We start from the raw sequence: 72,089 nt of genomic DNA on the forward strand, positions 1-72,089 counted from the left end.
TAATTTTTCATTATAAATAAAAACCTCATAAATAAAATTAAATAACACTCCTATAATAAAAAACTATATTTTTTATAAAATATAAATATAAAATAACCCATTATATTCTCCAAACAACATATAATATAAATATTTGCTCATCATATTCATATTAATATCATTGAATATGACCACTAGGATTAGTCTAGTGATTAGGTAAGGAGGGATTTGAGTAATCAGAAACATGAAGACCTAAGTTCAATCTTCATTGCGACTATCTTTATAATTTTTTCTATCTTAAAAAAAATCGGTGAATATAAAATTTCATTCACAATAATTATACATATTAACACATCAAATCAAACGACATTCATTTAGAATGGTTGAGTAGGGAGGGATTTAGGTAGTTAAAAACATGAAGACCTAAGTTTAATCTTCATTACTACCATCTTTTATAATTTTTTCTATCTTTAAAAAAAAAAATCAGTGAATATAAAATTTCACTCACAATAATTATACATATCAACACATCAAATCAAACGACATTCATTTAGCGTGCGTCATGCAGCAACGAGCAAGCATAGATACAAATTACACAATGATAGGTGTTTGTTAAATATCCAGCAGGTTGGACACCACTACAGGCAGTATTATTGGATATTTAATTATTTGAAGATAAATATAGATATGTTTATGATGATGTCAGAGTTTGGCAATTAGGGCATTCTGAATGGGCTTGACAGGAATGCCATTCTCCTTATCATCCAAATCACCTGGGTTTGGTGGAACATCTACAGCTGGCGAGCAATTGAAAAAACCATGCGGCTGCATCCACAAAACTAATATCACTTCTCTTTCCATCTCCTATTTTTCTTCCATACGTAATACTCCTCCCAAATACTATTTTCTATTTTCATACGTAATTTTAAATTTATGAAAGTTTTGTTTCTCCCTCTTAAATTTAAAATTCAGAAAGATTACTTGAAATGTAATATTTTCACTAGGAAAAATTTGCATACATAAATTTTGTATCTCTGATTTTGTGATAAGTGAATTTTGTTTGACATATATGACATGCGATGATCGTTAAAAAAAAAATTCATGAACTCATTTAAGTAAATTTTCAATAAAAATTTATAAAAGAAAATAAAAAAAATTAACTTCTTTATATTTAAAATTAATTTATACATAAATTAATTTGTACAAATTTTTATATTTTAATTTTTCTAAAATTTATTTTTAATCATGAATAAACTAACTTTAACTTATAAAAAAAATAATTTTTTCCTATTTTTTCTTTTACAAAAATTTATGAAAAAATTTATTCATACAGATCTTAGTTTATTTTCTACTCATTTTCTCTTACTTTCTTTCTTTATCTTTCTTTTATAAATCAAACAAATACAAAGTACAACCTTAAGAGCATCTGTAAGGTGGGTTGCTTATAAGCAACTCATTCAGCTCTTTTCATTGTGCTAAAATAGGTTGCTTAAATTTTAACAAAATTGCTTGTAGAAATTCCTTTGCTTAAGAAAAAGAGAGGAAAAGAGTTGATGTGGCACAGTGAGTCACTTATAAGCAATTCATGCTGCAGATGCTCTAATACAATAATATGAGAACGAAATCTTGTATCTCAGTGCAGAGTGATTGATTATGAATTTAAGATTTAGGATTTAAAATTTAAGATTTAGAGTTTAAGCTTCATTATGAATCCCGTTTGAAATTGACAAAGAATGAATGGTGTAGCATACCATAAGCATGAAGCCAATGCGTTCTACAGGCATAACTGGCCAGTCTTCCAGTCGAGGAATGTGAGTCACTCCAAATACGTACCTGAGACATTTCGACCAAATAAGTTGACATGTGCATACAATAAATAACCACAATATCAGAACTACCTAAAACAACAATTATCAGTCATTACTTTGCACATTAACGACTTATTATAAGCAGTGCTGCATGAAGTAATTGTAATAGTACACACTACATTACAGGCATTTTGACCATATCAACTCACAAATTAAAGTCATATTAAAAAGAAGAAAAAAAAGCGTTTTTTTTTTTAATATTATTTTGATAACATTTTTTAATATTAAACTGGTAAGGAGCAGGCATCATCTATGTAGAAGAATGGATAAACTAACCAGAGAACTATATCAGCTTCCTCCAGTGATCGGTTTTGCTTAACCCAAGTTGCCAAACCCTCTCCAACACGTGGATTTTGATTAGGGAACTCTCCTCCGGGATGCAGTTCATCGCGTGCATAAGGAGTAACCCAAAGATTGTGTTTCAAGAAAGCTGCTCTTCTCAAAAACTTGGCCTCTGAGCCAGCTAAAGGTAAACAATTTGAGCCAGGTACTAGCTTGTAACCAGTTAGATGCCCAGTTCGGTTTACAGTTCTTGTGTTCCTAACCTAAAATGTACTCTAGTGTAAGATAGAGTTTGTTCAAACTAGCAAATAATCCCACCAATCTGACTACTAACACATGGATATGCCTGTAGGAAATATATGCCCTTTTCGGAAATAGATAAAGAAGAAAAAAAACTGACGAAAAACGCATTCCTGTGTCAGTACAGATTTATGATTTTCAAAAAGTACAAGCATCCTGGAACAATATATAGATCTATTAGAAAAATTTGGTACAATTACTTGCCTATAGTTTCGCAATATGGGGAGCCCATAATACTGGTAGGAGGAAATCTTAAATCAATGACTACATGGATGATGCAATTTCAAAAAAAAAAAAAAAAGACATCGAATTTTTTTCATTTCTGTAAATAAATTCAACACATATATGTACCATAAATACTGTACAACATCCATCATAACTTACAGAGCAGAAGCAGGCAGCATAAAACAGCAGCCAGATTTGACAATTTTAGATTGTCCCTGACTCCCTGCTTCAAAATCTAAAGTGGACAGTGACAGAGCAAAAATATTCACCCAGGGAAAAATTCAACATCTGAATATTTTTTTTTCCGGGGAGAGGGGTTTAAAAATCAGTAAGAACTTACAATCCAGTGACGGGCAGATATAGGGTCACAATCACGCATTGCTTCCAATTCTGATTTAAGCAGTTTTTCCTCAGCATAAAATGCATTGTTATGAACATTATTGTCTCCTGGCTCTTCAACTTTGACATTCACCTCAACGACCTGGGCAGAGAGGGAACACATGGGCTTATACTTTGTCTTGTTTATGACAATAGTAATGAATTCTAGCCTTATGATGGAAGAGAAAGATATTTATATTAAGGGAACCATAGAATGTAATACTAAGTCATAAAATCAGGAGAAACTACCAGGTATCTCTAATACATGGTTATTCTTTTGAAAGACAAATAATTCTAGACAGCTCATTGTCCTGATATAGAATGCAAAACACCTAAGATTTGGTCCTGATGGGGGAGAAAAATAATTGCCTTTTCAATTTAAGACACTGCCCCCTTGAAAATGAAATTGCAAGCTAACCTGATTAAATGCTTCACCAGGCTTGCAGTCTACTGCCATGTCCATACGAGCAACAAAAAAGTGTTGGTGGACAGGTGCATATAATCCAGGTGCAATAGTTGTACCATATTTTCTTGTTTCACCTGGTTGCAATGCTCCTAAGCTGAGAATTCCTGTGAGCTTGACCTCTGCTTCTATTTTTCCGTCCTGCAAGAAGTCAAGTACAAAAACACTATTACAGAGATAACCAACTAGCATGCTTGAAGTTTTTAAACATTTAAATCCAGCAGAAAGCAAAAATGAAATGCCTGGAAAGATGTGAGGAAAACAATTTGGAATACCAGATTAGAAAAAAAAAAAAAAAAAAAAAAAGCAGAGATTTGATAACTATGCAGTTGTTGAAGTCAATAAATGGAGTATCTCTTTATAATTTATTGATGCAAGCAATGTTACCAATCCAACGTTTAGTTGCTACTTGCTAAGGTAACATAACACCACCCTCCCCTTGATTTCCTCGCAGTACCCCCATACACAAACTTACCACCCGAGATACTTATGTATTCAGAGGAAATGAAGTATATATCACTAGGCCTCAAATCATTGATGGTTTTACCAATATCATTCGACAAACTCAGATAAATTTGTGGATATTTAACTTGCCTGATAAAAGTGCCAGAAAAAGCCATACTCATAGTTAGCCACAGTGCATATAAAGGACACAGTCAGCCTTCTAGACCGCCGAACTTCAGCCAAACCTGTTCTCCAATCTTGATGCTTCCACAACATACCATGATCTTCTTCATGCAGGCAAACACAGTTCTCAATTGTTTCAACACCTCCATAAAAGTTTGTGAAGTGTGCATCAAAGTATTTGATATAGCCTAAACAATCACATCCCTGAAATAATAACATTATGCAAAATAAATGCAATTTCAAGGAGAAAAAATTAAGACAAGAATGACAGGAATATAAGAAAATGCCTTGACCTTCTTGAGAGAATGAGCATTTTTACCCAGGCCATCTTCACCAGCATCAAAAGCATTTTTCCTATAGTGAGGATCATTAGGATCTCCATAAGGGACCACCATCTCAACAAAACTCAATCTATGGGCAACTGGTCTTCGTCCCCGACTTCCATCAATATAGGCTACTGAATAAATAACCAAACCCTCCCTAGGAGTGAAGCCAATACGAAAGTTCCACTGCAAAAATGGTCAATTAGTTTTAACAATTCTCAATAAGGTTCGTACAATGTAGTTTTGGAAAATAAGCAACCTACCTTCTGCCATTCAATGAAGTGACCATTAACACGAAAACTTGGACCTTCTGGTTGAATAATCTGTAAGGGTTTCACATCACTTCGATCAACTCCTCCCCGAGTTTCACCAGAAGTATAATTTCTTAGTGGATCAGCAGGTGGAAGAGGAACTAGTTTACGGTCTTCAAATTCAAGAACAACCATATTCTGCATGTCAACAAGTACATGGATTCCCTCAACTGGACGTGCATAGCCATTTTCCATGGGGCAGTCACTTTCAGTCCGACAAAAGAACAGTGGTTTAGCAAGTCGTCGGCTCGGAGCATCAGCTTCACTGTGATATCCAGCACACCTAAACGTTTCAACAAAAGTATTAGACAGAACAAGACAACTGAAATAAATTCTCAAAATATGTCAATCAGATAACATTGAAGCAGTAACTAACCAGGGATCCACCATCACGAGATCCATATCCTCAATCCCCCTCTTCTTCATTGCTTCACGAAATGGAGGATATTCCTTTACAACAGCTTCGCACTCAGCATACTCCACAGCATCCTATAGGTGCAGAGAGAACAACATAATTTGGTAATAATTATTGATGATAAGAGTCTTCAATTTGGGTACTTTTAATCTTGTGAGCTAGGAATTTATCCTTAGTTTGGAAAATAAAATTACTTTATTATAGAAAATAGTTTGTGTAGAGCTATAAACATCCCACTTTTTGCAAATTGAGGACTTTTTTTTTTTTGCTCGATTATTAACTTAATAACGTTCATAATTGTTAATGTGTTTAGTTACTTTGTTTAATTTACACCAATAGGTCAACAATGTAACCGTGATTAAGTCAATTGTGAAAAATGGGTAAATGATATAACTTTTTTTCCATTGTACGCATGAAACTCTAAGTGAATCTATAAGCTAACATTACTTATAATTGAAGTAATGTCATACAATTAAAGACAAGATACGTTAGTGACAACAACTTCTTAGGACTGACCAAGAACAATCTTATAGGCAGTTATTCTGATTCTCTAATTCCTGAAACATGTATTTCTGAAGCCATTTAAACTTTGTGAGATAAAGTAACATAAAGCACAAAGTAGTTTAAAACTAAAATAGATTATACCAATGGCTTCTTATGTTAATGCTCTGTGTGACTTCCTTTCATTATGCACTATGGGCAAATTTTAGCAGAGCCATTTAAATTCTAAAAGGGAAACAAGTTGCAAACTTCCACACATAAAAATTGGAAAATAAAAAGGTAAATAATTTAATAAAAAATTAGCATGGGGATAACGAGGACCCTAAAATTCCTAATAAGCATCAACATTTAGAAATTAAACGAGTAAGATTTTATTCACCATTGGAGGCTGAACATCTGGAACAACCGTAGATGAAATCACTTTGCCCCTATGGTGTCCACCTCGAGTTGCTGCATGAACTTCTCTAAGTTCAACAATCCATATGCTTGTCTCATTCGACCTTTTATTGTAAACAACTAGTCTTGCTTGCCTTGGAGGAAGTTTAGAAGGAATCACAGGTCCACCTTTTGTCCTGGGGAGCAGTGATGGTTGGAAAGGAGGGAAAAAATATGCATCTGCTAATGCAACAACTTGCTTTTCTGGTTCTACCAGGTCTACTTCAATAAAGCGCATGCTATCTCTCACCTAAGAAGATAATCAAAGTCAAAGTACTTCATCAACATGCAGACATAGTAATATAAAGAGGTTACAGCTTGATGGGAAATGTCTAACACAGTTTTGCCATTACTTGGTAGTAAACCCAAGCAAAATCTACACCAAAGAGAGGCAAATGAGCTATGTACCTCAGGTGTTGCCCCAGCTGCTCGAACGGTTGCTACAGCTACTGATATTTCGGCAGCAGTTAGTGGATCCAAAGGGTGGCTGGTTTGAGCTCTCACCATGAGTGTGATACCTATGCCAAAAAGAACAGTTCTTCAACTTAATCAACTATGGACATAAAAAGAAATTCCATTAAGGAGAAATGAGAAGGTAAACAAGCCAGTGGATGATAAAGACAGAAAAGACCAAGAACAACAAAAATGGCTTTGGAAAAACTGAGAATACTTCCCCATCTCTGTGCAAATCAGAGAGGCAACAAAGATGACGCACCCATGAACAAAATACCAAAGCGAAACTAAAATCATAATTTTATTTCATTAAAATTGGGGGGAATTAAATAAAGGACAAAACTTAGAAGCAATTCCTTGGGTAATTTTTACCATGTGTTTGGAAAATCCACATCCAATTACTGAAAGGCATTAGTGAACGTGGAAATCTACATCGTGAACTGGAAGCAAATACCCTATTAGTCTTGTTCTTTAATCAGAATTAGAGTTTCATCTCATTAACCTAACTTAGACTTTAATCCAAACCTTTATTACATGAATTATTGATAAACTCTAATTCTAATAAGAGTACAATACCCAAAGCACCTATAAGTTTTGTCCTTAAAGATGGGACTTATGTTTGCAGTGTTCCTCCCAAAGGAGACACGTCAAAGGACGGCATGATCTACAGATTGTCAAAGAAGATCTTATCCACTATTCTCCAAATTAAGAATATAGATTGATTATAAGAGCAGAAAAGGCTCAACACGTGTAAATCTTTCTCTGTGCAATTAAAAAGAAGCATAGCAATTCATTCAATTAAATTCTCCTCCATGACAAGTTGAAACTCCTAATAATTCCACAAGGACTATAAATAGAACTTAAAATAAGAACAAGGCATGGAATGGTAACCCAAAGAGTCAAAAAGTAAACAGATCAAGACCTAGCACAAGAGAACCCGCAGTGAGATTTTACCGTGTAGTCAAATGCAAATAAGAAAAGGGGTATGTGACTCTGCTTCGTGGATAAAAAAAGTACACGGAGGAAACGATCGTGAAAATGAAACGAAATTTGGAATCAGATAACAAACGGACTCAATATAATATAATACAATACTACTCGGAGAGAGCATAAAGAAAAGAAGTGAGTAAACTAAACAGTACTTTATAGCTGATTAGGAGTCAGAAAAATGATCATGAAGAAAAGGATAAGTCAAATAAATTGACTCTAAACAAAACTACTTTGACATGACAAACTTGTTTATTCATACAAGCAAAGGCAAAATAATTTTAAAAAAAATAATCAATTAAATAAATAAACCTTTGGCAGAAACGGCCTTGGGAGGAGAATCGATGGCGGAAATGAAGGTGGCGGCGACGGAGGGTCGTTGTTGTTGTTGTTGCTGCTGCTGCTGCGGCGGCGCCACCGCCGCAGCAGAAGAGGCAGAATTGAGGGCCTTGTTAATTTCCGCGGCGCAACATGGCGTCGCTTTTTCCTGAGCTGTGGCCATTGCAAGGGGTTCGCGAGCTCAGCGTAGTAAATTCCAGTGTAATATTCCACTGACATACAGCAATAATGCCAGTTGTTTCCAGTCTTCGCCACCACCGCCGCCACCACCGCCAACACCAACTAACGTAAGCTTTTCTTTCTTTGTGCTTGGGAGAGGGATTCGTAGGGTGCTTTATAGTGCGAGATGAATCACGAAAGCGATGGGGTTGGGGTTGGCTTTGGCTTTGGCTAAGTGGTGTTTGGCAAATGGAAATTAATTAATGGTTCATTGATTGATGTCTATCCAAGAATGAGGGATATATTAATGGCAATGGGGTGGTGTCAGAAAGGGGAAGGTAGGTGGAGGTGGGTCATGTCGGGGAAAGCGACAACTTTGCCAAATAAGCAGATCAGCCACCATTGAAAGTGATGCAACAAGCACACACCTAGACTAGGACGGAACATGTAACTCAAACCTGCATCATGGACCCACTTCTCACTCCTTGCTTTACTTATTTTAATAAATACTATATATTATTGGTAATTTAGTATTATAAAGTTTTTGGAAATCAAAATTTACTTTTAACCAGGGTTTTCTATTATGAATTAATAAACTATCAACAAGTGCATGATTTGAGTTGTATTGTCCTTGTTGTCCTCAAAGGTAAGACTTTAAATTCTAGTATTGTGATTTCATGGAGATACTCCACTGAATCTGTTTTACATTATCATATAATCAAAAGTCATCGATAGTGTAAATGGTGATTTGTGATTGTTAAAGACAAATTTGAGCAACTTTAAATTGTGTGCTACTTTTGCTTCTTTTATTGAACCATAAAATGATTTCAGGAAATATGTGGTCAATACTTGATAAAGCTTTTTATATGTAAAAATGATGATTTGATAAAATTAGAAGACTTTGTATAATTTAGACATATTGTCAAAAATCACGAGAAATTCTATTCAAGAAATTTGATAATTATCACCAAAGGACATATGCACATGCACTTACTCAAACAAGTTGATAATTATCTTGAAATATCGTCATATTTTTTTAGAAAAAGTAATCAAATGCAAAATAGTTATCAACAATTACTAGAAGATGTTACTACATCAATTAAGACTAATAACTATCTTTAGAACATATGTTAAAATATTTTTATAATTAGGAAGTTATTTTTTTATGATTATGTTTAAATCAAACATTGTACTCCAAACATTATTTGTAATACCTTACGTTTCGTAATTAGATTATATATATATATATATATATATATATATATATATATATATATATATATATATATATATTATAAAATTTAAAGGGATGATGTTAAAGAACATTTTAAGATTGAAATTGTATTTTATATATTTATTTTGAGTAAATTATATGAGAATTATATTTTATTATAATGTTATATTATTATTATTATTATTATTATTATTATTATTATTATTATTATTATTATTATTATTATTATTGTTATTATTATTGTTATAAAATGAGGGGAAGGAATAGGTAACCAGAGTTATGGATAAGTAATTGAGGATGGGTTAGGGAGAAGATGAGCTAGGTTGATAGGTGTTTTCAACCTATCTACTCTAAGTGTAAGACTAACTAAATTATTGAAAAAATCCTCATATCATTATAAGAGTAGAAGCTCTCATTATAAACAAGAAGGAAAATAATGATAAAGAAAAGATCACTCTACAGGTTGAAGTTAGCGAAAAAACACATAGAAGGGGGTTGAATATGTGTGTGTGAACGGAGGAAATTTAAAATCGTTTTCGTAGAGGGACTCTTTTTCGTCCAATACACTACAAGAAAAATTGTTATTATCTACGGAATTTATTCTATAGATAATGTTTAGTTATCTACGGAATATTATCTATGGAATTTTTTCCGTAGATAATTTTTAGTTATCTACGGAATATTACCTACGAAATTTTTTTCGTAGATAATGTTTAGTTATCTACGAAATATTACTTACGAAAATTTTTTCCGTAGAGAATATTTAGTTATCTACGAAAATTTTCGTAGATAATTTATCTACAAAAATTTCCATAGATAACTTCACCCGTAGATAAATTCCATAGGTAAAACATTTTATTTGAAACATCAATTAACATATTTTATTATCTTTTCATTTTAATTTATTGTAAAATAATTAGAATATTTAATTTAGCATCATTAAAAGAATAATCAATTATAATATTTATTTATTTTAATTTAATTATTTATTATAATACTTTTACTCACCGTATTGACCAAAAAATATATTTTTATTAAAATATATTTTAAAATTATTTTTTATTAAAATATATTTTAAAATTTTAGTTAATTCATTATAATATTTTAAAATAAATAAAATTAAAAATTGTCATTAAATAAGTTATCTACAGAAAAATCCGTAGATAACGTATCTACGAAAATTTCCGTAGATAACTTCACCCATAGATAAATTTCATAAGTAATATGTTTTACTTGAAATATCAATTAACATATTTTATTATCTTTTCATTTTAATTTATTGTAAAATAATTAAAATATTTAATTTAGCGTCATTAAAAAAATAATCATTATAAGATTTAATTTTTTTTAATTTAAATATTTATTATAATACTTTTAGTCAGCATATTGACCAAAAAATATATTTTTGTTTAAAATTATTTTTGATTAAAATATATTTTAAAATTTTAGTTAATTCATTATAATATTTTAAAATAATATTATTAAAAATTTTCATTTTAAATTTTTTATTTTTATAAATTAATTGATGCTAAAAAATAACATACTAATATGTGATTTTAAATTTGATATAAAAATATTATGATATAATTAGATAAGATTTTGAATTAGTATTTTATTGATGGTTGATAATTAGAAATTAAAACAAGAATAAATACATTTTTTGAATTTTATATCTTAGATTTAAGATGAATAAATATGTTAAGTTAATTAATAATTTATTTAAAATATTAAAATTTAATTTATAAAAATAATATTTTAAAAGAGAAAAGTTATAATAACACCAATGTAACTTTTATTAAATATGAATTTTATAAATTCAACCGTTAGGTTGAAAGTTTCTACTCTTAGCTCATATATACAAAATTTTATATTAATTCAAGATGATTTGACACTTCATTCTTGTAAAATAAAATTAACGTAATATATACATTTCAAAATATACTAAAATATGAACACTTTGATTACCTTTAATTTGTTGTTCAATTTTAACAAAATTTGATATAAACATATAAAGTGATATGAACTTTCAATCTAACGGTTGAATTTACAAAATTCACATTTAATATAAAATTATTGAGCGATGTAATACTTAGTAAAAGTTACATTGGTATTATTCTAGCCCTTATCATTTTAAAATATATAAATTATTTATTTAAACTTTTAAATTTATAATAATTAATTTAAATTGTATCATAATATTAATTTTAAATAGAAATAAGTAGATTATTAATTATACAAGTAAGTATATATATATATATATATATATATATATATATATAAAGATTAATTAAATATAATATAATTATTATTATTGGTAATATAATTATTATATATATTTTTATATTTTTATAGTGGTCTGGACATACAAAAATGAGAAGGACCCAAAAATAGTATAAGTATGAGATTGTATAGTTGAGGATGATTTAAATGAATTAATTTGTACTACTTATACTGATAACATGCATTAACTTTTCTGTAGCATATCTCATTAGAACTCCACACTTAAGTGTGTTTGACCTGGAGTAGTATAGGGATGAGTGACCTCCTGGGAAGTTTCCCAGAAAATGTGCAATAAGGACAAAACATGTTGAAAAGTGAAGTGTAATGAAATAACATCCTTGAGAAGCCAAATATGAGGGTTGTTACATTAATAAATTTAGTAAAATTAAATAAAAATTTCCTGAAAGTTATCTACGGATAGGGATGGCAAAAATATCCGCACCCGTGGGTATCTGTGGATAAAATCCGTTACGGATAATAAATTGATAGGCTAATATTGGGAACCCGCGGATAATGGGGACGAATAATTTTTTACCCGTTTATAAATGGGGTGGGGGCGGGTATGATGATATCCATACCCGCGGATACCCGTTTAATATTATTTCTTAAATATCCTAATTATCCTTGTACTAACCCTAAAACTACATTCTCTCATCTTATTTTCTTACAAAAGTGAGGTTGATGAAGTTACCGACATGTGTTAAGCATGTTATAAAATTATGTTGGATGTAATTTGATTAATTTTCTAGCTTTGATTGGACCAATAAGATTTATGTATTTTAAGTTGTTTACTTTCATTTGAAATTATGAGATTGAATTATTGTAGCTTTGTGATGATACTTTAACTTACTTGTGAGATTGATGTATTTTAAGTTATTGATTATCTTGAATTATTATTATTATTTCAACAAAATTAACGTTAAATAAAAGTTCAAAATTAACATTGAATTTTTATTTTTAATATTTCAATGACATTAAAATATAAACTTATTTGTAATATAATTTTTTTAATTTCTTAAAATTTTTATAAATATCCATGGACATCCATGGATATCCGTGAGTATTCAAGAAATTCATGGATACCTAGGCGGATATGGGATGGGTATGAGGCCAATTTTCATTCAGCGGGGCGGGGACGGGTTTACTATTACCTGCCCCCAAAGGGCCCCATTGCCATCCCTATCTACGGATAATGTAACATCCCAAATTTTCTACTAGTATAATGATTATTTATTATTTATTTTATATTTATGGAGATTATTTTCTTATAGCTATTTTAATGGATTTTATAGAATGTTTTAAAGGTTTTAATAATTATGAGTATTTTAACAATAAATATTTATGAAAATTATTTTGTAATATTTTGATTTTTAGTAGCCTAGAACGGGCCGTTCTCAAATTGGAACAGCCCGTTCCAGACTACTAAAATGGCTTAGAAAGATTAGGTTGGAATGGGCCATTCCAACAAATGATTCATTGAGTAAACTTCAAACACAGAACGAGCCGTTCCAAATGTGGCCGTTGTGAGTTGAAACTCATATCTAGAACGGGTCGTTCTGATTCTGGAACAGGTCATTCTAAATGTGAATTTTGGACATGAAGTATGATTCTAGAACGGGCCGTTTTGGATTTGAAACAGACCGTTCTGGCGACTACTGATGCCTATAAATAGAACGCTTTGTCACTCCAAAAGCACATTTTTCACTTTTCACCTCTTTTTCTTCTACATTCTCTGAAGACCAAGAGGAAACCCAAAGGAGGAGACCAACAAGATCTAGTTTTAGTTTCAGCTCCTGCTTATCGGGTAAGGGGGAGTGAGAAATCTGGGTCAGGGAATGTATGTTGGGTAGTGGGATTGGCCCTCAATCCTATGTTTGTTGTTGTTGTTGTATGCTCATGTATGAGGAGTTTTCCCTAATTATATATGTTTTTTCTATTATTTTTCCTATATTTAAATATAAATGTGTAATTTGAGATCTCTATGGTTTCTTGTGGGAAACCCTAAGGGAATGCATTGGTAATTGTAAGAGACAAATTTTAAATGTTTGTTTTACCTTCTGAGTTTTTTGTTGTGTTCCTTGATGTTTGCTGAGTGTAAATATGTGTCTAATTTTGAAAATAAACAAATTTTGATATGAATTAGAGTGCTATGTGGATTCCTGTGGGAACCCTATGAGAAACAAACATATTTCTAATATTTTCTGTTTTACCTTTTGATTGTTCTATTGTATTCTTGTTGTAGGAGATGTATGAATATGTATTTAATTTCGTAAATAGATGAGTTTTAATATGAATTAAAGTGCTCTGTGAAAATTGTGAATATGATGTGATAATGTGATATGACAATGAGATGTGATAATGTGAATATGATGATGAGACAGGACCATGTGATGTGATAATGAGACATGACGATGTGATATGAGAATGAAACATGATAACATGATATGAGAAAAGCATCGAGTCTTGATTGACATGCCTCATGTGCATAAATATTTTTAAGGGTACGATATGGAATACACTGCTAAAGAAGTCTCCCTAGTGTAAAAGCTTTGGGGATTAGTCCTTGGGGATAGTTCGGTTTGTAAGTCTCAGTCTTGCCCATTGTGTGCATGAGATGTATCTTGCGCAGCTTAGCTATCCCAACGAGACTCTAGTAGTATGTCCTTTTAGTGAGAGTGCGCAGAGAGTGTGACCCGGCATGTACTCCTAGACTACTCTTCGTATATTGCTAGCGGTAATATGTCATGTGATATGTTACTGGCGCCACATGCATGATAAAACGTAGTTCATGTCCATACATGTACATTTTAATGTTATATGAAAAATTGATATGTCTTGGATGAGTGAGATGTGATGTTATTAATAATTTATCTATATTATACCTGTTTTGTTTGTGTTTGGTTATCCGGCATATATTTCTACACTATGAGCCAGAGTGAGATGTTTCTCACTCCCTTTTTTCTTGTGTTGTTTACTTTGACTGTCATACAGGTGATTATCAGCATTAGGCTGAGGATGTTGATGATGAAGCTTAGGTTTCTATATTGGGATTTGCTCTAATAGGACATGTGACATCGGGGTGTAGATAGGATTAAATTAGGATGCTGTTTTTGTTAAATTATTTTGAAAACTTTAACCTTATTTCTTTTATAATTACCACTGATTATGTTATTTGTTTAAGTTATGAATGTGGTGCTCTCAATCTGAACATGTTTGGTATTTTAAAAATGAAAGACTGTGGTATTCAAAATTTTATTATTTGTATTATCATATGCGGGGTAGAGGGTGTCACAGATAAAATTCGTAGATAACAAATTTCGTGAGTTATCTACGAAAAATTTCGTAGATAAAGTTCCGTAGATAATGTTATCTACAAAAAATTACGTAGATAACGTTATCTACGACCTTATTATCTACGGATTTTTTTTCCATAGATAATCCGTAGATAATTGACACTTATCTACGGATTTTAATGTTTATCTACGAATTTTTCCATAGATAATCTTGATTTTTCTTGTAGTGATAAAAATATTATTTTGAATACTTAAGAACTGTGCAAGATTTGCTCAACAAAGGATTTTCCGTCTGAAAGTTTATCGTCTGCACAAGGAAAATGTTTCTTAAAATAATAAGTTAAGCAAGTGTCTTTTTCGTCTGAAGAGAGTTACAGTGAAGAATAAGCAATGGACGAAATATTCAGTATGTTATATCAACTAAACGAAATTGCGTCTAAAACATAGAAAAATAGTGCAAAGGTTTTTATACTGGTTCGCTCAGACTGAGCTATGTCCAGTCTCCTTCAATTGAAGGGTTCCACTAGATTTTCAATTAAGTACAAGTATTATCACCACTTCTGGTTTGCCAAGTATTATCGACCACTTCTAGCCCGCTAACTTCACTTGTTAGCGCTAGTATTCTTTGTTCAGCCTCTTCAGGCTCGTAGTGAGTATTCTCGACCACTCCTGGTCTTCGAATATTATCAACCACTCCTAGTTCGCCAACTTCACTCATTAGCGCTAGTATTCTTTGTTCAGTCTCTTCAGGCTCTCAATGAGTATTCTTGACCACTCCTGGTCCCGAGTATTATCAACCACTCCTGGTTGGCTAACTTCACTCATTAGCACAAGTATTCTTTGTTCAGCCTCTTCAGGCTCTAAGTGAGTATTCTCGACCACTCCTGGTCTCAAGTATTATCAACCACTCTTGGTTGGCTAACTTCACTCATTAGCACTAGTATTCTTTGTTCAGCCTCTTCAGGCTCTTAGTGAGTATTCTCGACCACTCTTGGTCCCGAGTATTATCAACCACTCCTAGTTGGCTAACTTCACTCATTAGCACTAGTATTTTTTGTTCAGCCTTTTCAGGCTCTTAGTGAGGATTCTTTGACAAGCCTCTCCAGGCTTATACAAGTATTTTTTCCTAGCCTCTTCAGGCTTTACAAATGATAGATAGTTTGTTTTGAGTGTGTGATTTACTCTCACAGAGAGGATACAAGAATTTACTACACTCACTAAGGCTTATGTTCCTAAGTTACACTTAGAACTCCTTAGTCTACAAAGATAAATATAATACAATATTGTACATTTGACTATGTATGCTCTGTCTCTGGTTTCTTTGCTTCTTGGGCTTGGAATCACTCTTCGCCAACCTTTCAAGGTTTGAATTCATGACATATATATAGTCTCTGTAAAATTTTCCCGTTGCAAGTATTCATTGAAGCAAGATGTAGTCGTTCATGACTAGTTCGATCTTTCATTTAATGCATTAGATCTTGCATTAAATGTTACTTCCTGTTTATAGACATTGCGTGAAGTCTTTTACATTTTGTTAGTTGTAGTGTCTGACTTTAACTAAGACATAGGAAATTTTTGTCCTTTTTCGGTCATCGTAGCTGTAAAGACGTTGTCTTTATCTGAAAAAGTAATGTACTTTTTCTGACACATGCATGCTTTTACTTTTGCACTTGCTTTTCTTCTTTTTCTTTTCTTTCTTTCATCGCGCGATCATATTGAAAGCTTTTGTATGATTGTAGATGATGCCTGAATTGTCCCTTGAGACTTGATTCTTCAAATGCTTGCATGGAAGTCTTCGTTTGTGTTTGGTAGTCCATGTGCAACTCAAGACTTGATCTTTGTCTGAGCATTTGTCATTAATGTTTTGACTTTCTTTGGTCTGGTCAACATTATAGATGGACAGACTTTGTTTCCGTCTGGAATGCTTTTCAGTCTATGTTGTCCTTCGTCTGATATGTAGTTGACTTTTGTCTGATTGTTGACCAACCTTCGTCTGAGTTCTTATATTGTGCTCTAAGTTGTACTTGACACACCTACGTCTGGTATTTGATTCATTATCGTCTGGCACTCATTTTGTATTTCATCTATCATTTGACTTTGTTTAGTCTGATCCTCGTGTTGTGCTTTGCCTTGACTAATCTTCGTCTGGTACTCGAAGAAGTTTCATCTGTGGTCTATATGGACTTCTTCTCATTCATGAATGTGCTTCGTCTAAAGCTTGATCATTTTTCTTCTTATGCTGTCTTCTCGTTCATGAATGTGCTTCGTCTAGAGCTCGGTCATTTTTGTTCCTGTGATGAACGTGACTTCGTTTGACCTTTCCGTCTGATGCTTGAAGCTTTCCTTCCTTTATCTTAGTTTCAGTATAAGAAGTGGTACATGCACTATTCTTCAACTTGCCTATACTTATATTTTTCTGAAATACTAACACACTTGTTAGAAATAATAATATATATTATATTTGTCTCATTCAAAACCTTGCTGGGAACTGTTTTGTCTAACTTAACACAGGTGTCCTAATAAAGCACAACGACTATAAAACTAAGGCCTTTTTGGGCTTATTACATAAAATCCTTAAACCAACTAGGTTTACGAATGATTGTTTTTGGGTTGTGCGGGTGTTGTGATGTTAGGTTGGTCCAAATTGTTGATGATGTGAGCATGGAAAATTGGATGGATGTGAGCAATCGTTGGAAGAGTGAGTTCGTAAGCGACGATGTTAATGTGGTAGAGGACCTAAAAAGGGTCGTAAAAAGTGGCAAGCCATCTTTTGAGAGTGATGATGTGAAATTGAATGTTGACGGTACGAGTAGAGTTTCAACCATACACAGTCGTTAGGTTGAAAGGTAATAGAGGTTCTAGATTTGTTGGCTTGGTCTTTCATTTGTTGACATGTACGTCGAAGAGTTTCTTTGATGGTTTGAATAATTTTTTGTTTTTGTTGCAGGGTGTGGGCAACAAGGTCAGAGTGGTGCTCCGTGTGGAGATAATCAATAGTGGTAGGGGGAGGTCATCCATATAAGGCCTCAAAAGGACTCATGTGGATAACAGAGTACCAAATGGTGCTGTACCAATATTCGGCCAAGTACAGAAACTAGAACCATTTTCGAGGGTTGTCATTAGCAAAGCATCGCAAATACGTTTGAAGACAACGATTGATAACTTTGGCATGTTCATCTATTTTAGGGTGACATGTAGTGGAAAAATGCAGCTTGGTCCCTTGAATTTTGAAAAGCTCTTGCCAAAAATTGTCGAGAAATGTGTGATCCCAATTGAACACAATAGATTTAGGAGTGCCATGAAGTTGAACGATCTCAATTGAGAAGCAAGCAATAAGACTAGTAGTAGTGAAGTGTGGTGGTAGCGCCATAAAATGAGCACAACAAGTGAGATGATCAACAATGACCCAAATAGTAGTGTGTCTAGCAAAAAATGGTAAGTGTGTGACGAAATCCATATTGATATCTTCCCAAACATTTTGCATAATTGGTAGGGGTTGTAAAAGACCTTTTTTTTATGGCATAGTTTTATTTTGTTTGCAAATAGTGCAAAAACTAATGAAGGAGCGAAGCTGTGATCAAAAAGACTAGCCCAAGAGAAGGAACCTATTAATTGGACAAGGGTTGGTTTAAGAGAAAAATGACCACCATATGGGGGATTGTAAAATTCTTGAAAAAGGTGTAGATGATGATTAGAGATATCTATAATGAAGATACGATTTCTGTGGTAAAGAAAACCTTGAGAAATGCTGAAGTTTGAGTGTATTGATTATGTTTGCAAGAATTGAGATACTGCATCAGTAGAGTAAAAATCATGAAGGTGATGGATGATGGTCGGAACCGTAATGGAGAGGGCCAAAATAAGGGTGTGGTGGCCTCTAGGTGTTCTCAGTGGAACAAAGTATCAGTGATGTTACTCTCATAGCCAAGTCTATAAATAATCTCATAACTAAATCCTTGTAATTTTGTAGCCCATCTTTGTTGTTCAAGGGTGTGGTATACTTGTGTCATGAGATGTTTCAAGCTTTTCTTATTAGTGATAATGCAAAAATGCCTCCCAATGAGGTATTGTCACCATTTCTTAACAAATTTGGTGATAGGTAACATTTCTCATACATACACAAATCTTGCTTGCATCATGGGACATATCTTTTTGCTAAAGAAAGCAAGAGGATGTTGATTTTGGGAGAGCATCGCTCCAATGGCAAGGTAAGATGCGTCGGTTTCAAGGTCAAAGGGTAGATCAAAATTGGTAAGTTGCAAAATAGGAGTAAAACTCGATGAATTTTTCAGCTGCAAGAAGAATCATTTGCTTAATCAGACCATGTAAAAGAAGAATTGCATAATAAACTCGTGAGTGGCATGACGAGTTTTATGTAGTGCCAAACAAATTGGTGGTAGAAGTCTGTTGAAGGAGCATTTATAAGCCCAAATGGCATCACCAAAAAACTCATAATGGTCATCCCAAATGTGAAAGGTTGTTTTATAAGCATCGTGTGATACCATTCAATTTGATGATAGCCACAACATAAATCAATTTTTGTAAAAGCTATAGCATTACCTAACTCATCCAATAATTCATCAATGGTAGGTATAGGAAACCAATCCTTGACTATGATGCCATTTAGAGGGCGATAATCCACATAAAATTGTCAAGTTCCATCCTTCTTGCGGATCAATAGAACTAGGGAGGAAAAATGGTTTGTGCTGAGGCGAATTATGAGCATGGGGGTATCTATAGGGTCGAACCCTAACTAGAGAGGAGTTAGGAAAAAGGGGTATGCAATGGTCATGGATCCGTGTAGGAAGAAGAGTTTCTTTGATGGGTAGTGAGGTTGGCCCTCAACCTTTGTATGTTGTATGCTTTGTATGATGGGGGAAATCCCAATTTTTTCTATTCTTGTTGATTGTCTTCCACATGTTCTATTATTCTTGAATTTGTTATAAATTATGCTTATATATATAATTAATTTCGTGCATTAAGCCCTTTAAGTAAGATTGAGTTGCTTGTGAGTTCCTATGAAAACCCTAAGTGCATGTGTTGAATGGTTATTGTGCAAGTGATTAATAAAGATGGGCAATTATATGAGACTCATGCCTTATGGATGTGTTGTATGAATAAATTAGGGTGTTTTACCAATTGAATCATTTTGTACAAGTTGTAGTTCAAAAATCGCATGTTTTGAAATTCTGTAGGTTTTGGATGTTTTGATATATGGTGTCAGATGCCACTTGCATCTTGTTGGGCGCTAGGGTACCTGAAAGTAGGGTTCACTCTCTGTTCTATCTACGTTGGGCATGAGTTGAGGCTCGTCGAGCATGGAACTCCGAAGGAGTCATTCTTTCTATCTCATCAGATGTGACATGGGTCACACTGGGCATGAGTCATCCCAAGAGCTATGAGTGCTCCTTGGATGAATTGTGCTAGGCGCGAATGGATTTCTGCCAAGCGCTAACGATATATGAAATTTGTTTAAATACATGGACAAGAGAGGTTGTTGAGTAAATTAAATGTTAATGAGTGTGACATGAATATGTATGCTTATTAGAATGCTTGAATGAGATACCTGATTCTTGTTGGTGAATTGTGTATATAGTAAAGTGTATATATCATTAATAACAATTAAGAGCATGGAAAATTGTATGTGGGCAAATCATTTGATTGGCAAATTGTTGAAATATGTGTATGTATAGCGATTTATGATATGAAAGAGTTTGTGTGGCATGCATCATATACATGCAAATCGATAAATTGTTTCATATGCATTGCACATATATTGAGATTAGTACCACATACATGCAAACCGATAGTCAATGTCCATTGCATCCTGTATTCGCATGTGATTGAATGACTTATGATTATTGTGTTGTTAGTAAGTGATTGTGTTGGTAGTGATGATTGAATGATTGTGATAGTTAATTGTTATTATCATGTTATTTTATAAATAATGTATGAAGTGTGTTTGGCTATCAATTTCTTATTCTATGGCTTGAGCTGGAGTGAAAAGTTTTCTCACTCCCTTTTATTTCCATGTCTTGGCTATATGTATGTTGTTGCAGGTAATGCTCATCAGGATCTTGATGATGCTAATGACGAGACATAATCCTTGTTTTGGAAGTGCTTTAATAGAACATGTGACATCAAAGCTTAGATTAGGGATATTCTTATTTAATTTCTAAGTACAAAATTTATGTTTAGTGTTATATTTTCGCATTAGTATGGAGTTGTTTTGAAACTTGTTATGTGAGACTCTTTACACCAAATTGGAGGTTTCACTTTGACTATTTATACATAAATTTGGAGTATTTTTTATATATATATGCATTAGGAAATTTTAATGTTTTGAATTTATCTACGTATATAGGGTAAAGAGTGTCACATTATTCACATTGATACTAATGGCTTTGGTTTGTAGAAAAACATGTATGTGATTCACCAACTTATTGGTGCAGTTCTTTTTTCTTGAATTTATCTTTCTCTGACTCTTTTGTCTTTTGATAACCTTTTCTTCTACTTTGTATAACTCCTTTCTTTACTACATTTTTTTTTAACTTTCTATGACATTTTCTCCTTTTGATGACTCCTTCTTATTAATTGTTTATCTGTGTTATTTTATTGTTTATATAAAGGTTAACCATATTTTGAGTCTCTATATGTGTCACGAATTCTCAATTTAATTCCTATATGTAAAAACTTATTAAATCGGTCATATACAGGAAAACATCACTAGTTTGGTCCTTGCCCTAATGCATTGATTCTTAACTCTCTTATCTAACATTTATAACTATCTTAAATTGATGAATTGGTTGATATTTGTTTTAATTGGCTATATTGATTTTAATCTTAAATTCTAGTTAGTTTTCGTAATTTCTTCCCACTTTGACATATTATCTTGTGTATGCCATGTCTTAACCTTATGGACTCAAAATTGGACGTTTTTGGTGTCCTTGTAAAGCTAAGACAAAGTTCTACAACTTCTATGTTGGAAGTTTCAATCAATTTGGATGTCTTAGGATCCAAAAATGTGCCACATTATTTTGCCTCTATTTATATAGAGTTCTCTTTAGAAAATTCTTGTAAAAGTAGCCTAGTCTTGTTAGTAAGTGATTAGTGTGTCAAGCTAGTAATTAATCTAATTAGGACCACTAATTTAGTCCATTAATAGGTGCTAAGAGACTTATTTTGTACACTTTCGCTCATTTTTCAAAGGAGTATCTTGTTTTACAAGTTTCTATATATTCTCTCTCACGCACATATTTCTCTCTCTACAATCTCTTCACGAATTAACTACAAGATCTTGATGGAGATCCATGGCTAACCCGCTCAATCAATTCGATATTCCATGAATTGTGATAAAATTTGAGTTCCAAATTTTACCATAAAAATTCTTCACCTTGTCTTCTTTTTTCTAGATTTAATTTCTTTTTCATGATTATGAACTATGTTTGTATTAGATATAGATCTAAATTGAAGTGCATTTTTTTTATCTAAATCTAGATCCAAAATTTTCTTGATTAACTATTCACCATTCTTACATTTTATAGAATTAGGAAAATTACGATTACTTCTCACTTTTATATGAATTACTATATATCTATATTTACATTTTTAATCACGTTCGTGTTAATTTGAGGATGATTGAATTCACATTATATTTTCAACCGTGATAATTTCGTTGCAAGGATTAAAATTTTGAATTGATGCATTTTTCAAATGAAATGTTTTATTAATTATTTTCTTTTTAATTTTGTTGCAATTATTATTGCTCTATTGAAAAATGTCCTATCTATTAATAGCGTGATAAATTTGGCTTTTATTAGTTTGTGACGACTTAAGTTGCTCCTTATATACAAATCTAAAGAAAAATCTAGTAATTTTTTTATAACAATTCAACTAAAGACTTATTTAATAAGTTATTATTTATAAGAACTAAATTAAGAATTTATAGTATGCACAAAGACTAAATTATATATTTAACCAAATATAAAAAGTGTTATAAGTTATATATGCTCAAGTTTATAAATTTCAATTAAGATACTTTGATAAAAAAAAAGCGAAAAATAATATTATTTTATATAATTAACGTGTGAGAACAACGTAGTAAATTTATTAATATCAAAATACATGAATTTTTATTATTTTTGTTGAATGTTGTTTTATCAAAAAAAAAAAAAGTAAAAAACAAAATACTCATTGTTTTATGTCATATTTATAAATTTCTCATGTTTTATGTTATTTTTTTTAATTGTATGTGTTATTTGTTTCATACTTAATATCTCTAATATATAATAAAAAAAATTAAACACAATCTTAGTAAGTTAAAAATGTGTTGTGATTTCATTGAAAAATAATCCACTACAACATTGCATATTATTTGTTGGGATCTTATGAGAAGCTATAAGTTTTGAGAATATCAAGTTCTATGTAATTTTTTATACAAATTTCTGCACAAAAAAAGTAATTATATGAGAATATATATTTTTTATGTTATTAATACATTTATGATTATATATCAAATTATATATATATATATATATTATTTATTGTAGTTTAATAAATAAAATTGATTGGAAAACTTGTATTTAAAAGTTAAATCTTAAATGTTAATTTTCTTTTGCTTTTTATTTACACTACAAGAAAATATTAAAATAGCTACGAAAAATAAGTGTCGGCTAATAGCTAACACAAATACTATCAAAAAAATTGAAGTTATTTTAAGATATAGTGTCGGTTTTTTCAACACTAAATTTAATTTAAGTTTAGTATCGAAAAAGTCGATATTATTTTTTAATTATAGTGTCGACTTTTCTAATACTAACTTAATTTAAATTAGTATCGAAAAAATTGACGTTATATGTAAAGAATAGTGTCGACTTTTTTGACATTAACTTAAATTAAGTTTAGTATCGAAAAAGTTGACGTTATTTCTTTATATATAGTGTCAGCTTTTTCAATGCTTATTTAAATTAAGTTAGTGTCAGAAAAATCAATATTATAATTAAAGAATAGCGTCTACTTTTTTGACATTAAATTCAATTTAAATTTAGCATCAGAAAAGTCAACGTTATATCTAAAGAACAATGTTGGCTTTTCCAACACTATACATGTTTTGAAGGAGATAAAGATAAGTTTTTCAATCTTATATACACATATTGTGTCATGGTACAATTGGTTATCAAGTTTACTTAACACATTGAGGTTCCAGGGATCAAGTCTCGATAATGCTAAAAATTACGAACGAATAAATGATAAGTTGGAAAAAGAAGAAGAAAAAATAAAATAAAATTTGTGTCAACATAGTGTCGATTTAACCGACAATAAAAAATTAAAATAAATAAAATTGTAGCCGACGACTTAGTCGACACAAAAAAATCTATGTTAACTTATTTAGAATCAGTTAAAATTCAACGAATGGTCAATAATAAATATAATATTACATAATTTTTATTATTTAGAGTCAACTTTTGACCGACTCTAAAGTGAAACACTTTTGTAGTGTTATAAGTTAGCTAATATGCGTTTTATTTTTACGTTATTAGCTAATTAGAAATCGTTAAATTCATATGTATAATAAATTTGTAAATTTTTATAATAATATTTTTAATACTTATCATAATTATTTATTAATTAATAATATAAAACATATATAATAACGAACATAGATATTAAGCTCTTTATTTATAAGTCTGATTAGAGTTATACAAAACATTTATAAAGATTTATAATAGTATTTGATTTGCTTTAATATTTTGGGGTGATTGTATTAAGGTATTATTTTGTATTTCCAAAAATAATATAACTAAGAATATTATTTCTATATATATTTTAAAAAATATATTTGATTAAATTGTAATATATATATATATATATATATATATTATTTAAAATTTGAAATAAAAATAAGAAAATAACTTAATAATTCTGTACTATCACAAAAAAAAATTAGATTGTCAACAAATCATACATCTAGTCTATACTTGTCTTATATGATAATTTGTGATTGAATAATAATATATACAACTAGAATATTACATTTATAAATATATATTTTGAATAAACATCCTCTTTAACTTTTATTTTTTATGAAAAAATAGGTCAAATATACTTTAAAAATCATAAATAAAAATTTGATTTTATAAAAAATAACAATCATTTTATATATAACTAACATATAATATTAAAAAAATGAAATTTAACTTTTTTTCTCTTAAGAAGTTTTTTATTTTTTTTTTCTCGCTCTTTCTCCCTTCCCACTATTCTCTCATCTCACTTCTCAATCTACCACTCGCATTTCTCTCTATCTTGTTGTGTGGAGAAAAAAAAGACACTAATAGAAAATTGAATGATGTTAACAAAAAATATTTCACTTTTTTAAAATAGTAAAGAAATATCAAAACCTTAAGAGTGTAGACAAAGTGTTAGAGGTAAAGAACATATAATATTTTTATATTGGTTCCTCTACGTTCAATTCTTGATTAACTTGATCAAGTTTCATTATCTTTTACAACAATACAAGTAATCTTTCACAAGTCATTCTAGTTCAACCTAAATATTTTTTGACCTACATCTTCAAACAACTATCCAATTATTCTTTGAACAACAAAGTATTTATAGACTTTAATAACCAAGTATTTTTTACTATAAAATCTCTTCAAGCTTCAAGTTATAACACAAAGTTAAAGCTGAAAAATCACTTGTTTTATTTTAGTCTCAAGATGTGATACAACCAAATTTAGTACAAAGTTTTTACTTAAAGAAGGAATGAGGCTTTTACAATTGTTGTTCTCTTTTTTTCTTTTTGAATGTTCAAGGTTATTTATATAGGTGTTTCACAAAGATAACCATTGCAAAACCTTGAGCTTCTCTCGCAAGGCTGCTTCGTCTATCTTCCTTATAGAGAGAAGTATCCATTGGTACATTAAATGTGTTTCACCAAATTGTCCAAAATTAAAGTTAAAAAATTACTTATTTTGTTTTAGTTTTGAGACGTGATACAACTAAATTAAGTACAAAGTTTTTACAAAAAGAATGAATGAGGTTTTACAATTATTGTTCTCTTTTTTTCTTTTTGAATCTTCAGTTCTTGATATAAGTGTTTCATAAAGATGATTGTTGTAAATCCTTAAGTTTCTCTTACAAGATTGCTTTGTGTATCTTCCTTGTAGAGAGAAGTATTCATTGGTGCATTAAATGTGTTTCACCAAATTGTCATTTCTTATTTGATCAAAGAGATTATTTTTATCACCTTTGAGGTACCAAATGGAAGGAATTATTGTATGTGTTAGTTAGAAATTACTTTTTCTTAGACTTCACATACTTTGAGGGATTTACTTAGCCTTTTTTTTTTTTACGAAAAACATGTCTCCATTCTTTTTTGAAGTACAAATACTAAAGAAGTTTTTATTATTTCAATATGTTAAAAAAATATAGACAAAAATAATTTAATTATCAGACATCGTACATAAGTGATATATATTAAATACATTTATCATATACAGATAAAATAATTCATCTAAAAAACTATACGTTATTATACCTAATTATCTATTCTATTTCGTCTTATATTATGATTTAAAAAACATTTCTCTAATAAAAACGTCAATGTTTGTTAACATCAAAATCATAACATAGTGTTTACATTCCCTTTCAATTATGTCCCTTCTCTTTTCTTTCTGATTCGTTTTTTTTATTTATAACTTTTTAGCTAACAAATTTAAATAAATTTTTACTTTATTTCTAAAACTTTAATTTTAAAATGATTTTTAAGTCATAAAAAATGTACACAAGTTGGGTAGAGTTTCCGAGTCTTACACGCTTCAACCTTTGATCTTTATAAAGATTTTTTTTCTTGTTTTATCTTCTATAAAGTTCTTTATGATGTGAAATGGGAACTACCCTAAAAGCCAATAACGTCACCACACTGTTATTTATACTTGTATATAGTGTAATGTGTAAACATTACTAATTCAATTTTATCATTTAAATATTGTAAATTTAGGCACATAACAAAATATATAATTTTTCTTTTATATTTTATAATAATATGTTTCGGCGACTTGTTAGAGTAATTATTACATTTTAATATTATCTGCTATAATTGGATATTCATTATACTCTTATATTTTATTTTTAAAAAATGTTAATTCAATTAAAAATATGTATATAAACTATATTTTACTTTAATTTTTTAATGTTGAGACTTTTTTGCATAGGAAAACAATCCTCTTAATTGAAATTAAAAAGTAAGAATGGCTTACGTTGTTTTCGTAATACCAATGTTCTAACTTCAAGTCTAAAACAATATATATTTTAAAAAGAGATTAATTTTCATATTTTGTTTGTATAATTTTTTTAATTAAATTCCTTTAAATATACGTAATAATTTATAATTAAATAATAGTATGAAAATTATAATATTTATGTATTTAAATTAATTTTTAAAAATATATTCTAAAACAGTATTTAAAAGTAATATTTCTTGTATATTTATAGACTAAATTGTACTTTTAATTTTTTTTTTTTTTATAATATTAGTTCGTGATCTTTGTCAACGACAGCGGTGCTATTCTGTTTATTTTTTTTCCCACGTTTCTTCCTTTTTATTTTTATTTTAGCTTTTAATTTTATAATGTGTATGATGGTTTAGTTGTACAGAAAAGCTTTGTTGGTGCTAGAAGAATCAAGACACAAACTTATTGTTGATGATTACTCGATTTTGTCATACTTGTAATTGTGCCAATGGACATTGATCTTGGAAATGGATTATTAAGAACATGAAGATTGCAACATATTTTCTATTATCTTCTTTATTTTTCAAATATTTGATAATTTTTTTAAAAAAAAAAAACATTTAGATCTTGTGACCTCTTGGAAAAGGTAAAAAGACATTAGTCCATCTTAGAGCATATGTAAGAGTGGTCCACTCTAGAAATCATCCCATCCATAATCATTTTCTTCCCTTTTATGATTGCAAGCAGGTGGGGAAAAAGGTGTAGTGCAAGTTGGGCACTTGATTGATTGTCACTCTTGTTGGACAGGGTTTGAGGTCTTGACTAGGAGATAAGGAGACATTGCTTTGGCTACTTTGGCTAAAAGGATAAAAACACAAATTAAATTTTATTTTTGTATTCTTTGTTTTTAAATTATTTATTATTTAAAAAAAAAAATTGTAATCTAGTGAAAAAAAATTGTAATTCCTTTCCAGCTATATATAGTTATTTAAATCAACACTCATGTAATAGGGTCTAATTAAAAATTGTTAGTTGAAGTAGTTAAACACTTATATTTCTTAATTAAGGATTAGAGTTTAATCTTATCTTAATCATGTAATGGTGAACCAAAAATATTAGGGGTGGACAAAAAAAATTAAATTGAACTGAACTGATGGTGAATTGTACTATAAAAAACTGAACTGTTTGTAAAAAAACTGAACTGAACTGTTTAAAAAAAACTGAACTGTTGTAAAGTTGAACTTACTGAACTATAAAAATTGAACTGAATTATAAAAATTAAACTATTTTTTTATAAAAAAATAAAAATTAAATGTGTTTAACATATTATGTCTTAATAGATTAGCTCGATAGTCTAATAATCAAAACTTTAGAAAAAAAGTGATCTAAAAAAAATTGTATCAATTTTGTCGAACTTAACGGATCAATTGAGCTATGTTGAACTACTTTTTTTTAGGCTTAAAATTTAGTGAGTTTGTTTGACTTAATTTTATATTTTTTTCCTTTGAAAAATTTAAATAAAATGGAAAATAAAGTAAAGTTGGTAAATGTGTCCTATTTTGATAGATCAATGAGTCAAAATTGTTCAATTCAAAATATTATAACAATTTAGTGCAGTTTAAATTATAGTTCAGTTCAAGTTTTTATAGTATAGTTCAGTTCAGTTTAATGACACAAAAGAATAGTTCAGTTCAGTTAAACTGAACTAATATTTAGTTCATTTCAGTTCATATGAACTACTTTTAAGTTCAATATAATTTTTATAAGTTCAGTTCAGTTCAGTTCGTTTTGCTCACCCCTAAAAAAATATCACTATACACCTATAGGAGGCCGACTCGGTGGAGTGACAGTATTGCATCTCAAGTTTTCATGCAAATGGTATCACATGTTGTATCGTTAACATAAAAATTCACGTAGTGCAATGCACATCAAGCAAGTTTTTATGTGCACACGTGTAAGGGGAATTTTAGCTTAAAAGATAGTGCACTTTTTGTGTCGAGAACCCATTATATATAAACGTAAAGAGAAAAGAAGATTCAAGAGAAGAGGAAACTTAAACTTGTGGTTATTAAAACTTCTTTAGAACTAGCTGGAGAAAATCAAGAGGACATCACGTGCTCACCAGTGTCACCGTTGAGTCCTCCACCTTTAACCAAATAAGTGGTTGAATGTGACAAAATGTGAGGAAATTCCAAGATTTTTGTAAGGAAGTTGAAAAAGGGCCCAACCAAGAATGTCATACCAAAGGAAGAGAAACAAAACCTAAGGGCCCAACTTCAAGGCCCAAACTGTGTAAACATAGACCCAAAAACTAGGATTTGTATACTAATAATGCGTAGGTGGTCTTCTCAGCAAGGCATATCAAACAAAGAGATAGATGTCATAGGCTAAGAACATTGTTAAAAAATCGTTAGGATTGTGTAACTAGTAGACTTGCAATTGTAGTTTGTAGGGAACAATTAAAGCTCAAGCAATGATTAAATTGTTGTATGCACGCATTTTGCAGATAAGAAATACAATCCTGAACTCCTAGTAAGTATCATTTTTTTCTCTCCATCATAATTGTGACATGACACGTGCGTGAGCTATACATAGCATAATCAACATATATGTTTATTATATATTAATACTAATGTAATATTAGAAAAAGATAATTAGACACATCCTCAAGGTAATACTTAAGAATTCTTTAATGGAAAAATCTATTGAGATGATTGTCAAATCCACCATAGCTTGTTCCTATCTCCTCCAATATGCATTCATGATTGTAAAGGTAAAAGAAATCAAATAAATATGGAAAGGAATGAGAAAGGTTAGTGCACCAATTCCAAAGAGAAGATAAACAAAAATGATAAATTTGTTACAAGAAGATTTTTTAATAAAAATTCTTAAAGAACAAAATTTTTAAGGAGAGAACTAAGAGCTCTAAATAGAGAATTTAAGAAATTCAATTCTCATATATCAAGGAGGAAAAGTGATATATAAAGTTTGATAACTTCTGGTACAAGTTAAGCTAACCAAAATTACATGTAACTAAAACTATAAGGGAAAAAATCAAATTACATACCACAATAGTATAGTCTTCATGCATTCTTTCATCAACTCGAATTTCAACATACAAGTAATATACGTTAAGTTAAAAGACAATTTTGGATCTATCAAGTTTTAATGATAACAAACGAAAGATTTATCTTTTAACAAAAGTTAAATATCTACAAAGATATATTATATCTGACGAAATGTGGAAAATATATATCATCTAAAGAAAATCAAACGAAGCATACAGTTTGTCTCTATGCATTAAATGTATGATTTCAAATGAGACTAACCTTAAATTTCATTAAATGTATTATTCTTTAACAGATCGAATAAGAAAGAAGCTTTAAAACATATGTTAAAGAATAAAAAGAAAAAATATCCGTTATAAGCAAAAAGTAAAATCCCAACTATCATAGAAAAGACTTTACAAAAGACTGAGCTACGCTGACTTCAATTACTCTGCGTTGATATAGCTTATACCATGCTCATTTTAGAAGGAAATAGTGATAAGTAGTCTACTAGATCATATAAGAGATACACGTTTTGCTAAAAGGCATTTAATGCTCATGTTAAATGCATCAATGGTAATCTTTAGGATCAACAAAGAAGACAGATGAAGCAACTCGTGAAGCAAATTATAAGTTCAATTCAAAGTTGTCGTAACGACCATTTTCTCTAAAGTTACTATAAATGGATCAAGCCTTCAAACAACAAGGAGAGGGTGACACGTACATATAGAATATAAGTGACAGAAGCAAAGAAGTATTCTATTATAAATCTTGTACATACTTCTTTGTAGATTACTTGTGTTTTCATTGTTGATTACATCATGTCTAGAAGAGACGAAACAATTTTGTAATTATTTATTACCTTATTTTAAGGGTTGAACTTAGAGAGACTTGTATAAAAGAGTACTTAGTGTTGAACCTATAAAAGCTTGTGTGAAAGAATACTTAGTATTGAGCTTAGAGAAGCTTGGTTGAAAAAATAATTGATGTTAAGCCTCAAGAGGCTTGTTGTTCAAAGAATACTTAGGTAGTTGCTTGAAGAGACAAGTAAAAAATTACTTAGGATTGAGTTAGAAGTGACTTGGTTAAAAAATACTTATAATTTTGTGAAAGTTAGTGAAACTCAATCTAGTTGAATTGAAAACTGGACGTAATCTTAGTAGTTAAGACGAATCGGTATAAAAACCTCTAGTGCTTCATCTAACTTTTCTCCGGTGTTTCGTTTGATAAGTCATTTTATTTTCATTATACAAATGTGAGTTTTTGATACATACACACTATTCAACCCCTTTTTATGTGTATTTTTTCTCCACAATATATTATATGAAAATAAATGTAAGAAATTTCTTAGTATTTAGTTTAATGACTAGATTAAGAAGAAATGAATAATAATCCCGAAATTGACCAAAAAGTGACAAAGTCAAATATGGCAGCTGGTGTGTGGCATGCATCTAGGTATGAACCTTATAGTAATCAGTGAGTATAAAGTAACTAATAAAATAATAATATTATAAAATAATTACTATAATGTATTAATGTTAGAGTGTTAGTGTAGTGATGTTACACTTACATGTTACTAATAAAATCACAATATTAAGATAAGAATTATAATAATAAATTAAAATAAATAATAATAATAATTTTAATTGATTCAATTCTCGAATCATTAAATTTGTAAAATGCAGATTTGAGATTCAGACCAATTAAAGTCTAATTTAACTAGTTTGAATAAGATTTAATCTGATAAAAAAAATCAAACCAACTTAATTAGTTTAATTCAGATAATCAATTTTATCAAATTGTCCGAAACAATGATAACCCCTACTTATATAGATGATAATTATATTTAGTATCGGTAAAACTTCAAATACTTAAAATTATAACTATTTAAATAAAACTTACAAAACTATTGTTATATAACTCATTCAATAAACAAATAAGTTGTCCTTAAATAAATATAATATACATTATTACTTACAATTTTTTAATTTTCGATCATAATTTATATCTATTACTATATATAACTCAACTTTAATATGTTGCTCTAACATAGAGGTAAAATATTTGTATAAAAATTGATCAAATGATTTATCGGTTTTGTTCTACAATTGTTGCTCAATCTTTCGGATATATATATATATATAACTTATTTTTCAACGTGTTTGAAATATTTTTCAAAAATAAATAAATTGAAAATACAATTCAACGATCTCTTTCTTCTACTTTTTTTCTTTTGTCTTTACAAAACATATCCCAAAAAATGTCTTAGATAAGATTAAAATTTTATTTAAAATAAACTTATATCTGTTAAGCTTTATATGAGGATTAATTGACATTAAACTTCTATAAAAAAAATCTCTTATAAAATTATTTTAACTTAACCAATAGTATCAACTCCTTGAATTCTACATATATAACTAATTAGATCAAATATTTAGAGAAAGAACTTTATTGCTCATACTATCTCCATTTAACTGGAGTAAAATTGTCTAAAAGGAACCCATGTGGATATATATTAAAGAAATAAGACAAAATAACGTCTTATGAAGAAAGAACTAGATGTCTTTGTATTTTTAAGCCATTAAATTTATTCACTATTTTATTTTATAAAATGTTCGAAGAAAAAATAGCTAGAGAACATAACATTATTCATTAAAAGAAATTGAATGCAGGATCGTCCACGTCCCAAAAAAGGAGAAGTAGCAAATTAATAATAGGTTATAGGGCGTGAAAATAAAGAAGGGTACAATCAGCTTCTAGAATTTATTGCAAAATTTCATATTTATTGATTATTCTCCCATGCATCATGCATGCGTTTTGGAATGCCCACCCCACTTCTTTATCCTATCTTCCGCAAGGGAGGCCTGCCATTTACACGAGTAATTAATTAGCATTTAATGATCACATTAACCTTCAATAATCATTCTTGAGAACCTAATTAAAATAACACATCTGAGGAAAAGAGAGAAGTGTAATTAATTATCATAAATAATATGATACAATAAAAAAAATGTGTTGATAAAGTATTTAATACATGATAAAATTTAGATATAATTTCTTAAATGTAGTTGATATTATTTTCCAATCAGAATTAAAATTTTACCTTAATATAACATCTACATGTATTAATGTAAATTTTATTAATATATATTTATACATATTATCAAAATAAACTTTCATTTATATATATCAGAGAATAACACTGGTTACACTTCTTAAGTATAAGATTTGTCCGGTATTCATTCATCATCACCCTACAACCTTAATCTTATCACCAAATTGGTTTGTTTTTGCAAGAAATATGCATAAAGAAAAAAAAACAACAATTACCTCTTTATTCCAATCAGTTTTATAGATCATGAAGAATAGAACCGCAGTTTGTAAGATGGTCCCTGACAGCATTCCAGACCAGATTCCCTAAAATTCATCCATCATAAATTCCAAAAGATCAATAGATCATTCCGCAACCATTTCAAAAAGTTAAAGGTCAATGATGAGGATTTTGTCGTGTGTACGCCACTTGTCTTCTAATGCTTTTTTTTTTTTTCTTTCATAACGTTCAATTATAAGTGTAAAAGGTCAACTTAATTCAATGCCACTGTATTATGATTAAGTCGAGTTAGATAATAACTTGATTAATTATAATATTAATATATTTTTTAAATTTGAAAAATTAACAAAAATAATACATAACTAGTTCAAATTCTAACATATATTTCATTATTAACAATGATAAATAACATCTGACATATATTGTCTACATATATAATACTAATAAGAATAATAATATAAATACATATATTAGATAATTAATTTAAATTTTAATATATATATGTCTATAATTGTATCTGTTATTATTTTATGTATATTATATAATTAATATTTTTAAAATTTAAGTCAAGTTGGTTGAGTTACAAATCTCTTATCATGTTATCCAACTAAATTATAATAGCTTAAGTTAAAAATGAGTAACTTAATTGAATGACTTAACCCAACTTATTAAAACTAAAACTATGCAACTGAGTTGGGTTAGATCAGCGGGGTTCGCAGGTGGGTCACGAAACACTTAAGCACCTATTTTTCTTGGTGCCGGTCTAGTTTCACACATGTATGTACGAATACACTTTAAGAAAATTAGGTGGTGTCGATGTTTTACACGTTCTGTCTGCAGGTTTGGCTTTGGGCAATGTGAAATGATGATATTTGAGAAGGTAGCGCTGGAAAAGAATAAAAAAAGAGAAATAATAATGGAAGAAAGATGAAGAGAAAAGGTTACCATGACACCGAAGTCGAGAACGTAGCCCAAAACAAGACCGAGAGGAATACCGAAGATGTAGTAACATGCGATGTTAACGTAAGCAACTGCTGTCTGCCACCCTGCGCCAACTGCAACTCCTGAGAGAACAGGTTGGACGTTGTTGATTACAATGCAGAGGGCCAACATGGGTGTGAGGTCCACCACCATCTTTCTCACTGCTGAATCGTTTGAAAACAAGAATGGGTACTGCTCACGGAATATTATCAGAACCAGTGAGAGTAAGATACCGATCAGAATCGAAGTAACCACAGCGACCAGGAGTGAAAACTTTGCTGTTCTTGGGTGACTTGCTCCCAGTTCATTTGACACTCTCACACTGCATGTATCATTCACCAAAATTATACATATTTCGTCACGTGCTAACATCACTAACAACACACTCATTTAACACTTTTTTTTAAAAAAAATATTCTATTGTTGATTGAGGTTTATTGAAAATTATAAGTTTTACATTTCTTTTAATTGAGAAAATATTTAAAAGACGCACATTGACAATTTTTTTCGTAATAATATTAGTTTAAATTTATCAAAACATTTACATAATTTAGTAGGTTCATAATAATATTTCATTATTTTTTACTTTTTAATATATTTTGACTTCTAAGAAAAAAATATTTAGAAAAGTGTGTTAAATAATGGATTACTATCTAACACTACTTTTTTTTTAGTTATATATATGAACTAAAATATACTTGTATGTATACAAGTTAGACTAGTAACATGGACATATTTAAATACGTTTCTTTATAAATATTTTTTAAGAGAGAAAAGTAATAAAATAAAATAAGTTTTAATAAATTAAAATTACAGCACCTACACACTTAACCAATTGTGCTAAACTCGTTAGTATGTTTAATTAGATTAAGGGTGCGCGTGGCAAGAACAAACCTCACGGCCGCGTTCATTCCAAAGGATACCATGATGGTCCATCCCAATATGTTCATGCTGCAAATTCAATAACACAACATGAGACACATGATATATCATTTGATCAAATCCAAATAATAAAGTGAAAAGAGAGGTGATCCAATTCATGTTGCACGGCAGAAATAAGTAGATAAATAAAGTAAAAGTAAGATAAAGAGAAAGTGATATCTAAAACTTTTCTTTTGTATTATTTTCTGTCCACAACTCTAATAAGTAGAGCAACTTTATCGGTGGTCAGGGAATAACCATTATTGTCAGGAAAGCTTAGCTATTTTTTGGAAGCATCACGGATATGTGAAAGTGATTTGGAATACTACTGATTATTTTATATGAAGTATCAATGTTGGGCCTTTAATAACCAAAATGAAATATATATATAAAGATATATTATTTTAATTCAAACAGATATATCAGTCTTTAATTCAAATATATATATATATATATGAGGGTATTTCAAAATCATTGATTAGGGATAAGTCTAGTTATCGAGTATTCCCTAATTGATAAAATTTTCAAAACGAAAGTTTAAACTATCTGTGAGTAAGATTGAAATTTTTTAGATTCTGACAGCTGCTAGTTGGTGATTCCACAAAATCGTTACATAACCTAATTATGTTAGGTTATTTATGAAAGGTTAACAAGTTTTATTATTTTAAATAAAATATAATTTACTTATGTTTGTATTTTTTAATTTTTATTATGTGAATTTTTACAATAATAATCTTAAAATTTCATAATATTTTTACTTTGAATAATTTATAAATTACATAATTATAAATTAATTAATAAATTATAAACAAAACATAATAATTTAAAATTTTTGTGAAACCCATTAAAAATAACTTTACAGAGTTGTTACTATTATATAGATTTTATGCTTAAAATTATTTATACCAAAAATCATTATAAGCAACAAAGTGAGTTGCTACCATAAGCTTTCCATCGTGGTTGATTCAATTTCAGTATAAAAACTTGCATGTGTCTACCTTCAGAATGGAAATAAAAAATGTTGAAAATTATTCAAAACTATGAAACCTATTAAAATGATTTTTTCAGAGTATTTTAATAAGATAATTCCAAAATGAGAGAACGATGGGTAAAATAATCTCTCACCCATGTGGAATTAAAACAATATTTGAATGTATTATTAAAATAAATAACTAATATTCAATATTTTATTGTATATCATAACTATCAATTTACTTTAAAAATAACTCCACATGCTGAGGAGCTTTTTTCGCCCCCTTTTCTCGTAATTAACCTTATAATAAGTGAAGGTATAGTAGATAGTACCAACTAATTAGTGTTCGATGTGGACTATAGGCTCAAACATAAATCACAATTTTGTTTTCATACTAACTATTTACCGTAAATTTAATTAATTATTATAAATTATTTTTTAACTATATTTTTTTATAGACAAAATTTAAATACAGTTATTTAAGTATAGTTAATATTATTCTTTAATTAGAATTGAAATTTATGTTGATATTATTAATACAAATTTTATTAATATACATTTACATACATTATCTAGATATTAGCTCTAATTAAAAATTAATACAAATTACACCTAAAAAAACTTTATCTAAATTTTTTTCTTTTATATAAAAGAATCAATAAGAAGATAAAACCTAATTATAAGAAGAATCCAAGTCAAATGATTATTTTTATTTTTTTTTCCGTAACAGGCCCACATGATGTGCATACTGTGATCCCGATAAAAGAAAGATATAAAGAAGCTTCCAACTAGATCCAGAATCAAGTATTGAATATACTTGTCTGGTAGACACGAGGTGCACGGTGAACGGCACGGCACCCTGTCCTAGATGGCTAGATCCGTGTCGTAGGTTTGAAATTTGGACGTATTGGTGGCGTATATCAAAATGAAGTTCAGAATAAGGGTAAGATTAAGGATGTTGGTGATAAACTTTTGAACAAAACAACTCAGCACTCAGTAGTACGTTTTCCTATTTGGAAGAGACTCCAAAATGATAAGATGTCATCCATTTTGTTTTCTTTAGAAAAAAGTAATATGCATAGTATACTATTATCTGATTATAAATTATTATAGATATATATTTGTTGAATTCATAATAATTATCCTAAAAATTAAATTAATATTAATTTTAATTGGTTAATGGTGTAATTATTATTTTTCACTGATGGTATATATCTATTAAACTTTTTTTTTTCTGGTATTTTTGCTATTTGTATGTGTAAACCAATAAGAGAAATGATACTTGTACTCTAATTTTGTATAATAATTTATATAACAGATAATGAAAAAAGAAAAATATATAACAAGATATATGATGAAATAATTTCATAAAGAAAAAAATTATCTTATAGAAAATATAAGAGTTTTATTTTCATGTCATATCAGAATAAATAATGGATTAAATGGTTGAAATATAATATATTGTATGGGAGAGGTAATCAGGATTAGTATGGGACAGGAGTTACTATTACTTCTTACAAAGGTTTAGGGAGGTACCAATTGTTACTATTTTTATTCAGATATTTTGTAATTGACATGTGTTGTGTCTCTTTATATATAATTGAAATAATTTATAAAAAATAATTATAAATTATTTTAACCTTTTTATTAAAAAAAATAGAAACACTTTTCTTTTCCTATTAAAAAGGTATAACTCCTTCTATAAGTCGACTCCTAGAAAGGTAAAGTTATACTTTCAACTACGAATTCTTATATTTGTGTAAACATCCTTTAAATATATACTCATGTATTTTTTTAGTATATGTAGGAATTCACCGGCATCCATGAATTTTTATTAAAAAACATATAAATAGTTTAAATTTTTTAATAATTTTTTATTCTAATTAATTTTTAAAAATAATAATTTAAAAGTCAAATTTTAAATTATTTAAATATTATACATAATTTTATTAATAAAATATTTTCAAATTAAAATTTTAATTTAATTATTATATTCTCATAAATTTAATTAATTAAAATAATTCAATTTCAAAAAGGGCAAAATAAAAGTTAAACATATTACGTAAATAATATACTAATAATTAGAAGTGGATATATTGTCTATTTAGCTTGATCCGCGTATAATTAATATATACATTTAAATGAATCGTACCAGTCTAACTTGCTATTGAATGGACTTCATTTTTGCCTAACCTATGGGTTAATGGATTGGTTTAGGCTAATTAATAAACGAATTGAAAATTTCTACAAAAATAAAATAAATAAAAAAAATAAAAACCTAGAGAATTATTTAAAAATTGATTAACAAACTGAAAAATGTCTAATATATAAAATTATTAAAAAAATTATATAAATATATATATAGAAGATAGTTTAAACGACATTTAATAATTTTTACTAATTATTATATTATTTAATAATTTTATATTTATCACTCTAATAGTTAAATTATAACTTAAAATTATCTTGTATATTTATGTTAAATTTTGTTAAAACTAAACAATAATTTAAAAATAATCAAAAAATTAATATTTTTTATTTTAAATTAAATATATTATATTAATTTTGATAAATAAAATATCATATCATCTTAAATTAATATAAAATATTATATATAAATATCTTGGATTAATATATATATATAATGAGCTTTCTACATCACGGGCCACGGCTCATATATTTGAGTTAAGAGTAGTTTGTGATGAAAAATAAAAGTTTAAAACATGAGTACATGGAGTCGTTATAGAAATTTTAATTTGGCTCTTGATATACTAAAAGTTCATATATTAAACCAAAAATAAATTATTTTCTTAATTTATCATGAGTTTAAAATATGGCAAAAAGGAAAAAGTGAAAATTTTGGCTAAAAGTATTAATTGGAGAAAGATTCAGAAAATAGAAGAGTCCAATTAAATAATTAGTAATGAAAGTAGTGGTTTTTTGTTTTTGTTTTTATTTTTCTTTTTGGTGAATTAGTGGTTTAAATTTTATATTGACCAGTCCCCTACTCCCAATGCCCCCACTGATCATGGACGCTACACAATTACGTAACCAATTAGGCAATTACTCACCAGATAGACAAGGCATCCACCGAGACTTCCGCGTTCTTTAAATATCCAGCGAAGAGAATCAGAGCCATAAAATACCATACCTCCAGGCTGCACATAATTTTTCAAACAAATAACAAAAATACTTCATCAGTATCAATCTTTATGTTATTAAAATATATACTTATTATATTTTATATTTAAATAATAAAATTTTATTTTACTTATTTTAAACCAGTTCTTAGGGTATATTTAGATTCAAATTAAAAAATGTTAGAAATATGTTCTTTAACATATTTTTTAAATAATTTTATGATTTATTGAAATTTATTAAGAAAAGGCACTTAAAAGTCTCATTTTATATTTAGTGAAAATATTTTTAACATCCCTCAAAAATTGAGTTTAACACTTATCAAAAGGCAAGGAATATCGAATAAGAAAATGTTCAAATTAGAATGTATGAGCGGGAGGAAGAAAGAAACAAAGAAAGAAAAGGAGAAAAAAGAGAAGAAAAAATATGATAAATGTGTCATTTGTTTTCGTAAGTATAATTTTTTAAGACTAGTTTATTTAAGATACTGTATAGCATTAATTGGTGGACACTTCTAGAAGGAATTCAAATCTTGACTCATTATATTGTGAGAGACTAATATTTTCACTTGAATTCATGAACTTGTTAGATAAATATAATATATGATATGACAGAAAATAAAATAGGAGTGATGTATAGAGTATAAAATAAGTGTTAAAAACACACTGTTTGAGGCTTTGACTTTGACACACTTTGAAACATATCCTTTTTTATTGTATCAATTAAAATATATTAAAGATCATGATTGTGTTTGGTTACCCTCTTACTCTATTTAGTTACTAATACTTTTAATATTTGGTAAGATTTAATGATTTTTGACAGCGCAGCCCTCCACATGTAATAATAACATATAATAAAGTAGATTCTCTTATTTAGTATACATATCTTTTCATATGATTTTATTTTTAAATTTTTAAAAAATAAAATATCATATTAAAAATTAATTATTTTTATAAAAATAAAACTTGAATTCAAAGTCTCTAAATTTAAAAAATCAATATAATATTAATTAACCTACTGAATATTAATAATTTTTTTAAAATATTTTATTAAATAAAATATAAAAATATTAATGCTATCAATAAATATATAAATAGAATATAATAATCCACGCAGAATGTTTTTGACGACTTGACGTGAGAAGAAAAGGCAGAGAGTATAGTATTTATTTCGATCCCACACTATTTTGGCAGCTTTCACCTCGGAAATATTCGTGCTCCACGAGCCAACTACTACAATAATGTCTGATAAATGAAATCCATTTGTGGTTACTCTTCTTACACCTTATATATACATATATACTAAATCCGCGTGTATATAAGAAATATTAAAATACCACACAAAAAGACACGTTTTAACTAATTTAATAAATATAGTTGACGCTATTTTATAATTAAAATTAAAATTTTATTTAATAATATATAGTTATATTTAATATAAATCTTATAAGTATATATTTATTATAATAAAAAAAAAATGTGTTACGTGTTGTGATTAAATTATTTGTAATATGTGAAAGATTAGTTAAATATAATATTTAAGAAAAGGAAATGGCAGACAAACCAGAGCATAACGGCGGACGCAAGAGAGAGGCGAACGAATCCCCAAAGGTTGCGGAAGGCTTCGAGGGAGAAGCCAGACCACGCTTCCCCACAGGTGCCACTCAATATGTAGGCGAACTGGCCGACGTCGATGAACCACCAGGAGGCGTTGAGCACGACGGCGGCGCCGACCAGTCCCCAGCCGAGCTTCAGCATGAGGAGCCAGCTGAAGAGGACGTGGAGGAGGAGCGCGGCGGCGGCGATCCACGCCATGGCCATGATCTTGCTCTGCGCCTGGAGGAACTTCTGCATAGGGTAGTTGAAGGTGTAGGCGAAGAGCTGCGGAATCATCAAGAGCGCGAACTTCCCCGCCGCCTCCGATATCGTCGCCGTCTGCCCTATCGCCTTCAGCAGCGGCTCCGCCAGCACGTACAGGAGCAGAAGCAGAATCGCCGTCGAGTTCATAATCACCCACGAACGCTGCATGTACACGCCCAGCATGTGCACCTGCCCCGCACCGTATGCTTGCCCGCACAGCGTCTCCAACGCGCTTCCCATTCCATACTATTTCAATTCCACCAAACAATCCAATAACACTTAGTGCGTGTTTGCTTCGGCTTTTCGACGTGAAAATTCACGTTCATGATAAACAAAAAATTAAATTTGTTTCAAAACGTGGAGAGAGGGTGAAAAATTACGTTTATAAAATATTTTGAGACTACAGCCAGTTTTAAAATTAAATTTTTTTTAATGACGTGATAAGAAAATTAACGTACATTTATAAAAAAAATAACAAAAAATAATAATATTATTTATGATCAAATTTTTTTTTTATAAGTTTAGACAATGATCAAAAAAAAAAATACTAATTTATTATAAATTTAATTATAAGTAAAAAAAAAAATATTTTGAGAATCTAAAGCTAGAGTTTGGAGAGTCTCATGCTTCCTATCCTCATTTACAAACGCTATTTTACCTTTTAAAAATTGACTTTCCTTTTTATCTATTTTTTTAGAAAAATTTATTCAAATTTAGCTTTTCACCAACATATTCTATTTCTAATTTGAGAAACACTGTTAGAAAGAATAATACGTTCAATTTGTAATACTCTCTAGTATCAGAAATAAGGTACTGCACAAGTTGATTTTAACTTTGGGAAGTGATTTGGAAAAGGTTAATTTATATGAACTATTAATATTAGTTGAGTTGAGAAATGAATTTTGTTATGTACCGTGATGCCGAGGCAGAAGCCGGCGATGACGGAGTTTTCGACGGAGACGGCGGCGAGGGCGATGGTGCTGACGTGGCCGGAGAAGACCTGAGTGATGGCGCCGAGGGAGTACTGGCAGATGGAGGTGAAGATGGCGGGGCCGGCGAGGTACCAGAGCTTCTTGGACTCGATGAAGAACTCTCTGGTGAAGTCTCCGACGGCGGCGATTGGAGCGATGTCGTCGGAGTCCGCCTTGAAGACTGCGGAGTCTGGTGGTGTTTGGTGTCGCGACGTGAGGAGCGGTTGAGTTTGGTGGCCGTTGTCCTCCATCGTGATCTGAATCTGATTCGTAGAGTTGAAATTTCTCCAACATTTTATAGACCAAAATGGGGACCTCACGACACAATTTACAATTATAAAATCCTAATTTTGTAACACTATTCGTCCTCGTCGTTTGCTCCGGAAAAGGTAATTACAAAAAAAATATATATTACTAGTTGGATATTTTTAATTTTTAATACAATACATTTTCTTCCATTATTCTAAATTGAGACTCCTGAACACTTTTGTTTTATATATTTATTTTTATTAGTTAGAGTTTATTAAAATTATAATATCAGGATAGAGAATTATAAAAGAAGATTTAAAATGTATTAAATTTTGTATAAATTTGTAATAAATTCTAACTCATGAGAGCGGGTCACTACAATAAATGTTACATACAGTGACATACAAAAAATGTCATTATGTGTATGATATATGTAGGTATATATCTATTTGACATATAACTATACACAATTTTAGTATTGATTTTGAATGAGATTTAACAACATATTTTATGTGTCACTATAGCTTATACCTACACTTTTTAACAATATACCAACATATATTATATTTATTGTGTAAGTAAAAATAGTTTTTAGTGACACTTATTGTGTCACTATACGGCAATTTCCTTGTAGTGGATGTTTAAAAGAATGTAAAAGATAGTGTATTTTTAATTTTTTTTTAATAAATTTATTAGAAAATATAAAACTATGAGAGAAAATTATAAAATAAAATATGAGATCAATGAAATTTTATAATTTTTAATAAATTGCAAAAGTATATTTAATAATAAATTGAGAAGATTGATTATTCTTTCTCCATATAAATTAAAATGATTATATTGATGGAGAGTATTTTCAGAAATTATTCCTCAATTAAAGTATTTTTAATTCTTTTTTATAATAAGAGTAGTTTTAGGAAAATTTTTTAGTTTCTTATATCTTTTAAGCTATCATTTTTTTTAAATTGAGTATCAATAATTTTTTAAAAGAAATTTCCAATAAATTAAAATAAACTTGTATCATAATATAAATAAGGATTAAATGAATTTTTTTTGTCATTTAACTATTTCAAAATTCAGTTTTTACTCTCTCAAAAAATTTGCTCTTTTTTAGTCTACATAATTATTAAATTAGAAATGTTAAGTGTTGGTGTGTCCAAGAAAAATACATACAAGCACAACATATCAATTATCTTATATAATTTAATACACATGACACATCTACAAAAATGACACAAGTCACCTTAATGTAGTGTCACGTGATACTTTCATGTAATACTATGTAATATTTATGTTAGAGAGTCATGTATTTGTCACTTGAATGACATATATATCATACTAACACTAACATGTAAATATGTTAAACACTTCAGCACTTAACAATTTTAATTTAATGTCAAAAATTAAAATTGTAGACAAAAAATAAATGAAGAATTTCAAAGTAGTAAAATATTATGAAGATACTAAAAAATTAATTATAAAATAGTTAAAAGATAAAAAAAAAATATTTAACCTTATAAGTTATTTATCATAAACTTAAAATATATATTATATGATAAAATTAATTATTTATTAGAAATTTTAATTTCAATATAATTTTAATTTTAAATTTTTAAAATTTTAAATTTATAAGATAAAATTTATTATCTGCGCATAAACTAAAATATTAGTTGACTAATAATACTTTACAAAATATAATTAAAAATATATTTTATATAAAATAATTTTACTTGGGACTCAATCCAATATCTGTTCAAATAGTCAAATACTATAAACATAAACATTAGCCACCACTTTAATTTTTCTTACAAGGGCAAATTATATTGATAATTTATTAACTAGGATTGTTTTTTGAATATTTTTTAATTTTTAAAAATTATTGAACTGTAATAATGAGCTGTATATCGACAAAAAAAAAAAAACAATTCAATCGTACTTGGTTTATTCCAACTCACTTAACACGTGTTTGATAAGGGCTATTTTAAAAAAATATATTCTTTAATTTTATCATGAAACTTGAAAAAGAAAAGTTTGTTATATTTTTTATAGTCAGTTTTAATTAAATTAAATTAAATCGAGTTCACACTTAATTAAAGAAATTAGCTTATTTAAATGAAAAAGAAAAAAATAAAAATATAGGATATACCAAATTTACAGATTAAATAACGGTTACAAACATTTTGGATAGATTCAATGATTCATCACTCGTATCATGATTCATGTGGCATATCTAATTATGATTTTCACTTCAGAGAAAATGACGGTGTCTTCTTTTCTGAAATACGTATCCACTATCCAGCGGAAATGGCATAACCTGTCTCATATCATATCCAAATGACACACTGACTTTTATAATATATTTATTGGACTATGCTTTCGGAACCGACACCCAATTTTGACCAGGTAAACCAAAGTGATTAACTGATTGATTACCAGCTATGCAAGATCTATTTCTTTCTTCTTTTTTTTTTTTTTTTTTAATTTTATAACAGGTGTAATGTTTAAAGAAAAAATTAAAAATTAAAAATACTGTTAATTTTTAATGTAATATTAATTATTTTTAATATTTTTCACAATATTTTTAGAAAGTAATTATTACATCAAATTAATTTTAGTAAAAAAATTATTATAAGACTAATTTTGTAAAATTATTATTTTTCTTCATTTCACTCGTACAAAAATATTATCTTCTAATACATTTTTTATGTCGGATGTTATCCACATGACATAGAAAGTGACACGGTAGCATACTTGTTAAGTCAAAAGATAAGTTTGAATCTCTCAAATTTTAAAGTTTTAATACTAACAAATGAAACACTTTTATAAGATACAATGTCTTAAAAAAACATCTTTGAAAATATTTTCGAAAATCAAAAGAAGTGTAAAATGTACTAAGATGATGTGAATCAGATAAAACATACAATCTGTCTCATTTATTAAATGTTCATTAATTATTAAGACTAATGACAAAATTCATTTTGGATGTCTTATTCTTTAATAGATCGAACTAAAAAATCATATTGGAACTCACAAATCTGTTAAAGAGAACAAAATCATGTTTTTCGTCAGGATTGAGAACAAAGACCCCTAAAATCATAGAGAAATGCAAATAAAGTCATTGTTGCTACTACACTACACTAACATTGTTTCTACAAGTTCTGTTTGGTAGGAAAAAATGATAAGTAGCTTCTTTGATTAGATAAGAGGTACCATTTGGTGAAATTCATTTAATGTTTGCATTAAATGAGTCAATGGTTAGCTCCCATCTCAAGGAAATACATTGAAGATAGACAAAGCAAACTTAGGAGCTAGACTCAAAATGTTGCAACGGTCATCTTCTCCAAGGAATTATGTAAGAAGATTTGAAGCTCAAGAAATAAGATAGAACACATAGATACAATTGTATAGAAACATATACTCTTTGTAAATTATACTTGTGTATAATTCTCATTCTTTCTTGTAAAAACTTATTGCTCAATACTGATTGTATAAGGTCTAAGTGAGACAGAACACAATATCTTTGTAACTTTCATGACCATTGTTATAAGGTTGAGCCTAGAGAGGCTTGTCTATAAAACAACTTGTTTAAGCTTGAAGAGACTTGGTTGAAAAGAATACTTGGTTGTTAAGCCTAAACAGGTTTGTTACTTGGGTAGTTGCTTAAAGAGACAAGTCAAAGAATACTTAGGATTGAGCCAGAAATGACTTGTTGAAAGAATAGTTGTATCTTTGATGAAAGATAGTGGAACTTAATCTGGTTAGATTGAGAACTAGACGTAGTCTCCGTGGTCGAGACAAACCAATATAAAATACCTAGTGTTTTGTTTAACTTCTCTCTGCACTGCATCTGACTAATGTTACTACTTCACTACATAAAAATGCGAGTTTCTGATACACACTATTCAACTCCCCTTCTCCACAGTTTGGTATCAGAGCTCAACCTTTGACGGGGTTGAACATGTAACCATGTTAAAGGAAAATGATCCGCTATGGGAAGTAGTGAAGGATAATACCTACTAGAAGGAGCCTTTCTACAAGGCTTCTTGCCTTTAATGGAGAGGACTACCCATGTTGGAAATATTGAATGGATATGTTTATCAAATTTACCCAATACCACCTTTAGAGAATCATCACTCAAGGTGATGTTGTTGTTACTAAGCCTGAGAGTAAATACACTCAAGATAACTACAACACATTGCAATTCAACACCAAAGAAAGATACATCCTTGATTGCTCACTGTCTAGAATGGAGTATAATAAGTTCTACAGCTGCTCAACGACCAAGGAAATGTGGATGTCATTAGGGTAATTCATGAGGGTATTGAAGATGTAAGGCTCAAATGAGCTGCTACACTTCAAAGACATTATGAGTTGTTCTCCATGAAGAAGAGCGAGTCCATAGACGAAATGTTTGGAAGATTTCAAACAATTTTGAATGGGTTAAAATCCTTGGGAACAAAGTTCTCCAAAGCTCAAAACAATCTCAAGATCATGGATAGTCTTCTAAAGATTTGGGAGCCAAAGCCACAACTATCTTAGAAGCATGCAACCTTAAGGTTCACTTGAACAATAGAGACCACCCTAAAGCAAATGACACTATTGTTTTGAAAGGTGGCGAGACCAACAAGACAAGAGAGAAAAGGGAAGGCTCTGAAAGTAGAATATGAGTCTAACAGCTTAGATGAAATTTTTGAGAACTCTATAGATGATGATGTTGGTCCCAGTTTACTAGAATATAGAAAGAGGGTTGAATAAATTCTATCCTAAGATGACTCACTTTTCGACAATTCTTGATAAAGACCTATCAAGTTATATAAAATACAACCTTTACTCAATTTGAATTAACACAAAATAGAAGATTACAAGGTTTATTACCAACATATCAGAATACCAACGTTAATGCAGTGAAATAATCACTTGTAACCAAGGTTGATTTTATATTACCTTATTTTTAATAAACTTCAATTATAAGAATAAAGATCAGAGTTGGTATTGCAATTGAAATTTTCATATCTCAAAAATCTTTAAATTCTTTAAACAAGAAATTAGCAAGATTCTTTAAAGATAAGGGTAAGAAGATAAAGAATACAAAAATTTATACTAGTTTAGCCATCCACTTGGCCTACATCCAGTTTTCCTTGATTTAGCACCCCACTAAATCAAAGATCATTCACTATAATATTGTTTACAAACACCTTGCACACACAATATTACAAGAATTCAAACAAACATCAATCTTGACACCACAAGATTGAAAACAAACAAAATTTTTGTACCCCATAGAAATTACTTGAGAAACCCTACTCAAGATTTCAACATCTCTTGTCGAGACACCCTATCTCAAGAGATACACCAATCAAAACGAAAATAAAAGTTTAAAGATCAGAAAGATATTACCTAATTTCGTGTAGATATTGATGTTTCACTCTTGAATACACTTCTTGAATTTCTTCTTTCAAGAATTCATGTTCTATCTTTGCACTTCTTGAAATTTCAGAAAAAATTCTTTGATAAGCCTTAAATCTTGTTTATGAAAGCAATCTTTTTCTCAAATGTTTTTCTTTCAAAATATTTTCAAAAAGTCTTTCAAAGTTCTCTTTTAATTTCAAAAAGATTAATTTTATAGAGTGCAAGACGTGATTCAGTTATAAAGAGTAATAAAAAAAGTAATATATTACCTGATATGATAATCTGTTACCAGCTCTTTAAAATGAACTAGAAACACAAATATCTCCAGGGTAATCGATTACGAGATATGGTAATCGATTATTCCGAGCTTTTTAAGATCTAGGATTGCCTTTCATTCTGTGGTATTCGATTATCTCTTGTGGTAATCAATTAACACGATGAAAACTTTGATTCTTCAGCCTTATTTCAATCAAGAGAGTCTGTTTTAATCTATTACCAACTTTGGTAATTTGTTACCTTAAAGAGTACTTGAAAAACATTTTCCAGTAACAAACGTGGTAACCTATTAACACAAAGAACATTTGAATATCCTTTTCTAGTAACAGATTTGGTAATCTATTAACATAGAGGACATTTGAATATCCTTTTCCAGCAACAGATTTGGTAATCTATTACCCTGAATGGTAATTGATTAACAATGTTACCTTGAAAATTCTTGTTTGAATCAAGTCATATTTCTATGTTTAAACACTTGGTAGTAAATTACCCTTTTTCAAGATAATCTATTACTTTATGTTTACTCATGGAAATACTAAAAAAATCAAATTCTTGGATTCTTAAAAAACTTGATTAGTTCTTGAATTAAGCATTCATCATCATTAATCATAAACAAACACACAGACAAGCCTATATCTATTACAATCAATATAATATCCTTTTGCATAGGCTCAAACACCATCTATACATTAACATCATCAAAACTAAAACTTCTTGAGGAGTCTTCAAGTCATCACAATGATCTCCATCATCTCAACAAATGAGATATCTCTCATGTTTAAAAGGTTCAAGGACATGCTAAAGAAGAAAGGAAGACTGAGAAACTTCCACAAAAAGAAGGAAATATTAAGAAAGTTAAGTTAGACTAACAACAAGTAGGTTATTTGTTACGAGTCCAAGAAGCCTGGTCACATGAAGGCTAATTGCCCATCTTAAGGGGAAAAAGTGGTCCTCCAAAAAGAAGGATAAGAAGAGCCTAAAGGCCATCTAGGAAGATCTGGAAAGTAGTAGTAACAACAATTCAGATGATGAAAATGCCAACTTATGCCTCATGACAAACATTGAGTCAAATGCTATTAACATCTGACTCAATTTGTTACTCTTTTGAATTAGATGAAGATGAGATGTCTTATGAGACACTTTTGGCTAACTCTCACATGATATCCCTCGAGTATAAGAAACTTAAAGAAAAACAAAAGATCCTTCAAAAAGAAAATCTTGAACTAAGAAAGAATATGTCAAATGCAGTAAGAGGGATAAAATCTCTCAAGGGCAAGATCACCAGCTTCATCCTATTGGAGGTTACAATATTGGAGGCTGAAAACCAACAAACCAAGAAGGACTTAGCCAAGTTTGTTGACAAATCTTCTAAGATGAACATGTTCTTAAAGCATATAGAAGACTTTCGTATGATAAAAGTGGTCTTGGTTTTGATCATAGATCAGGGACATCTCAAGCCAAACCCAAGGCTTCCTTTCATAAAGCCAATGGAAAAGGAGATGAAACTCCAAGCAAATGAAGGAGTAAGGCCAAGGGCATGGAGAATACAAGAAAGGACCCAAGAAAATATGGGTACTAAAATATCAAATAATCTTTGTTGTAGATATCCTTACTAGGAAGAAGGAAAGATTCACATTGGTACATGGACAATGACTGCTCATGACAAATGATGAGAGAAAGTTATATGTTCCTAAACCTCCAACCACATGAAGGATCAATCTCATTTATAAGTGAAAAAGGGAAAATCAAAGGTGTAGGTAAGATAGGTAAAGATTGTATACCTACTGTAAATAATGTTTTATATGTTGAAGGTCTAAAGTATAACCTACTTAACATAAGTCAATTTTGTGATAGTGGTTATATTGCAGTCTTTTATAAAGATGCATGCGTAATCAAGCAAGACGATGGATATGTGCTTTTCATTGATTAGTGGAAGAATAATCTCTATGAGATCAATCTAACTAGTTTAAACAAACAAAATGTAATCTGTCTAGAGTCCATAGAAGATGAAAAGTGGATTTGGCACAAAAAGCTTGGGCATGTCAATATGAAGCATATTTCAAAAATAACCAAAAAGGGTTTAGTAAAAGAACTATCTGAGATCTCTTAATAAACTCATCTTCTCTATGAATCAAGTTAGAAAGGGAAACCGATTAAAACATCTTTTAAAGCTAAGATTTTTTTTTCCCACTTCTAGACCTCTAGAACTATTAAATATGGATCTGTTTGGTCCAACTAGGACACTTAGTTTGGGAGGTAATTAGTATGGATTCGTAATTGTAAATGGCCATTATAGATATACATTAGTATACTTCCTAGGTCATAAACACGATTCATTTAAGGTCTTTGAAATATTTGTTCAAAATGAAAAAGGATTTTGCATTATTTCCATCAAAAGTGATCATGCAACTGAGTTTGAAAATTCTGATTTCAAAACCTTTTGTGAAAAATATGGCATCTTTCACAACTTCTCTTCATCGAGAACACCTCAATAAAACAATGTAGTTGAAAGAAAGAACTAAACTTTACAAGAAATGACAAGAACAATTCTTTGCGAAAACAATTTGCCAAAACACTTATGGGCAGAAATAGTGAATATAACGTCTTATATTCAAAACAAAATACTAATAAGACCACTGCTAAACAAGATTTCCTATGAATTGTGGAGAGGAAGAAAACCCAACATTTCATACTTCTATCCTTTTAGATGTGAATGTTTTATCCTAAACACTAAGACTCAAATGGGTAAGTTTGATTCCAAAGTGGACAAGGATATCTTCCTTAGATATTCTAATACTTAAAAGGCCTATAAATTTTAAAATTCTAGAACCTCTTTGGTAGAAGAATTTATCCATGTGAAGTTTAATGATGCACTAATGACTGATAGAAAATTATTAGATATAGAATAGGAATTTGCATATTCGCATATTGAAAGAAGTCAGACAAAGGAGTCAAACGCTACTAATTAGATGATGGACTCTCTTGAAGGTTAGATAAATCAGTTAGATGAAGCAAGCATACCTTAAAGAGACTAAAATTTTATCAATTATCATCCTCGAAATCAAATCTTAGGTGATAAGATTGGAGGCATCAAGATAAGGTCTTCCCTTAGATATAATGCTTCATGTGTTTTGGTGTCTAAAATAGAACCAAAGAACATAAATGAAGCATTGAGAGACAATAACTAGATCATTGCTATGAGGATGAGCTATATTAATTTGAAAGAAATGATGTTTGGACCTTAGTGTCAAAGCCAAAACACCAGAGCATCATCAAAACTAGATGAGTGATAAAAAACAAGCCAGACGTGTAAGGTAAAGTAGTAAAAATAAAGCTAGATTGGTAGCACAAGGCTATAATCAACAAGAAGATATCGATTTCACCAAAAAATTTGCTCTTGTTGCTAGACTCGTAGCTATTAGGATTATGTTAGCATTTACAACTTACAAAAACATAAATATATTTTAAATGGATGTAAAAAACGTATTTTAAATGAAATCATTGAGGAGAAAATTTATGTTAAATAACCTCTAGGTTTTAAAAATCATAATTTTAAAGAACATGTTTTCAAACACAAAAGGAATCTTTACGGTATCAAGCAAGCTCCTAGAGCTTGGTATGCAAGACTAAGTAATTTTCTACTTAGCAATGGTTTTGTGATATGTAAAGTTGACACAACTCTTTTTAGAAGAGTCTAGAACAAATTTTATTGTAGTTCAAATATATGTTGATGATATAATACACTATTACAAAAAGAGTAATCTAAGTCGCTCAATCTAAGTCGGTTTATTAAAAAACGATGTAAAATAAGACGCGGTGACAATTTTGTAAATAAAATGAACGTAATCTACGACGGTTTAGAAAATAACCGTAGTAGAATAGCCTACACAAATATATCTACGAAGGTTTATAGTAAAACCGACTTAGATGTTAAGTGATCCACTACCGTTTTTGTGTATAACCGACTTAGATGGAGACCCAAAAGTAACGCGCGCACGTCCTCTCTCAATTCATGCGCTCTTCAGTCTCCCAATTCTCAGTTCTCTCTCAGTTCTATCTCACTTCTCTCCACATTCTTGCGTTCAAATTCTCAGCGACGGCCCTCCAATAACTCTCAACCTTGACGGTGGCTGAAGTTATTTCAAACGGGACGGGGAGGCCAATCTCGGGGACGATGCGTTCTTCGACCTTGACGGAGGCAAAGGCCATTCGCTGAAGCATATTTACCTAACTCATTATTATATGGTATTATATGGAGGATGCATCGGCTTCGAAGTTCATCCCGCACCAAATCGGAGGTGTCCAAAACGACGCGCTTCGATTCGGTCTTCATGGAGTCAAGAGCGACATCGTTGGTTCTCACCCTCTCCAATCTTCCCTCCAATCTGTAATCTCTCTAAACCCTATCTCTCGATTTTAATTTTTTCTGCGTTTTTTTTTACTACTCTTTGCTTCTGGAACCGCTTTATCCCATTCACCCGTCACCATTTCCCCTTTTAAATTAGGGTTCATTTTGAAAAGAAAACCCTCTAAATGAAAATAATTTAAATTCTTATCCACTCTAGCAGGTTTATAGCTTCGGTGTATTTAATTATACTCTGCATTTGTTTTTCTTGTGTTTCTCATGTGTAGACAAGGAGAATGGAAGAAGTGATGAAGAGGCAATGCAAAGTCAACTTATATGGAACTTCTTTTCCTCTGAAGGAGGAACTTGACAGGCAAATATTGTCACGGTACGAGAATTTGGATTCCAATTATCTATTGTACTCTACTTTCTTTTTGTGTTTCGGAAGCTAAATCTATTTCGGTGATAAAATGATATTAGACTTTGTCTGTGTTTTTTCCTTTCCTATTAGATTGACTATGTGGAATTTGAGCGGCATGCTGCTGGTCGTTCCAATATGCATTATTTTGACCTTCTTATCAAATTAAAATCTGAAGAAGAGCATCTCTTCCGTAATATTCAGAGAAACGAGTACCACAATTTGTATGAATTTATCAGGTAACTGTTAGCCTAATGCCAAATTTTACACACAACTAACTGTTATATAAATAATTTGTTTTTTTTTCCTGCACATGCAGTTCGAAGGGCTTAAAAATTTTGAACTTGGGAGATGCCCAACCCACTGTTGGTATAAAGAAGGTTCTCGAGAATGATGATGATGATGCTGTTGATCCACATCTTGAGCGCATAAAAAATGAAGCTGGTGGAGATGAAAGTGATGAGGAGGTGATCAAACATATATTTTTTATATATTTTCATCCTTATCTTTCAGTTTGAATAGCATTTAGTTAATAAGTGTTCTAGTTTTATAAATCAAGGAGACAAATTTATATATGTTGACCAACATCTGAAAATAGTTGGCCGTGAAAAATCTTGAGTGAACCTAAAGCTTAGGTTTCAGTTTATGTAATTATTGAATTCATGCAGTTGACCTTTCTTCTATTTTAAGTGTTTATTCATTTTGTCTGTTTTGCTTTCTATTGTGTTTGTGTGCATTTGTCATTTGCTTCTGTACACATTTTCAGTATGGACTCTATGCAACTTGGCACCATTTTGGTCATTGGTTAGGGGGGTTAAATGTGGCTGGATTTCATAGTGTTTGTTTCTGTATACATTAAATGGTGGTAAATGTCTACAGGAATCTGATTTTGTTGCTGACAAGAATGATGAAGGTTCTCCCACTAATGATTCTGGGGCAGACGATTCTGATGGCAGTGATAGTGGTGATGAGAAAGAGGCAAGTGATTTTTGTTTGCGTTTGTTTGTTATCTTTGTGATTCTTCTATATTCTTTAAATATATGGTGTCTGACAAGTTTAATATGGCCAATTTTCAGAAGCTTGCCAAAAAGGAATCAAAGAAGGACCTGCCTTCTAAGGCATCTACTTCTAAAAAGAAACCAAAAGATGATGAAGATGGAAAGAAGAAAAAACAAAAGAAGAAAAAGGACCCAAATGCACCGAAGAGGGGAATGTCTGGTTTCATGTTCTTTTCTAAATTGGAAAGAGAGGTGTGTTCTATTCTATATCATATAGATGGGCTGTATGGTTTTGGATGGGAGTATTTATCACATCTGCATAGCTCTGGGTTACAGTGGTAGTTTAAGTAGAATTGTATACTTCATTTTGTTTGCTCTACTGGATATTTTGGTGGAGAACATAGAAGTCTCAGGTTGGGTAAGGAAAAAAAAATCTTTACAATGCCGGGTAAAATAAATAATAATGAGATTATCCAACAAATTCTCTAATTAATGCAAGTGAAAGAGGCATGCTTTTAAGACCGAACTCTGTAGCCAAATGACCTTTAACAAAGTCTACCCGAAATAGTTCTCTCTACATAATATTCCTGAATTTTGTTTGACAGAATCTGAAGAAAACTAATCCTGGAATTTCATTTACGGATGTGGGAAGAGTACTTGGAGAGAAATGGAAAAAGATGTCAGGTATGGTTGCCGATTGTTTGATTTCATGTTGCTCCATTGAGTATCATTTATATCCGAGCTTATATTTTTAGGGGACTAAACTGTATATTGTTTTACTTATTGAATGGTCCGTGTTTGTAGCCCAATTTATTAGCATATGGGCTAAAATGACAATGCCTATGAAGTTTGTGACCTTCTGATCTAGGATTTGTAACGATTTTTCGTTTCAACTTTTTGCATTAATTACAAGGTCTTAAATATTAGCTTAAAGGGTCATCTGTAGAAATGTTCATTTTGACCCTGAAAATGTTAAATATACACTTTTATTTAGGTGTATGGATAGAATGAAGATAGAGAGTAAAAGACAGTGATAGACGAATTGAATGTCGTGAGATAAATATAGGAAGAAAAACTAGTGAACACATAAATAGAAGGAAAGGTAAGAAAGAAGAGAAAGTAGATGTTGGATAGATAATAGGCTTTTTGGCCTATAAAATAAAAAAAATCAAAATATTAAAAATAAATAATTTTAAAAACTATTTATCCAAATAAATAGTTCGTCATGTTGGCAGTGAAATTTTACTTAACATATACTGGAGCTTTAATTTTTTCTTTCCATTAATTCAAAGTTCTATGGGGTTCATAATCTTCCCAGCTAATGCATAGTTTGGATGATTTACAGGACTTGAAGTAGTATCCTGGTCTCCGGGTTGAGGTTGGGGCTGCAGCTGTTGATTCGCTAGAAAAAATGAGGGACGAAAGCAAAAGAGCAACACTGCAGCTAGTAGATATGGAGTGTAGCTATCTGACTGTTTACCTAAGTCGGTTCTTAACAAAAACTGACTTAGATGTATGTGTACATCTAAGTCGGTTCTTAACAAAAATTGACTTAGATGTATGTGTACATCTAAGTCGGTTCTCACTAAAAACTGACTTAGATGTACACATACATCTAAGTCGGTTTTATGAAAACCGACTTAGATCAACACATACATCTAAGTCGGTTTTTACTTAACCGATGTAAATATGTTCATTCATCTAAGTCGCTCTCATCTAAGTCGGTTTTAGAACCGATGTAGATATGACAAAATAACCGACTTAGAATACAATTTTTCTAGTAGTGATGTTTGGTGCTACTAATGATTTTTTGTGTGAGGATTTTCTAAGTTAATGAGGAATGAATTTGAAATAAGCATGATGAGTGAGCTTAAGTTCTTCTGGGTACTTTAAATCAAGCAGACAAATGAAAAAATCTTCATTCATCAATAAAAATGCACTATAGAACTTCTTTAGAAGTTTGGGATGAATGATTATAAGCTAATGCCAACACCCATACATCTATTTATAAGTCCGTCAAAAGAAGAATTAGGTAAACCAATATATTAGACGATCTATAGAGGTATGATTGGATCTTTAACATAATGTTTAACATCTGTCTTTGTTTTAGATTTCAATATGATCCTAAAGAGTCACATTTACAAGTTGTTAAATGAATATTTAGATATCTTGTAGGTTCTACTAACCCCTGTCTGTTTTATGAGAAAAATAATAAGTTTAGGCTAGAAGGATTATGTGATGTTGACTATGTTGGAGATATGATTGAAAGGAAGAGTACAAGTAAACACTGTTAATTCTTGGAAAGCTTCCTCATCTCATGGGCAATCAAGAAAAAAAAATCCATAGCTTTTTCAATTGCAGAGACAAAGTATATCTTAGTAGTTGGATGTTGCTCACAACTTTTATGGGGCAAGTATTAATTATTCTAGTCTTGAAAACAATATACTTGTATTCCATGATAACACCAGTGTTATTAATTTGTCTAAAAATACCATACAAAATTTTAAAGCAAATCATATTGAAATAAGATATCACTTCATTCATAATTATGTACAAAAAGGGGGGTTTTGACATAAAATTTATTAGCACTGATCATCAATAGGCTGATATCTTTATAAAGGTTTTAGCTAAAGAATGCTTTAAATTCATTAGAGACCATTTGCATCTAAAATGTATTTCAGACTAAACATTAAATGCATTGTCTTACTTCATATTATCTTACTATACATTATGTTTCATCTTACTCAAATCATCTTATGTCTACGTGGCATTTCATTAATTTGACATGATATTTGCACTAACATATCATATGTATTTTTGAAAATGTATCAAGTGCATTTAAAGCTCATAAATGCTAAACATCATTGGATGCATTAGTTTTCGAGATAGGTAATGTGTGGAGAAGTGAGAAAGATAGAGGCGCATCATGTCAGCACCTACCCCCCATCCCCTTAGTTTACCAATCACGACACTCAAACTTAGCATCCACTACTCAACAAAACTCAATTATTTTCCTTCACTCTTGCACTTTCTTAGAAAGATTTCTACGAACCAATTGTTCATATTCCTACCCAAAAATCTCTCTACAAAACACCAAACCCTAAAAACCCAAATGGCCCCCAAAGTTGCTCCATCTGCTAGGAAGGTTCTGATGGAAGAATACCCCAAGTTTGTCTTCCTACCCATCAAGACGATTATAGTATAGAAAATTCAAGATGAGGGCTACCCTATGAAGTCTCATCTAGACAACATCGGATGGACTAAGTTCGCAAAACTCAAGTGTGACTGGAACCATACTCCTTATGCTTACTTTTGGGTGTCTGCCATTTAGGAATTGCTCTCCATCATCGAACGTGTGCAACAGGCGATCATCCGAGTGAACCTGCTAATTATTGCAATAGTCTTATGTTTCAAGGAGGAGGGAGAGGTCTACAAGGGTGATTGGGAGACAACCATCACTGAAGAGATCATAGATGAACTCATATACTCAAACGACCTATGACCATCAAAGAGGAATGAGTTAAAGAAATTCATCCAGAGGGCCAACCTCACCCCACTATGCAGAATGTTTCATAACCTACTCGTCAACACCTTTCTTCCAAGGTCAAGATCGCGAGATCATGTCTTTGACTTAGATAGGTTTTGCTTGTACTACTCAATGTTGGGGAGTTAGATCAACCTATGAAGTTGGTTTACAACCATTGGAAGACATGCCTTTTGTAGCACAAACAGGAGAGGAGTAAAAAAGCCCTTATTTCCTATGGGGATGCTCTTTACAAAGGTCATCCAGATAGTAAGGATCAACATGAAGTTTCTCACTGTCAGTCCTAAAGGTGGAGAGGTGTCAGTGACCACACTAAGGGAAATGGGTATAGCCCATCTATTTCCCTAGGTGAGGAGCCACCCACTGATCGCTAAGACGAAACCAGAGGAGGAAGAAATCCCTCCAAAGAAGACTGCTCTAAGTACCTGCTAGACTTGTAGTTTCACCTAAACACAATCCTTCTCACCCTCCAAACCTCATACCCAAGCCACGATCTCCAAAACCCTAAAGATCCATGTCCCCGAAACTTTATCTAACTTAGATAATAAGCCACTTATCCATTATCTTACTTGCAAATCTTCCACCTCTAGCCTAGAAATCATCTCCCAACTTCCTCCACCATTTAAACAACCACCAACCTCTTCATTTGCTTAAACATCCCAACCAAGACCCAAACCTCAACCACAATCTCAACCTCAACCTCAACCTCAACCACCTCAACAAATCACTCTTCAACCTCCACCTATCCATAAGCGACACTTTGTGCATGGCCCAATACCTACCACTACCCAACATGACTCGAAAGAGGAGTAAGCTGTGAAGCGTCTAAAGCTTCAATGTGTTGAGAAAGCCAAGAAGTAGGCCCTAACAAATGTTACTTTGACTGCTCTAAGGCCCAACAATTAGAAGTTACTCCTTAGGCTTAGGAGGAGCCCCAAACACAAGTTCAGGAGGTACCCAAGCTACATTTGAGGGGGAGCCTCAATATGAAGGTCCTTCTCAAGCTGATGAGGTTGACGTTGAAGCCAAGAGCATGGACTTGCCTAGTCCATTTGGCAGCAATTTTGTACCATAATTTCCAAATTTAATGGAACCAATGCATGCAAATTTAATGGATTAGCTTTTACTAGTACCAAAAGGGGGGAGTGATTAAAGTTTTTTTTATATTAAACTACTTGTTTATTGATATAACTAGGAAATCAATTGGTTCAATCCAATTCTCATTGGTTCAAAAACATGTTCGATCTAATTATCAGTTTAAATCAATTACACTATCCATTCCCAATTCGAGCAGCCAGTCCAAGTCCTTTTTTTTGTGTCCAGAAACATGGTCCACATAGTGTTCCAAAACTAACATCCAAAGATTAATTTGTGCTAACAAAGTGTGGTTCAACGAAAATTGAACTTGAGAGCATCATATCGACCCTCTGTATCCCAAGATTGACCTTACAACCTTTGAGTCAAGAGACTTAGTTAGTCTGATCTAATTGTATAAGATTTGTAAAGTCTAAATAACAAACTCATTACTTTGAACAAAATGATATATGTAAACAAAAAATTATAATTACCAATAAATTCTAATGACTTTCATCATTTATCATTGTTAATCTTTTTATCTTATCTCCATTTTCTACTATTGATGACTTATATAATTTTAATTAGATGAGGCTGAGAAGGAAGAAAATAAAGTGAGTTTCATCTCAAAATAAAATCTCTTAAATGAAAAAGAAATAGAGAAAAGAGAAATTAAATATAACCATTTAAAATTACAATTTTAGCTTTGATATTTCTTATCTATTTTTCACATGATTTATTGTATATAAAAAGGGTACAAATATATTTATGAGATAATTTATTTTTCTCTCTATTTTTTTATCCAACTAAATTAATATAGAGAGAATTTAATTTTTATCTTTTTTACTTCTCTTCCACTTTTGATTCAAACATTCTAATAATCCATCCGTTTTTTTTGCTCATTCTTTTTTTTTCTCCTACTTTTTATCATATTTTTCTCTTTATCAAAACAAAACATAAAGAAATAACATATCATGTAATTATACTTAGACAATACAACAATAGGCTTTTGAAGTTTTATTTGTCTTAAGTCTTAAGAGTATATTTGAGAAAATTGTGAAAATTAAATTATTTTAATAATTATGTATATATGTAATTATTGTAATAATTTATTATAATCAATATAAATTTTTATTTAAATAAATTTGTTGAAAAACAATTTTGATAAAAAAAAATGTTTGATACAGTAAAATAACTTTAAGAGAACAACATTAAAAAATGTTGTTTATAAACTTCGGCAAAATCTTCAGTTAAATTTGGACCTTCCTAAATGGAAAAGAATCAATCTTTACAAGACAATATTCAGCCACCAACACATTAACATCCAGAATCAAAACAAACGTTTTGGGTAAAGAAGTAACTTCCATCAACATATAGCAAACAAAAGTTTTGGAGATTTTTGTGAGTTGGTTTGCTGGTTTTGGGCATGCACAAACGAGGGAGAGGAGGAATGAAGTCTGTCTGATTAGGGGTGTCGGTTTATAGAGAGGGGAAGAGTGATGAGTGACAGAGAGTCATGTAGATAATGTCATAATTGTACCACTTGAAGTATTCTCCAAGTATTTTAATAACAATATATTTAGAAACAAGTTTAAAGGAGTTATTTTTAGAGTTCTTTTATTAAAAATAAAATAAAATAAATTTTAATAGAAATGCTCTAAAAAAATATTTTTAGTTTGTATCTAAACATACTTTAAAATATGTGTTTAACATAGTATTTGGCTTTCAAGAAATAAAGAGGAGGGATGGGGATGAATTTTTTTAAAATTTTTCTTGTTTGATTCAAATTTTATGAGATGTGGAGAGGAGAACAAAATTTCTCCTAACTCAATTTTAGTTTCCTCCAATATTAAGAGAAATTTGGAGAGGAGGAGAAAGACTTTAAAATATTGGTAGGATAATGTCCAAACATGTAAGCATTATATTCAAATTTAAAATTTACAAAAATATAAAAGAAAATTGATTTTTAAAATCTATCTTCTCCTCTTGTATATATATAAAAAAAAAATTATCTCTCATTCCTTCTCTTTCCTTTCCTCTCGTCCCATCGTTCCATTAAAATCTTTCTCCTCTCTTCCCATTTGAACCACATTTGAACCAATATAAAGAGAAACCGTGTAATGTCACTTCAAGCCAATCCTAAGATATCTTTGCTCAATCCTGGTTATTTATGAGAATTTTACTTTTGCAACAGGGTAAAGAAGAGATCGATTTTCAAGCACAAACTTGATTTTGAGCTTTTATATCAAATAAATTCATTTTTTAAACATTTTGGAGACATTATTTTACAACTATAAATAATTATAATGAAATAGGAATTAATGTTATACAATTATTTTACATTTTTTTATAATTATTTTGATATTTTTAAGTCAAAATTATATTAAATTCATTTTAATTCAATAAATAACCAATTCTTTGTAAATTATATATTTATATATTTAACTTTCAAAACCTAAGAACATCATTTTACTATATTTAGATGTCAAACCACTATTAGTTAGACTTCATAGGCAACTGAGGACATTTTAGTTATTTCGTCCAAAAATTTCATAAAATTTCCAAACAAAAAATCGCAAAATTATATTCTAACTTTTATGATACAATTCTAAGCTTAAAATAACATTTTACATCCACAACTCTTATAGTAGAGAAATTAATTGTGACATTATAGTCACTTTACAATTATCAACTCTGAACGAATGAATGCTTAGTAAAAATTAATTAAAGATATAAAACTACTTTTTCTCTTACACTTCTTACTGTTCATTTTTTACTTCTCAACTTCTATTCAAACAAAAGTTGGTGCGCTTTCCAATCTGCTCTTACTTCAATAGTGCTGGACAGCACAATACCACAAAGACAGGAGTCACTGATTGCAAATAAAGCTGATCGAAGCCTACAAAATTGTCTACACCAAAATATTGCTGTAACAAATGTACTGCATAACATTCTTCTATCAGGTTAAATAGAATACTGCACCCAAAAAAAAAAAGTAACAAACTAGGAGACCCTGCATTTCCAGTTCTAACTGACCCTGCTTTTAACCTCAACAAACTAGCCATTTTGTATTGCAGAAGAACAAGCAGGGTATGAGGATAAGAAATTCCGCTAAACATGTTCTTTTTTAACATAATTACTGCACATCCTTGTAATTTCAACATAAGAACACACTGTGGAAACATAACATAACATCCTTATCAATTTGATACAATAACTTTACAAATCTATTGCAGACATTCTATAATGTTACAACATGGACTTCACTTTATATAAACTAAAAAAAAAAACTATTAACAACAAATTAGAATGTATACATCACAAATTGGAGAACTCAAACTTTGTATATAAGTGTATGTATTTTTATCTTTGAATAATGAGGGCAGCTCCAACTAATCCCAACCATATTGTTAAGCCAATCCAAAATGCTCGACTTTTCCCTAACCCAACAGGAGGTTTCCATACAAGAAAGTCCCCAAGGAAATCTCTAGATGATGGAAGCTGATTCGTGACTGATCCACTAATTTTTTGATCCTTGTCCTTGTATTTATCACTCCATGTTCCCGCGTAGCTACAATTATATCATAATACATACTTGATGTATCACAATACTAACATTAAGGAGATAAACCACAATTTGAAATATGCAATTACAATATAACAAAAGCGTAATGCATATTCGGTTATGATGTCCCTCAATACCAATGCCTGGAAAACTGAAGCATTTAAAGAGATATATAGTGATTTTGAATAACCAAAAAGGAATGGAAAAGAATGATATAACTTCAGCAAGTTGCAGCAAATTTAATCCTACTTGTTACCCAAAACCCTATAAGCCTGAAAGAGACACGGGAGAATTTGAAAAAGAAAAGCAACAAAAGAGAGAGAGAGAATTGGGAATCAATAATTGCCTTCTTCATTTCTTTGAGAGCAACAAATGCAGTTACTGGTGTTTTTTCTAAAAACTCCAGCTTTGTCACTGTTTCTTGTAAACTGTCAAGTTAACTATTAAACAATTCCATCATTAATATTGTTTATTAAATATCAGGTATAAATGTTATACGAGCAGAGAACAGAGAAATACTTCTAAGTTCTAACAATTATTAACTTATGTCAGTATCATGCATAAAGGAAAGTATTTCTCAATTTGAGCTTTTCTATGAAGCCCAAATACTTCAAAAATGGAAATGTATCAGTATTGTACCCGTGTCAAATACCGATACTCCTCAAGTACTTCCAAATACATATCCAAAAGGTATCCAATTTTTTTCATTTATTTTTGAACTTTTTTCTAGGATACTTCTTGGATATGTATTTGAGAAGTATCCAAAAAGCATGCCTTAAACTTCTTGTTCAACCATATTCTTTCTCATGCTTGAGAGGAATTAGAGTGCACACTCCTCTATTCATTCTTTGAAGAAAAACAAAATGGATCCAAAATGGGTAGAATATTTGGTTTGTGTATTTTAACCTTCGACTTTTGTCTATGATAAAGGGTATAAAAAGGAGAGGCAAGATTGTGGCACATTAGCAGTGATATACATCATCCACTTGCTAATGGTGCTAGACTTCTTGAATTGACACAATTGTCTTGGGAAAAACTAGACTTAGAAACTATGCTTCTAAATGATTATAAGGGTAAGAGGAGAGTGATACAAATGACATTAGACAATAATTTAGTAATGATGCTTTTGAGTGCTAGGCTATTGTAACGTGCAAAAAAAATGAGAGCCTACGAAATGCTGAGCAGAGTGGGGAGAAAAAGTTAGTTACACCACAAGGCCACGTGGCAAATGATCAGCAAGGAAATGGACGAAGGAAAAGCATGAGGAGTAAGAGAGAGAATGTATTTCTTCAGGACTACGTGCACTAGGGGAAAGGATGTGTGTGGTATGCTTTCTCTTTGAAAATTCTGCTGCCTAATTCTTCCTGATCTGATTCTTCAGTTTCGATTCTTCTTACTTCTTTCTGATATTGATTCAGGTTGTGAGCTTCAACAATGGTGATCGGGTCGTGACTGATAGTTATCATTAATTTCTCATTTCCAATTCTGTATTGAAACCTTTGTTTCTTGGTTGCAATTGTTTGCTGTTATAATTGTAATCAAGCACTTATATTCTTCAAACAATATTATACAAAATATACAGGGTGTTTCTATTTTCCAGTATACACGTTTCATTGGTGCTTTCATTGACGCCATGGTTGAGAGCACACGTTTGAAGGACTTACAGGCTGAAGTCCGTGGTCATTCCGAGGAACTTCGCAAATTAATGGCTCTTTTGGAGCTTCGTGATCGTGAACAACGGGCTCATACTCAACAAGTCCAGGCAGAGGCTCAAGCTCGGATGGATCAATTCCAACATTCCTTAGATTTATTGGTACAATCGCAATCTCAGCTCCATGATGTTTCTTCGTCTGCAAATCAGTTGCATGTTAAGGACATTTCGTTGGGTTTCCCACATTTTGATGGACACTCTTCGGTGCTAGGGTGGATCTTTAAGGCAGAAAAATTCTTTAACTATCATCATACGCCTGATGCTGCGAGAGTGGAGATTGCTGCAATTCATTTTGAAAAAGATGTCGTGCCTTGGTTTCAAATGCTTCAACGTCTTTCTGCTGTTCAATCCTGGACAGATTTGACACGCGCTTTGGAATCCCAATTTGGCCCCTCTCCATTTGATTGCCCAATGTCCGAGCTGTTTAAATTACAGCAAACTGGTACAGTTTCTTTGATCAGAGCAGTTGCCTTGGCTAAGTTATATGAGGAGAGATATTCACCCACTGTTAAATCAGATTCAACGCCTGTTTGAAGTTATTCTCCTGTGTATTCAACGAGTTATAATACCTCTTAGCAACAGTCCAAACCTGTGGTTAAGGCATCTCTTCCACCATTATTACCAAAACCTACAATTTCACCCTTGGCCAATAGTCAGGTCAAAAAAATAAGCCCGGCTGAAATGCAACTTCGTAGAGAAAAGGGACTATGTTATTTTTGTGATGACAAATTTACTTTTAATCATAAGTGCCCAAACAGACAGTATATGTTTTTGAATTTAGAGGAAGATTCTGTGGATTATAATTTTGACCCTCCACCTAATATTGATCAGCCTGTCATTAACACAAAGATTGGAATTGATGGCCTTGATTTATCGTTGAATGCTTTCAAAGGTGGTATTGGAGTGGGTACCATTTGGTTTTTGGCTTATGTTGACAAGTTACCTGTGACTGTTTTAATCGATGGAGGGAGTTCCGATAATTTTTTGCAACCTCGTCTTGCAAAATTTTTGAAGCTTCCTGTCGAACCAGCGCCCATGTTCAAAGTAATGGTGGGAAATGGGAATTATATGACGGCAGAAGGTTTAATTCAACAATTGGTCATACAAGCTGATGGAAGAGCATGGGCTAAAGGCCCAACCACTAGAGCTATGGCCAGGAGGTTACTTGAAGATTTGACTGCTTCAGAGCTTAGTGGGCCCAATGGGCTTGGTGGGCCTAGGGTGCTTCTCACTTGGGCTTGATTGATTATACACCATGACTAATTGTACTTTCTTAGTATAGGAATCTATTTTCATGTTGGTCTTGTATTTTGACCATAGATTAGGGTTTAGGTGTTTTGGGCTTAATTTTGGGCTTCTTGGGCTTTGGGCTTTTGATACCCAATATTGGGCTCATTCTTCTTCTTATATTTTTTTCTATTCATTGTATTCATTAGACCAATGTATTTCGGTCATTAGAATAGGATTATAAGAAGAAAACATTAATAGGAGAATTAGGTTTCATTTAGACATCATTTAGAAGTAATTTGAGTTGAATTTGAGTCACATGGTTTGCATGGGATGGATCCGGCCATGTGAGCTCCAAATTCACCTCAAATCATCTCCAAATGACATCTAAATGGAGGTAGCATCCGTGTGATTAAGAGAGGTGGCCAAAGTTTGAATTTCAAATTCAAATTTGAAATTCAAACTTGGCGCCACTTTTGTTCACTCAAGGTGCCGCCAAGTAGTTCTAGTCTTCTCCTATATATGCAACTTCCTACAACTTGTAATACACTTTTGAATATATGAATTTTCTGAACTTGTATTCAGCCAAATTCCCTCAAGAGTCACCGAAACCATCCAAGAGAGAAAACCTTAAGAGAGTGCCTTCAATTCCCTTAGGAAACCTAGCTTCCTTCTCTTTGAAGTGTGCAATCCCTTGAGAATTGTGCTTGGATGCTTCCGTCCATAGATTAGAGCTTCTAATCCTCACGAATTCCTCTTCTAAAGGTGTTCAAGATTTCGGTCCTATCTCCTTGATTGAAGATCCGTGCATAAGGAGAGCTAAGGAGAAGCTACACCTTCCACTTCTCCTATTCTCTTCCATCACAAGCTCAAGGGAATTTGTTTCAAATGCCTGTATATTTACTTCCAAATTCAGGTGCAGATCTTATTTTGGGAGCAAGCTGGTTGAAAACTATCAGTCCTCATGTGGCTGATTATGAATCCTTGCACTTAAAATTCTTGTATAATGGTAAGTTCGTAACATTACAAGGGGATGTTCATCATGTTCCGCGACAAGCTCATTTACATCATATTCGTCGAATGCAGGGACGGAGCCAGGATTTCAATACTGGGGGGTCGAGAATTGGAATGATCAAATGAGGCGCTACATTTTTTAAAAAAAAAAAAAATTCCAAAGTGATACCACATAGCAGGCCGTACCAGAAGTCCAAAAGTTGAATAAAAAAATAAATTTGGGTTATTCATTTAATTATACATATGAGTTTATATTAAAAATAGGGGGTGCCATATAGTAATATATATGTATATAAAAAAAAATTAAAATTGTTGGGGGGGCCGTGGCACCCGTAGGTCCCCCCTTGGCTCCGTCCTTGGTCGAATGGTCAACACTAATTCCATTGCAGAGGTATATAGCATGAAAATGGTTGTTCCCATCACGCCATCTTTTGCATCGCTAGAATTACTACCGGATATAGAACCCGAAGTTGCTTTATTGCTAACTACATATGCTTAAGTTTTCTCTACTCCTTCCACATTGCCACCACCGCGTGCACATGATCATTCTATTCCTTTAATGGATGGATCTACTCTACTGAAGGTGAAGCCATATTGTTATCCTCATAGTCAAAAGGAGGAAATCGAGAAACTTGTTGCTGAGATGCTTCATGAGGGGATTATCCATCCTAGCAAGAGTCCTTTCTCTTCACCCATTATACTTGTGAAAAAGAAGGATGGTTCTTGGCGAGTTTGTACGGACTATAGAGCATTGAATGCAATAACCATAAAAAAGAGTTTTCCGATACCAACTGTTGATGAGCTGATTGATGAGCTATTTGGTACCACGATTTTTTCTAAGCTGGATTTGCGATCGGGATATCATCAAATTTTGTTGAATCCGGAAGATCGTTATAAAACTGCCTTTCGCACGCATCATGGACATTTTGAGTGGCTTGTCATGCCATTTGGACTAACAAATGCCCCTGCCACTTTTCAAAGTCTTATGAATGATATTTTTCAAGGCCTTTTGAGAAAATTTGTTTTGGTTTTTTTCGATGATATTTTGGTCTATAGTTCATCTTTGAAGGATCATTTGTATCATTTAGAAGTGGTTTTGCAGATTTTACAAAGGCAGCAATTGTATGCAAGGTTCTCTAAATGTTCATTTGGAGTAAAGGAGATCGACTATCTTGGGCATACTCTTTCAGGATCAGGGGTTGCTATGGATTGTAATAAATTACGGGCTGTCAAAGAGTGGCCACGACCAATTAACTTGAAACAGTTGCGGGGTTTTCTTGGTCTTACGGGGTATTATCGACGCTTTGTCAAAGGGTATGCGCAAATAGCAGCTCTATTAACTGATTTGTTGAAGAAAGATGCTTTTCAATGGACTGTGACACCTGATAACGCCTTTCAACAACTAAAGGAAGCACTTACTACAACACTGGTTCTGGCCATACCAAATTTTTCAGCACCTTTTGTTCTTGAAACAGACGCTTCAAGCTCGGGTGTGGGAGCAGTCTTAAGTCAAGAGAATCATCCTATAACTTATTTTTCTGAGAAATTGTCAGTGGGAATGCAAAACCAGTCTGCATATACACGTGAGTTTTATGCTATTACTGAGGCATTGTCCAAATTTCGACATTATCTTTTGGGCCACAGGTTTATTATTAAAATAGATCAGAAGAGCTTAAAGGAATTAGTTGAGCAGCGTTTACAAACTCCAAAACAGCAACAATGGTTACCAAAGTTCTTGGGCTTTGATTTTACAATTCAATATAAGCCGGGAAAAGACAACATTCCAGCTGATGCGTTATCGAGGAGCCTTATGCTAGCTTGGTCAGAACCCACTAGTCAGTGGTTTAAAAGGGTGGCTGACCTCACTCAAAAAGATGTTAGGTTGAAGGATCTTTATGATCAGTGTGTGGCAAATCGCTTACAGTCCCCAGAATATTTGATTAAGGATGGATTATTACTTTGGAAGGGTCGTATCATGCTACCCTCGGATGAAGATATTATCAATCAGGTGTTGTTGGAATTTCACTCTTCAAAGGTAGGAGGTCATGCTGGAGTTACAAAGACCATGGCTAGAATTTACTCTCAATTCTTTTGGCCTGGAATGCAGCAGAGGATTCGAAAGTTTGTCCATGAATGCCAGATTTGCCAGCAAGCTAAGGTGCAACAAGCTTTACCAGCAGGGTTACTACAACCCTTGCCAATTCCAATACATGTTTGGGATGATATCGCAATGGATTTCATCACTTGTTTGCCCTTATCTCATGGGTATTCAACAATTATGGTAGTTGTGGATAGGCTCTCCAAATTTGGTCATTTCATTCCACTCAAGGCTGCATATACAAGTAAGACTGTTGCTGAAGCTTTTGTTACCCACATAGTTAAATTGTATGGTATACCTCATTCCATTGGCTCTGACAGGGAGAGAATTTTCATGAGCTTATTCTGGCAACATCTTTTCAAGGCTCAAGGTACCACACTTGCTATGAGTTCTTCATACCACCCCCAGTCGGATGGGCAAACGGAGGTTTTGAATAAAATCTTAGAAATGTATCATCGTTGTTTCGTCTTCGACAATCCAAAAGGGTGGTATTCTATGCTTCCATGGGCCCAATTTTGGTATAACTCTTCCTTGCATCAAAGTCTTGGGATGTCTCCTTTCAAGGATTTATATGGTAGGGATCCTCCTACTGTCATACGGTATGAAACTACCCCAACTGATCCCGTATTTGTTCAAGATATGCTTCGAGCTCGTGATGCAATTCTTCAGCAATTAAAATTGCATTTGTTGAAGGCTCAGCAATACATGAAACAGCAAGCTGATACACGCCTGAGGGATCTGAAGTTTGTTGTCGGTGATTTGGTCCTCATCAAATTACAACCGTATCGACAACATTCTGTAGCTTTAAGGAAAACTCAAAAGTTAAGTATGCGTTATTTTGGTCCCTTTGAAGTTTTGACAAGAATTGGAGAAGTTGCTTATAAGCTTAAGCTCCCAGACACTGCGAGAATTCACCCAGTGTTTCATGTGTCGTTGCTTAAGGCGTTTAAGGGAAGTCCCTCTCAAGTTTATTTACCTCTTCCCCTTACTACTACTGAATTGGGTCCTTTTGTTCAACCTTTGCAAGTTTTGGATTCCAGAATTATTATGAGACAGTGCCAGTCAGTTCCTCAAGTCCTAATTAAATGGGACTCTTTAGATGTTGCTGCTGCTACTTGGGAGGATACAGCTGAGATACAAGAGTCATTCCCAGACTTCAACCTTGAGGACAAGGTTGTTTGCAAAGGAGGGAGTATTGTAACGTGCAAAAAAAAATGAGAGCCTACGAAATGCTGAGCAGAGTGAGGAGAAAAAGTTAGTTACACCACAAGGCCACGTGGAAAATGATCAGCAAGGAAATGGACGAAGGAAAAGCATGAGGAGTAAGAGAGAGAATGTATTTCTTCAGGACTACGTGCACTAGGAGAAAGGATGTGTGTGGTATGTTTTCTCTCTGAAAATTCTGCTGCCTAATTCTTCCTGATCTGATTCTTCTTACTTCTTTCTGATATTGATTCAGGTTGTGAGCTTCAACAATGGTGATCGGGTCGTGACCGATAGTCTATAAAGCACCGATACTTCAATTTGCTTCACGTATCCGTATCGGATACGTATCCGATACGATACTCTTGGATACTTCACCGATACGTGTCAATGAAGTATCTTAGTCTTTAAAAATATTATGAAAATTTTATTTAATTCTAATACTCTCAGATACTTCACCGATACTTATTGGTGATACGTATCAATAAAGTATTCAAATTTTTGAAAAATTATAAAATATCCACTACATCTAAATAAGATATGTAAACATGTTTAATATAAAAACATAGAAATATTGATCCTTGATGAACTCTAAATAAAAATTGTCTTTTATATAGATAATTTTAAGAAAGGAATGAAATTGGTAATATTATTTCTATTTGTAAATAATAAAAAGTAATTTATGATGAAATGATTTATAATTTATTTATTTTTAGTAATATACAATAAGTATTTTTTTAATTAGGATTTGCAAAATAGCAATTATATATTTAGTTTTTATGAATTTTGATCAAAATTACAGGTAACATTTATTATATTATATGAACATTAATACATATGATGACACGTATTTTATAAATATCGTATCCTATATATTTTAAAATAATCGTATCGCCGTATCGGATACGTGTCGTATCCGATACGCGTATCGTATCGGTGCATCATAGCCGATAGTTATCATTAATTTCTCATTTCCAATTCTGTATTGAAACCTTTGTTTCTTGGTTGCAATTGTTTGCTGTTATAATTGTAATCAAGCACTTATATTCTTCAAACAATATTATACAAAATATACAGGGTGTTTCTGCTGCTATTGTATAGAGCTCATTTTTTTTAAGTTCTACCAAAAATGCTTTTATTGATATAATGAACTAAAATTGGTTATGGTATGAGCAGAAATTGTATTCTATATGTTTTTTTTTGTTATGATCACAAATATCTTTTTTGTGAATTGTGATCATCATAATTATGAATTAATGAGAAATAAAAAATGTGTATTTCTTTACCAATATTCTATATTTACATAAATTTTCTTATAATTTTTAGTAACGTATCCAGGATGTATCATCTCCTAAATTTCAAAAAATTGTCGTATCTCCATGTCTATGTCACATCGTACCCGTGTGGTACTAAGTATCCAGGATTCATAGGAGCTTTCCCACAGTGCAAGTATTTCAATGTAATCCATAGCTAAGTACTTCTAACAATTATTAACTTTTGTCAGTATCAGAAATAACACAATCCTAAATCAGACCATGCACAGAAAATAAACAACAATAATACAACCATGTGCTACATCCTAAATAATTAAAATTTCTAAAAGTCAGCCTGAACTTCTAATAGAAGCATGGGTATTACTCCTTGTGTTCAAACAAGAGAAATTTTTTAAGACTTCATTTAGCCTTACTTAACTTCATTAAGAGGGTACACTCATCCCCTTCAACATTGTAATTTGCACTAAACTTGGAATGGTTGTATCTTTCTAGTGCTTCAAGTTACCAATATTGGAAAGAAGTACATTGCTTTGCCACCACTTGAGTGGTGGATTGGTAAATCCCTTTCTCGCTTTACAAACTATCTTAACATAAGACACAAAAGGCAATTTAAAAAGACCATGTCATTTTATTGTATAACTAAAAGTAGCATAATTAATATTAATGTTTAAAGAGACATATTTGGTTACGGAACAGTTGAAAATTATCAGAACATCCAAGTTGTGTAAAGTGTAAACCATGCCACTACTTAAGAAATTAGCAGTCAAATAACAAGATAAACCTCAAAAAGTAAATTCCTAGCTCAACACATGATGTTAGTGAGTGGAGGGCTATGCCGCCTAAGAAAACCAATATATAGAAGAGAAAGACTTTTGACATAGCACAGATTACAATTGTAATGATGTGTCTAAGCATGACTACAGCTATTATACGCTACCAGTTTCATGGATAACTTCACCGCAAAGTGCGTCTTTGTAACTCTACTAAAGCATCAAAAATGGGACATGGATGCATCTTAGTTTAGTTATTTAAAATTTTTATCACAGTTTATTAACCAAGTTATCTGTCCCATAAATTACACCCACTAGATGAAAGCAAAGAAAGCAAGAGGATCATAATAAATTCTCAGTGTTCTAAGGCACCAAGAATGTTGGCAATCACATTATATATAAACTACATCACTAGCATCCCAAAATTCAATGATTTCAATCAGAGGCTACACAGGATGAATCGCAAATTCAGTATCATATATGCTAGGGATAATGCATGTTCCAAGTCAGTGATGTTTTATGTGGATAGAGTATCAGACACCAAAACTGAGTAGTGATATTGATAAGTTCAAACATAAATACTATTTCAACAACATTTAGTTAGGGGAACA

The 72,089-nt window shown here is 31.1% G+C and overlaps 4 protein-coding genes across 7 annotated transcripts in view; 1 reads left to right on the plus strand and 3 right to left on the minus strand.

Moving 5' to 3' along the window:
* Window positions 1-501: 501 nt before the first annotated feature.
* On the minus strand, window positions 502-8,297 carry LOC109813419 (amine oxidase [copper-containing] zeta, peroxisomal). 3 transcript variants are annotated; one of them, XM_083074959.1, is made up of 12 exons: window positions 7,860-8,292; window positions 6,516-6,625; window positions 6,052-6,357; window positions 5,133-5,245; window positions 4,709-5,039; window positions 4,416-4,631; window positions 4,090-4,326; window positions 3,451-3,636; window positions 2,995-3,135; window positions 2,124-2,392; window positions 1,731-1,812; window positions 502-804 (listed from the first exon to the last, which is right to left on the minus strand). In XM_083074959.1, the coding sequence occupies exons 1-12, from the start codon at window positions 8,047-8,049 to the stop codon at window positions 682-684; spliced, it is 2,304 nt and encodes a 767-aa protein (XP_082931085.1). In that variant the 5' UTR covers window positions 8,050-8,292; the 3' UTR covers window positions 502-681. The 3 variants fall into 3 exon arrangements, with proteins under 3 accessions (XP_082931085.1, XP_082931086.1, XP_082931087.1); XM_083074960.1 differs by lacking the exon at window positions 7,860-8,292 and adding an exon at window positions 7,515-7,639; XM_083074961.1 differs by lacking the exons at window positions 502-804; window positions 1,731-1,812 and adding an exon at window positions 2,814-2,889 and having other exon boundaries at window positions 2,258-2,392; window positions 7,860-8,297.
* Window positions 8,298-32,756: 24,459 nt separating this feature from the next.
* Window positions 32,757-42,611, minus strand: LOC109813430 (MATE efflux family protein). Its single transcript, XM_020377620.3, has 7 exons — window positions 42,246-42,611; window positions 41,037-41,578; window positions 39,407-39,493; window positions 35,336-35,392; window positions 34,406-34,763; window positions 33,460-33,546; window positions 32,757-32,993 (listed from the first exon to the last, which is right to left on the minus strand). Exons 1-7 carry the CDS (start codon window positions 42,552-42,554, stop codon window positions 32,934-32,936), a joined length of 1,500 nt encoding a protein of 499 aa, XP_020233209.1. The 5' UTR covers window positions 42,555-42,611; the 3' UTR covers window positions 32,757-32,933.
* Window positions 42,612-52,208: 9,597 nt separating this feature from the next.
* LOC109813425 (cyclin-B1-2-like) lies at window positions 52,209-56,038 on the plus strand. The gene is made up of 5 exons (XM_083074963.1): window positions 52,209-52,624; window positions 52,870-52,970; window positions 53,094-53,239; window positions 53,320-54,250; window positions 54,604-56,038. The coding sequence occupies exons 1-3, from the start codon at window positions 52,490-52,492 to the stop codon at window positions 53,167-53,169; spliced, it is 312 nt and encodes a 103-aa protein (XP_082931089.1). The 5' UTR covers window positions 52,209-52,489; the 3' UTR covers window positions 53,170-53,239; window positions 53,320-54,250; window positions 54,604-56,038.
* A 5,756-nt stretch (window positions 56,039-61,794) lies between these two features.
* Window positions 61,795-72,089, minus strand: part of LOC109813434 (Tetratricopeptide repeat (TPR)-like superfamily protein) — a 12,931-nt gene continuing 2,636 nt past the window's right edge. The window contains exon 4 of one of the 2 annotated variants that reach the window (XM_020377625.3): window positions 61,795-62,187. In XM_020377625.3, the coding sequence (XP_020233214.1) occupies window positions 61,980-62,187 (208 nt within the window). In that variant the 3' untranslated portion in view covers window positions 61,795-61,979. The other variant, XM_083074964.1, reaches the window with a different exon arrangement.

This window comes from Cajanus cajan, chromosome 5 (genome assembly GCF_000230855.2).
Source record: "Cajanus cajan strain Asha chromosome 5, NIPB_CcT2T_4, whole genome shotgun sequence".
NCBI classification, from domain to species: Eukaryota; Viridiplantae; Streptophyta; class Magnoliopsida; order Fabales; family Fabaceae; genus Cajanus; species Cajanus cajan.

Coding starts and splice junctions, on each gene's coding strand:
- LOC109813430 (XM_020377620.3), bottom strand. CDS start 42,554: ATGGAGGACAACGGCCACCAAACTCAACCGCTCCTCACGTCGCGACAC. Junction 39,494..41,036: donor GCGTCCGCCGTTATGCTCTG/GTTTGTCTGCCA, acceptor AATTATGTGCAG/CCTGGAGGTATGGTATTTTA. Junction 35,393..39,406: donor GTGGATGCCTTGTCTATCTG/GTGAGTAATTGC, acceptor TTGAATTTGCAG/CATGAACATATTGGGATGGA.
- LOC109813425 (XM_083074963.1), top strand. CDS start 52,490: ATGGAGGATGCATCGGCTTCGAAGTTCATCCCGCACCAAATCGGAGGT. Junction 52,625..52,869: donor TCCAATCTTCCCTCCAATCT/GTAATCTCTCTA, acceptor TCTCATGTGTAG/ACAAGGAGAATGGAAGAAGT. Junction 52,971..53,093: donor GACAGGCAAATATTGTCACG/GTACGAGAATTT, acceptor CTTTCCTATTAG/ATTGACTATGTGGAATTTGA.
- LOC109813419 (XM_083074959.1), bottom strand. CDS start 8,049: ATGGCCACAGCTCAGGAAAAAGCGACGCCATGTTGCGCCGCGGAAATT. Junction 1,813..2,123: donor GAAGCTGATATAGTTCTCTG/GTTAGTTTATCC, acceptor GAAATGTCTCAG/GTACGTATTTGGAGTGACTC. Junction 805..1,730: donor GCATTGGCTTCATGCTTATG/GTATGCTACACC, acceptor TTGTGGATGCAG/CCGCATGGTTTTTTCAATTG.